The 71,674-nt window shown below is 43.4% G+C and overlaps 2 protein-coding genes, 1 long non-coding RNA gene and 3 other non-coding genes across 8 annotated transcripts; all 6 read right to left on the reverse strand.

Moving 5' to 3' along the window:
* Positions 1 to 1,413: 1,413 nt before the first annotated feature.
* On the reverse strand, positions 1,414 to 44,115 carry myo1g (myosin IG). The gene is made up of 22 exons (XM_071894916.2): positions 43,913 to 44,115; positions 40,824 to 41,032; positions 39,157 to 39,250; positions 38,697 to 38,862; positions 37,589 to 37,642; positions 37,388 to 37,483; positions 36,361 to 36,477; positions 35,870 to 36,076; positions 35,417 to 35,562; positions 35,202 to 35,316; positions 34,508 to 34,678; positions 33,468 to 33,538; positions 29,387 to 29,461; positions 29,034 to 29,166; positions 27,096 to 27,262; positions 26,384 to 26,591; positions 24,925 to 25,148; positions 24,132 to 24,276; positions 21,813 to 21,917; positions 20,981 to 21,094; positions 15,668 to 15,825; positions 1,414 to 2,500 (listed from the first exon to the last, which is right to left on the reverse strand). The coding sequence occupies exons 1-22, from the start codon at positions 44,005 to 44,007 to the stop codon at positions 2,338 to 2,340; spliced, it is 3,033 nt and encodes a 1,010-aa protein (XP_071751017.2). The 5' UTR covers positions 44,008 to 44,115; the 3' UTR covers positions 1,414 to 2,337.
* Positions 44,116 to 46,272: 2,157 nt separating this feature from the next.
* Positions 46,273 to 50,389, reverse strand: rbm43 (RNA binding motif protein 43). Its single transcript, XM_071895073.2, has 4 exons — positions 50,322 to 50,389; positions 49,592 to 49,797; positions 48,337 to 48,425; positions 46,273 to 48,192 (listed from the first exon to the last, which is right to left on the reverse strand). The coding sequence occupies exons 2-4, from the start codon at positions 49,773 to 49,775 to the stop codon at positions 47,002 to 47,004; spliced, it is 1,464 nt and encodes a 487-aa protein (XP_071751174.2). The 5' UTR covers positions 49,776 to 49,797; positions 50,322 to 50,389; the 3' UTR covers positions 46,273 to 47,001.
* Positions 50,390 to 51,283: 894 nt separating this feature from the next.
* LOC139908353 (uncharacterized) lies at positions 51,284 to 57,485 on the reverse strand. 3 transcript variants are annotated; one of them, XR_013507519.1, is made up of 7 exons: positions 57,379 to 57,485; positions 57,101 to 57,150; positions 56,801 to 56,912; positions 55,807 to 55,900; positions 55,077 to 55,162; positions 54,157 to 54,226; positions 51,284 to 53,322 (listed from the first exon to the last, which is right to left on the reverse strand). It is a non-coding gene; the product is annotated as an uncharacterized LOC139908353 (long non-coding RNA). The 3 variants fall into 3 exon arrangements; XR_011784465.2 differs by lacking the exon at positions 54,157 to 54,226 and having other exon boundaries at positions 57,379 to 57,482; XR_011784464.2 differs by lacking the exons at positions 54,157 to 54,226; positions 56,801 to 56,912 and having other exon boundaries at positions 57,379 to 57,474.
* LOC139908397 (small nucleolar RNA SNORA9) lies at positions 53,972 to 54,106 on the reverse strand. The gene has a single exon (XR_011784468.1). It is a non-coding gene; the product is annotated as a small nucleolar RNA SNORA9 (small nucleolar RNA).
* Positions 55,256 to 55,390, reverse strand: LOC139908396 (small nucleolar RNA SNORA9). The gene has a single exon (XR_011784467.1). It is a non-coding gene; the product is annotated as a small nucleolar RNA SNORA9 (small nucleolar RNA).
* Positions 56,784 to 56,918, reverse strand: LOC139908398 (small nucleolar RNA SNORA9). The gene has a single exon (XR_011784469.1). It is a non-coding gene; the product is annotated as a small nucleolar RNA SNORA9 (small nucleolar RNA).
* Positions 57,486 to 71,674: the final 14,189 nt, after the last annotated feature.

Here is a 71,674-nt window from a genome sequence, read left to right on the forward strand (position 1 = left end):
TTGTTTGTCCACTCATAGAGCTGATATGGCTCTGAGGCGGCTGTCAAAACTACATAAATGTGTTAAATTAACTGTGATGGGTATGGACTTATATATACACACTGGCATAGTGTTGCTTTTTACACTCAGAGTTAAATTAACACTGATGATTTTGCTGTAGATGGTGTAAATTATACATGGATGCAATACATTCGGTGTTTTTACATATGCAAACATAGATACACAAGCAAACACACACATCTGCATCCACACACACACACAGTATTTTGAAGCTGGATGGCAGCGAGCCTGGGGGAGTCACAGCAGGGAGCATGTCAGAGCGTGGTGAAAGCCCAGTCACAGTGAGGGCAGCCGTCACTAAGTCGCTCTATCAGGTCACTGTGGAGAGCGATGGGATGAACTGGCAGAGGAAGAGAGAATTAAGCTGTCTGACTAAACTGTCTGAGATATGAAGAGTTTCATTCCGAATTGAAACATCTACCGTTTGGAACAAATGTGACACCTACTCTAATAAAGTGGTTGCTGGTATGATAATAAAACTGTCTAATTGTAACTGTTTAATTTTACTGAGGTTATTAACGATATTAAAATCTTTGCTGATAAAATCGTTACATAGCGGAGAATGTGATCATCTGTACTTTGGATATACTGAGCAATACACAAGTTCACAATGCTCTATTTAAAATAAACCCGTTCAAATGAAATGCTCAAAACATTCTTTTACCGTTCTGTTCATCGACTGAAACTGCGCCGGGCATGTTTGCATGCTGGCGGCTCCAAATGGCAGCGAGAGGTAACCGTTTGAAAAAATTTAAACTTCAATACCCAGAAATCCTGCAACATGACGTCAGTGAACTGCACACAGCTCGCTCGTGTTTACCGACCCGGCCGGGCTGTGATGCTTTATACCAAAGCAAACCAAAGAGATGAGAGAGGAAAAAGTCTAACACTGGTGAGTCCTGCTGTTTAGGAGACTTTTAGGAGACCCTCTTCTCTGTTGCAGCCCCACTTTGTGATTTCCGCTGATAAAACAGTTGTATTTTTACATTAACACCTTGCCTAGTGCAGCTTTAACATCCCTTTCCTCAACTGAAATTCAATAACACGACATATAATATGATCCTGTAGGTTGTAGACGCCCTGTACACAGTAGTACATTTCTCAGGTACGGGCATAACTGAGCAGGAATAATTGTCTACACAGCAATGAAAGTATTCCAACACACTGAGAGGCTCCAACCTCTTTCATATTTTCTTATCTTTAATCTTCCCTCAGAGCAGCAACACAATACATTGGAGAATACTTCCATCGCTGTATGATGTAGGCTTTATTGGGGTCTACAGCTACATAACACACTGTATATTCATGTGGCAAAGCCTTAGAAAGAAATTACCAACCACACAGAGAATGTGCTGAAGTACATTTTGAATAATTTATTTTATTCTACTTTCTTGTTTTTCTTTCCCTTCTTTATTACTTCTGACAAGCAGTAATTCTTGCAGTCTGGCTTTTGTAGGCAGCAGTGTGAGACAATGCATAAAAATAGTTCTCATTTTGCAAAGACAGTGAAATAATTCTGCTAGATGTACAAAAATATATCTTAATTGCGTTGGCTTGGTTGTATTCATCTTCTGTGTTATATAATATTTCGTTATCAAAAAGTGCATTCATTCATTTGTTCGTTCATTCTTTTGGAAAAATGTGAAACAGTCTTCATATGTAACAACCAAAATCATATGTAAAAGCAAAGACAATGTCATGAATATTGCAACCGGTTGTTAAATAAAATTATTAAGCCGTAAGCCTCCTACACCAACATAATAACCTGGTAATTTCTCAAATTTGCCTCCAAAACTATTCAGCGCTTTAGTTATTGTCCAGCAAACATAATATTGCTGCAGCTCAGGATTAAGAAAGCAGACAATGCCAGCAATTCTGCTTTGGCATAATACTTTAAAACCCCCATTTTTTGTGAAACTTTCAAACAATCCTCTCACAGTAAATTGTTTGGCTCATAAAGCAAAGTGGGAGTAACAGCTGGTGTCCTGCCAACTGAGAGAGACACCGCCGTACAACCCTGCCCTGATTTATCTGCTGCGTACCTGAACCTCACTGAGATTTTGATTTATTTATACATCACTTTTGGAAGGGGGACTGTTTTCAGAAAAGCTTGACTAGGGGGTGCAGAAGTCACTGGACGAGGCCTTTTAACCGTTCGATGCCCCGGAGTAGCTCTTGGATGGTCCGGCGAGGGACCGGTCCCCCAACGCCTGAGGTGCAGTGGTTTCGTCCGAGGTTATGAGGTAAGGCTGTTGGTGGTCGGATGGATGGACTCTCTTAGTTAGTGGGAAGCAGCAGGATGAAACCGTCTCGGCTCTTCTTGAAGTCCGCGTTGGTCTGGCCGGCCTTGGTTTCCACTGTGACGCTCTTGGGTTTACCCCGCATGTGTAGCTGGACGGCTGAACAGCAAACCTTCACTGGAAAGGGGACTTTCTTGACTCTGGAGGACATACAGACACACACATTTTTGTATTACTATACTTGTGAGGACCTTCAGTGACTACATTCATTCCCAAACCCTTAACCCTAACCTCACCCCTCATACCTACCCATAACCTTTACCCTAATGTAAGCCTAATCCTAATTCTAACCCTAAGGCCCTGTTCACATGAGCATTAGGGTTAAGATGCGGATTAGGTTAGGGTAAAGGTTATGGTCAGGTATGTAGTGGTGAGGGTTTAGGTTAGGGTTAGGGCTTTAGGAATGAAGGTAATCAATGACCATAACCTTTACCCTAACCTAAACCTAAGCCCTGGCCACATGAGCAATAATAACACGTCAAAAAACGGACCATATCCCATGTATTTCAATTAGACTTATCCGTTGATGGATGGCATGGATTGACATTGAGTGCAGTGCGTGAAAAATAACACACCATGTCCGTGAAAAACAGGACAGAGCGCAGATACACGTCATCCGCTAACAGACTTCACTAGCCAATAAAATTTGCACAGACTGCTTCAAAAGGTTTCCAGACACGGCCACAGCAACACAACCTAGGTGGTTTCAACACATACTTCTATATGTGTTGAAACCACTTCTGTATTTCACGTCTGTGAAATTGACGGATGCCAAATGTACCATGTGAACACCACCTACGTTTTAACACAACCCAAGTTCTAACCCTAAAAGATAACCTAACCTAAACCTAATCTAATTCTAATCTTAAACTTAAACCCAAATTCTAACCCTAAAATAGATCCTTATAGAAGTGAGGACTGGCAAAATGTCCTCACTATGGAGGATTTTTCTCATATTTTTATCCTTGTGAGGATATGTTTCTCCCAAGTATCTATAGAGCAAGTTGAAGTTGTCGGTAAAAGCAAAATAAACAGAAATAACCAGTTTGTTGTTCATCAGCCTAACACTTCATCCTGTCCTCTGATGAGTTTGAGTGACTGCCATCAGTTACATCCAGAGTGTCACACACACACACACACACACACACACAATCCCTCTGCTGACAGCTGGGACAAGAAAGTGTGGCTCTGCCTGCCTGGCTGCTGCACAGTCAGCTGAAGATGATCCTGTGTGAAGGCCGTGTTCGCTCCCAGCCCTCGGGGATCCTGCAGCCTCAGCCCGGCCCCGGCGACCCCAACACAAGCTGGCCCGGGCACATGGCTCAGCCGCCGCAACACACACACACAAAGAGCTTTATATCTATCTACGTCACTGTCTCAGGCCCGGGGGACTGTGAGTTCATGGTTGATATTCTTGTTCCTGTACATATTTCTCTTATTTATGTATTTCTATTTGTGTGTGGCACTTTGTTTGAACCCGATGTTGGAAGGCTTTAAAAGGCAGATGCAGAACAATAATTGGAAACGCAGCCAAGCAGCTATTTATGAGTGCCTTTGAATGTTGGTGTATGCAACTCACTAGACACTAGGAAGGCCAATGGATTTGGGCGTTGTAAGAGAAGACTCAAGCTATCAATTAAAGGGGTTTAGACTCATAACTACCATTTCCTAAAAGCAACACACTGGTTTGTACAGAAAGTGGGTCTAGGAAAAGTCATGCGGGGACATTTTGAAAGCTGAGATATTTCAAGTCTGAAACTGACAGCAGTGACTTGATGCTGTCACTTTGGCGGCTTGGCTTTTCAAGCATTACACAATTTGAACTCAGGAAATCGAGTACAACTTCGGGACTTCACACTAGTCACCCCACACTCACAGAGCTGTGCGTGTTGTTCATCCTAAGCCGCTCTAACAGGTGTAGTCTTGGTCTCCATTTTCCAAAGTCACACTCGCCCCCTCGTCCACCTCCAACCCCCAACTTCCCTCAGCCAGCTGTCCTCCTCTGTTGGGCCAGGGACAAACCCGGCCCAGAAACCCACTGACCTTCCCAGGGTTTTGCTCCACATGCGATACTGATCTCCTCATACTGACTACCAAAAGTGAAACCCAACACCAGCGGAGCATGCTCAGACTAAGCCTCTGGCCATGCCCGAGGACGGTGGATGATAGGCAGTGATAGCCTGTGGTGCAGCAGTGTGCTGTGCTTTCTGCTGCTGCATGTGTAAAGCCAAAGACGATGGCGGCTGACGCTGTCCACGTGTCTCAATTGACCTCATTCACAGCAGCTAGTTTGAACTTACGTCAGCTACCTACAGTCTATGTATGTCCCACTGTTGTGTACCAAGATGCACATACTTGTAAACATTTAGCATTTCACAGATTCCCCACTGAAAAACATATTAGAAAAAAAATGGATGTCAAGAATCTGAAGGGATATAGGGTTACATTTGGCTCACTACCGGAATCTAGTTGGGTAGCTAGCTAGCTAACTAGCTAGTAAGCTAACTAATTTCCCTGCTAAATTCAAGCAGTCCTTGTAGTTCCTGCGACTGCTAGCTAATTTGATCACTGTTAGTCCCTTCACTTATGTTGAAGTAACGCAAGTTTTATATGGAAATCTTCCAGGTAGAGTTTCCCGCCCTGAGTGTGATGTAAGTTCAAAATGGCCACCATGGAAATCGGGTCAATGGCACACACACCTGTTGTTTATGACTTGATTTCTCTCTTTCCCTCTTTCTGAGGGCACACTTGTGACGGTGCATGGTGTGTGTAGTGTGTGTGTGTGTGTGTATAGAGGGATTCAGTACACAGACATGGCCCACGGTCTGCTGTCTGCCAACCAGCCCTCATGCTGCAGTCGAATAATTCATCGCCGTGGAGACGATGGCGCAGACAGAACTGGGGCGAAGCAACAGCAATTCCTGGAGGAGCCTATGGACTTCCTGTCTCCCTCCTCTCTCCACCGCTTCCCTCTCTATCTCACTTTCCAAACCTATAAAATACTCCTCCTCCTCCGTCTTTCTTGCCTTTCTCCCTGTCATCTCCTCGATGTTGCCGGATGGTGCTAATCCAATGTGAACATATGCCTCCGGTGTCTCCATTATGGAGAATTATGGGCCATTTTATGTGCAGCTGAGCTGGATGTGTGGTAAGGCATCGCCAGTGTGCCTGATGCCACACCGTGTTACCGATGCTGCTCGGCTCCAGAGGCTGGAGCTGTTGGTCCCATTGTGTGGAAATCAAATCAACACCCGGCCTGTGCAGAATCGCTCCCAGGGAATAATGTGCCATTGCAGATAAAAGATGTTTGCACTGACACCATGGCTTTGTTTGTGTTATGTTTTTTTTTTCTGCCGTAGGACTGTACCCGGAATTTTCCTTCGATAAACTGAGTGTGTGTGTGTGTGTGTGTGTGTGTGTGTTTGTACAGTGGCTACACACTCCTCTTTCTATTTTACGGACATTATCAACACAGTTCACAACACAGGCTTTCCCTCAACATTCACTGCGTTATCATGCCGCCTGGCTCATAGCCAAAAAAAAAAAAAACAATCTGGGATCAAGACGTCCGTTTCGCCAAGTTGTTACATAATGAGCCGATGCATCCTTAATGATAAGTTAACTCATTATCACTGTTACTGTCAAAGGCACCATCAAAAAAACAGTCCACAGGGATGACGATGCATTTTGAAAATACACCCCCCACCCCCACCCCGTCCCATTAATGCACGTAGCCAAATATTGTGTCCCAGTTTCAAATGAAGTAAGAAGCATCACTTGTTGATGACAAACAAACAAACTCCCCCTGAGCCAGAGTCCTTTTGTGATTATGGTTGCTGTCAGGTGAAAACCTTGTTATCTTCAAAGTGTCAAACAGCCTTGATCTTAGCTGCACCACCATGCATTTTTGAGTTTGTCCAAAAGGTTTCGAAGGAGTCTCACAAGCCCAAGAGGTCAGAAAGTTTTCTCAACCCATAGAAGAGCATCTAATCCTTTATCTGAAGTTAAAACATGAAAAACACCCAAACTGGAGAGGTTTTCACATGACAACAGTGTTATGACAGCATGAAGGAGAAAACAAGCATTTGTGGGTAACTATTAATTCTCAGCTGTAAACACTTTCTGTCAGACAGCTGTCAGATTCGTTAACAGGCCGGGTGTGTTGACTCCTGCTCCTAATGATCCCACAGACCCCAGACCAGCAAGACCAGACTGTCAAAACCCTCAGATCATCACACTGGGAAATACAAGATACACCCAAGCTGTATGTATACACATGCATGCACACACACACACACACACACACACATATCGCACCTATGCACTCTCTCTGTCTGTCTCTCCCACACACACACACCCTTCAGACAACACTTTCCGTCTCTGAAGACGTGGCTATGAATAGAGAGAAATGGCAAAGGAAGCGGCTCTGCACCTAACACAGTATTAGTCATACAGTAGCACCTTCGCAGCATCAGACACTGCATTAATGAGAGCAAAAACCGGTTTAAAAAAACTGTCAGGGGCGTTTCATAGCCCGGCTCGGAGTTTTGCACTGTGCAAAAGGTCAGAGAGGTGAAAGAGAAGCCATCAATTCAGTTCATCACTCTGCCCTCTTTTCCTCCTCCTTCATTGCTCATAACAATTCCTTAGCCAAACCATGGCACCGCCCACTTCAATCTCTCTCCTGCCTCTTTCTGTCATCCCCCCTCCTCCCTCTCTTCCTCTCCTCCATCCTCTCTCTCTCTCTCCATCAGCGTCTTCAGCTTCAGGTATAATTGGGTCTCAGGAGGGGATCAAACAGCAGAGGTGTCAAAAGACTGACGGAGCACAGCAAAATCAGAGCGAGGTCAGGATCTCTGCGCAGACATCAGTCCCAACAGGAGAAAAGAGTGACGGACAAGGAGAGGAGATGGAGGAGTAGAGTTGAGGATGAACATGATGGACAATTATTGTAGAGGAATGGAGGAGTCTCCGTTGGACAAGGGAAAGTCTCACGGCGGTCCACTGGATAAAAGGAGAACAAAACTTGACCCTTTTCAGGTGTCAATCACTTGTAAAACAGAGGAACAGGCACGCTCCCAGTTTAATTCCACCAGCTGATTCTAACAGTGAATTACTTAGATAATTACTTGTAGCTTTCTGTCCATCAGAGCCCTTCCCCTCCATCCCAAAATCTTCCTCTCCTCCACCCACATGCAACCCAACGCTCCCTCATCATCAACCCAAGCCTTCAATTCCGCCCGCAATCTTAATCAACACTTCCTCAGCTGCCTGGCAACCATCGCTGGGGCAACAGCAGCATCTGCGGCCCGACAGCGGGGGGGGGGGGGGGGGGAGCAACATGGGCCGAGGCTATCCGAGCCCTCGGGTGCCAGGCGGGGCAGCGGGGAGCGAAGGGAATCACGATCAGACCGTCCACCGCTTCCCGCAGTCACCACGCCAATCATCACCCACCTCATCCATTATAATTATCATCATCGTCATCAGAAACAGTGGGCCTATCTCAACCAGCTGCACGCTGTGTCTTGAGTCTCCGAGGGGGGCATTCTGGGAAAGAAAATGAGTCATACTGTAACAACAGCGGAGCAAAAACATGTAGAGCGATTATGGATTTCCATAAGTGGAAGTATGGGAGCTTTATCCACTGCAGCTCTTATCAAATGCCAAAACCATCGCTCTGTATTCTGAGGTCTTGTATAAGCGAACACGTCTTGAATCATAAATATGTGACATCGAGTTCAGTGTAACAACACCGGCTTCAATCATTTCCTTGGTGTTGATTAATTCTAATGACTATTCACACATTGCAAAAACTGACAGACTTGTTAAGTTATTTTATCTTGTATCAAAACTTATCAAGCTTATTTTAGGATTTCTTCTAGTGAAATCATCTTACTGCACCGGCACATAATCTTACCGGTTTCAACAAAATGTACTTTTTTTTTTCAGGATAATGGAACTTTTGCTTGGTAAAAGTGAAATTGTCTTGGAGAAAGTTTCTTGTTTCAAGACTTTCTTCATTTCTTGAAATAAGTCATATTGGCATGTATCAAGTGACATTTATTGATTATCTGCCAGTGCAGTGAGATAGTTTGACTAAAAAATATAAGCTTGATAGGTCTGGAAACAAGTTGAAATCACTGGACAACTTGTCATTTTTTGCAGTGCACATTTCTGTGATAAGAGTAAATCAGATAAATACACTAAAGTCAGTCAGAGAGGAAGCGCAGATTGTTACACCAAATTGATCGTCAATAGAAGAGATGGCCTACTAACACTATCAGGGGTTTTTAAGCAGCAGGAACAGGTTCCACCTCAGGACAGGTTGTTGGGAAGGCAGCTAAAAATAAAAGCCATGATTTAGTCTTGCACACGCACAAACACGCAAACATGTTCCTTGTAAAGATAAACACACACAATAGACAATATTTGACTATTGTACTACTCTCTAGTTGATGGCGATGAAGCTTGGCCTTGTGTAGTGCAACTTGAACTGACTACAGTGAGAGGAGATTGTTTGGAGGAATGAAAACACTGCTGAGGAATCCATTTGTTGCACTCTGAAGTCGATTCAGCGAATCAGTACATGTCATGTTAGAATCCACAAAGGCGTCTTTTGATGCCGGGACACTTGCGAGGTCAATAGCTTTGAGCCGCCGCCGCCGCCGCTCGAACAGAAAGTCCCCAAGAATTAAAAGGGCTGCATAGTCAGAATGTCTTTATTAAATCTGCTCCTCCACCGCCGAGAGCTTTGATGTGAACTTGTGGGAACGCTCTCATTGGAAAAAGATGACAGAGCGCTCACTCTCCTCCTCTCTCTTCTCTTCTCTTCTCTTCTCTTCTCTTCTCTCTTCACCTCTCTGGCAACTTTCTGAACACGCTTTCACATCACACTCCCTCTTTCACAGCCGTCCAATAATTTTCTGTAAAATCCCTCTTCTCTCCCTCTTGAAATTCTACCATCATATCAGCTCCTTTGCACCATTCTTGTTCATCTGGACTCTCTTGTGATAATATTGTCAAATCTATTCCACCAAGGACATTAATTCCACTTTATGAACATGAACATATTGAGTACAACTTATATACATACATAGAGTGTCCGAAATTAACTTTGTGGCTCACCTGCCGAGGGTTGGTTTAATTAAAAAACATTACCTGCTAAGAATTTTTCATGGAAATATGCCATCCTACATGTTTTCAGCACTATTTTGTGTATAGAATCAGGTGGTGTGTTAACTTGACTTGCTTAATGAATCACAGCATCAATAGAATTCAAATTAAAAGAGAACATTTTGAGGCGTTATGTTATCTGCCAGTGCAGGTGAGTGACTTTTACTTGACTTATTTATCCAACAAAGACTCATTTTATATGCATTTAGCACTTTACAGGTGTCAGTTTAGGATCCTTCACACATCTGTCTCATATTATAAATATAACTGTAATTTTGGTGATCTAGGAATTTAAGTTTATTCTGCTGTTGTACTCACTGCTCTTGCCTAAAATGTAAATGAAAATGTGGGCTATAACTTCCACAGACAGAATGTGCAGATCCACAAGGCCTCAAAATGGGAAAACAAAATACTTTTCTACTTTGCTTAATGGTTCACATGACACAGGAGAAAGTGTAGGAACGTCTCCACACAGTTTGGCCCTTGTCTAAATTTGTTATAACTGACTCTAATGTCCGAAAAGAAGGGCTGCATTCACAGTGAAGGACAGTTAACTACAACCTGAGTGGGGGAGGGAGGGAGGGAGAGAGAGAGAGAGAGAGAGAGAAAGCGAGAGCATGTTCTTGCATTATATTTTGTTCATGGTTTAGTATAGTTTGGGTACAGTAAAAGTCTACTGATAGAGCACCTTCATGTATCAGATACCAGCCTGCTCTCGAAGGCTGCTGGCAGGATTGTTGTCATCATGCAAGTGACGCACGAGCGACGCACAGTCAACAGTCAACAGTCAACAGTCAGTTACAACCGTCGTTTTTAAACACCCAGCTGGTGGAAACAAACGGAACGAAGGAGGAAAGTCAGAGAAAGTTGAGAAGAAGGCAACTCATAAATAAACCATTGAAAAATGATGACAAATCACTGAAACATGTAAAACAGATGAACAACAAACCCAAATCACATTAAATGCCAAAGAGAAAGAGCAGAACGATCTTAATTCTGGAGTGCGCAATGGAAAATATGGAAAAAACTGATTGGTCTTCTAGCGGTTTGACTTTTAGTTTGGCGTGCCAGTCAGGGCAAAGGCCTGACAAAGTGCAACTGAACTCCTGCATATTTTTAAACCAGGAATAATGAACACAAAACAGTATTCAATCAAGGATGTGAGCAAAAATAAGTCAGTTCAAGTAGAAAGGAGTAAAAGGAGTCAGAGGAGTAACAAATGGAGGAGACTAGGAGGAGGAAACGGGTCACTATTTACTTCCATTAGGTTAACCGCTTCGCCATAGCTTTTTTTTTTTTTTTTTTCTTTTCTTTTTTGGCATTTTAAAGTAGAGAGAGACAGGAAAGACTGGGAGAGAGAGAGAGGGGGACGACACGCGACGAATCCCAACCCAGGACACCGCAGCCACATGGCACGCGCCCCGGCCCACTGAGCCACCAGGACGCCCCTCCGTCGCCATAGTTACACATATGTGTTCTGAACAGGGTCACAAATTGCAACGGAAAATCAAAAGGGTTACTGATCCTGCACCAAACCACACCCAGGCCACGGCACAGGACTGAAACCACAAGAGAGGCACAAAACCCAGGGACCCAAAGTCAGCAAAAGGGGACAAGTTGACCGTGGAAAGTGTGGAGAGCAGAGGCAGGCTGCACCGCCTGTTGCTCCGGCAGGCCGGGCCGGGAGACGAGCACATTGAGGACAGCCACTGAGGGAGTGAGGGAGAGAGAGAGAGAGAGAGAAAAAGAAAAAAAAGAGGGGAGGAAGAGAAAGAGAGGAGGCTATTTCAGGCAAGGATGACGACTTTCACGACCTAAAAAGCGAGCTGAGTTTAGAAAAGAGAGGGCCGATTAGTCCGAGGCTGCAGTAACTGGCTGCACGCTGACTTGGGACGTCCAACCGGGTCAAATAAGAAAGTCAACAAGTCGTCCGACATCAGTGACAGGTCAGTGTGTGTGTGTGTCTGTTGGGGGAGGGAGAGGGGCGGTGTTAAAAAACTCTCAGATCACCAGACCACTCACATATGCTTTGAGGTTAATGAAATCACTTCTTTTTTTTTTACTTCACTAGGAAGGGAGGGGTGACCCAGAAGATTGCTATTAATGCAACACCGTCCCAGGTCTTTCCATATTCATAAATGAAACTGCTGATTTAGAGAAGAGCGCAGGAAAATGAAAGGGGGTAGGAGGGAGGTTTGGACGAGTAAATGAGAGTAAATGAAAGGCAGGGGAAGGGGAAGACGGCAGTAGAGAAAGGAGAATGGGGAAGGAGAGAGGAAAAAGAGCGGGAACGACGGAGGGAAGAGAAGAGATATTAAATTAAAGGCTTTAGAGCATAAGAAGCCTGTCTTATTGATCATGGGCCTCGACTCTAGAAATTTCATGCAGCGTTAGATGGAAACTGCTCCATTTAGTCTGATAGTAAAAGTAATAGAAATAGTTGAAGAGACGTGCTTTGGTTTCACAGTAGTTTTTTTTTTTCTTTGTTCCTTTCACATTAGCAGCGCGAGAAGCGGCTGCAAATTTTGGTTAAGCAACCCAACTGGCGTAAAAACTTTTATTATGTTCTGAAAAGAGTCTGTGGCGGCGATCAATGAGATAATAAAAAATCCCCAAATTGCCTTTTAAGTCCAGAATCCTCCTCAATCTTTTAAGGCCGGGGCAGATCATATCCTAAATCCTGCCTTTAGCCCAGTCATACTCTCCCAGCTGTCCCAGCAGATGGCCCACGAGTCTGAACCCCCCCCCCCACCTCTTCTCCCTCAGTAAACAGACACACACACACACACACACACATACAAACACACACACACATACTGACACACACGTACACACGCCTCATTCATGCTGACAGCTCAGACCCAGGTGACAGGAAGAGAAAGCCAGAGAGAGAGAGAGAGAGAGGGAGGGAGAGATGAGAGGATGGAGGGAAGGAGGTGTGTACAGGAAAGAGAGCGGAGGAATGCGTTCTGCGGAGGGAGAGAGAGAGAGAGACGGATGTGAGATGACAGCGAAGCAGACAGCTTGTCTTCGCCGTCCTCGCCCAACGACAGAGAGCAACTTTGAAGTCGGGTTTTTACCTTGTGCTGCGAACGCTGCCTCCGCTGACCCAGTTTTGTACGACTCTCTGCGTCGGCACCTTGTTCACTCGCTCTATAAATACTCAAAGGCTCAAAGATACCCTTTCTGGTGTTTGAACTGGGGGTGATGGAGAGAGTCAAAAAGATGGGGGGGGGGGGGGGGCAGGAGCCACAATCGCTCCATTGACAAAATCTTCCCCTGCACTGCAAAAAATCTCCATTTTAACAAGTCATTTAGTCAATTATTGAGTCCTAAATAAGTGAAAAAATCGGCCACTGGGGTTTGATCATTCCACTTGTTTCCAACGCAAATCAACTTGTTTCAAGAATTTTGTAGAATCAAGTGTCATTTTCTTGATAGTAGTGCAGTGATTTTGCCTTATTCTGACTTGTTTCAAGATACTGACACTCATTTCTAGAAGATTCCTGAAACAAGTGAAACTGCAGTGGAAACAAGTGGAGTTATCTCACCTCGCTGGCAGAATTTTTCTCTTGTTTTAAGAAAAATAAGCTTTGAAGGCTGAATATGAGACTAAATGACTTGTTAAGATGGCCGTTTTTTGCAGTGTAACCTTCCTGCGCAGAGCAAAATGACTTGTGCGTGACTCTCATAGTCTTGGAGCTCATTTCCTGACAGAAGGGGAAGAGGAGCGTGTGTGTGTGTATTGTCATCCTCCCTCCTCCTCCTCCTCCTCCTCCTCCTCCTCCTCCCCCTCGCACATGCTCACACACTTCCCACACCACACTTAAGGCAGCTCACCCCTGACTTTGTCTCTTGAGTCCCCCTTTTGATGAGCGGCCCTGTAGGGGTCACGACCCCCTTCATTCACCCCAGATGGCGCGGCACAAAGGCAGGCGGAGGCCGGCGCGGGCAGACGGAGCGGCGAGCTGATCGGGCGCTCTCAATGGCCGCCTCTCCTCTCCGACGCCCGCCGCTCCCCTCGCCAGAGCCAGGCAGCTGCTGCAGGGTCCCTCCCTCCCCCAACCCAAACCCAGACCAAAACACACACACACACACACACTCGTAAAAATCCACAAAAGCCTCACCGGGGATCCAGGATCAACTAACTAAAACCTCCCCCTTAAAATCGCACACAGATAGGCTCATAAAAGTGGGAACACACACCCGGTTGCGGCTGCCGTCTGCCCGGCCTCGGAGCTTCTCCCCAGGGAGTTCAGCACCCGCTACTAACATAAATGACTGAACATGAGAAATGACGCCACATTAACGTGGGCAAGACCATTTTGATGTTTTAGCCGTCCGTGATGTCAGAAATGAGTCTAAACTTCAGCAGAAGGGACGCACACCCAGCGAGGCGCAGACGTTTTGTAATAATTCCAATTACATTTGGTGGGATAAATAAAGCACAAAACTAAAAGAAAAGAGAAGAATGTGCGACTTGAATTTTCACGTGATTTCAGAAATGCAATATAACTATAGGATTGGCTATCAACTACAAAAGAAGCCGATTTGGCGCATGATGCCATGAGGAAAGCGTTGGGTTTTGGAAAAAGCGCCATGAATTCACACTGGAGACGAGCTTTACTGTGTGTGTTTGTTTTAAGTCAGCCAGTGTGGTCCTGCCTGGATTTTGGGGGATTAAGACTTAAGGAACCAATCAATTTAGACTGGGTGCTATTTCAGCGGGCAGTGCTTACAACACACACACACACACACACAGAGTCACACACACATGCACAACCAAAACAGTCTGCAGTGAACACTTGTAGGCTGTGCCATTCAAATCTGTCTGGCAGAGATGAATGTTAGTTGATGTGAATCAGATTTATAAACGGCCTTGACAAATCGGGTTCCTACGTGGCAGTGATAAATGTCACCGTGACTGATTAATTTCATGGCGGTTATTCACAGCAGGACACAAACACGGACAACTATGACAGTGATAAATGCCAAGAATCTGATTCGCTTGATTGTTATGCTGCATTAATAGACTGCGCTTTAGCCACGGTCTCCGTCCAGTCAGAATGGGTCCAGTGCTTTGGAGGCCAATCATCTGCCATTGAGACCCAAAACGCTGCAGGTTTTCTATTCCAACCAATCATCACACCAGCTAATTTCACTAATTAGATCCTCCTCTCTGTTGAAAGTGAGCTAATTAGTGAAATCAGCTGCTATAGTGTCTGGCTGGAAGGAAAACCTGCATAATCATGGGTCTCAATGGTACATGATTGGAAATCCATTGTTCTAAAGTGTGTATTGTCATGAAGACCCGGTCAGTGATGCTTCTTTCATAATGCTGCTCTCAGCAGTTTGATAATTATGAGTCCGGACCGGTGATAAAAGATCAGCATGAGCGAAAAGTCCCACACTGAGGCTTAGTTAACATTTTTTCCATTGAGACACCAAGATAGGCTCACATCCATGTTTCATCTTCAATATGAAAATTATGAAAATCTTTCTGTATTTCAATATGGCTTCTGAATTTGTCTGAGTCAGTCTTAAAGAGCAATGGGTATTAATAAAAGTCAAAAGTATTCCCAGTTTGTTGATATGTTTGTTTTGTTCCATTTACAGCTCTTTGTAAGTTTTATTATTAAGTAAGCAATATATGTAAGTAATATTAATATTAATAATACTATTAATATTTTATTATAGGCCTAGTAGTGGTAGTAGCAGCAGTAGTAGTAGTACTAGTAGTAGTGTCAGTAATGGTAGTAGTGGTAGTAGAAGTAATAGTAGTAGTAGCTATACTAATAGTAGAAGTAGAGGTATTAGGATTTAGTATTAATACAGTATAATAGTATTTAGTATTAGCATTAGTATTATCTCCAGACACATCACCACTAATGGTCAGCATGTGTGTGTGTGTGTGTGTGTGTGTCTGTCTACTCAGAGATTTATAAAGACAAATCCTGCTCAGTGGGTCTGAATCAGCCTCTCTCGCTGCGAGACGTTTGATGTGGTTCCTGAAACGATCGAGCGCTGCCGCTCGGTTTCACGTTGCGAATGGAGAAGGAAGCCGCAGGATAAAATTAGCAGCGTGTGCGAGGTCACAGAACGGGGTTTCACTGTGATCCTGCAGCAGCACCGACCGTGTGAAGTGGTCCACCAGCGTGCCCAGCAGCTCGCCCACCCGGTCCTGGTTGGGGCACAGCTCCCCCCGCTGCAGGCACAGCAGGACGTCGTCCTGGGAGGACGTGTGCAGCGCCACCATCTGGTCGACCCCGCTGGTCACGCTCAGTCCCGTCAGCTGCAGGGTCAAACAAGCACAAAGACACAAAGTCAGACACCAGCACGGACAAACTGTGGATGAACATGGTGAAGGAGGATATCTGAGAGGGCGTTCTTCACTTGTGCACGATGTAATGCAACTCTCGTGTTTTATTAGTTATCCCACACCAGAAAAAAAGTGTTTCGGAGGCTTCATCAGGCCTTGTTTCCTCTAGTTGATTTCCTTCACCAACACTGATTGAAGTATTTGTCTGGTATGTGCATTCTCTTCTTATTTATGCACCAACAATCTTCACTTGTACCCATAATCACAGTAAAGACATGCACTCCAGGGTATTCTTGTTCATTATGTTCATTATGTCTTTTATTATACAATGGTTTTATACGGCAGTTACAAATGCATGTGTACGGTCTGACATGTTTTCCTCCAAAGCAGTGTACACACACAAGATTAATAAAAACAGGAGAAATGAGAAAGATTGCCAACTAACTCCCTATTTACCCAAACAGTTGGCATAGCAACCAATAAAGCATGCAGTTGGAGCACATCTCTCTCCAATCAGACTATTTGGCTGAAACTACCTATTGTATAATAAGTGTTATAGCCTGCCACTGAAATAACAGCATAACAGGTACTCTGGCAAGTGTCTGGATAGGAATGAAGATAGCCTTTATACTTATATGCAGTGCTTAAAGTGATAAGTTGAATTGGACAAGATTCTACCCAGTTCTTCTTCTATTTATTTCAAACTAAACGCTGTTACTGCTGCCAGAAACATAAAACGCATCACTTAGTGCTGCAGGGTTTTTTTTTTCCCAGGAAAAGCCTACCTACCTATGTAAATGATCATGAACTGACTATAGGTTGAATCACTATTGTTTTATCAATCAGCGATAGAGAAAAGCAAACCAGAAATGTATTTACTGTATATGGGAATGCCACGGATTATTACTTTAATGCGTAGTACCTGTTAACCTGGTACAGTATGGCAAAGTATATCCTGGATAAAAAAGCAGGCTGTGAAAGACGTCAGCGGATTATTTCTGCCTGGAGTATGTAGGGTGAGAGTAATGCTGCCCGGGGCACACGTGCAGAGGTGCAGTGTGTGTGTGTGTGTGTGTGTGTGTGTGTGTGGAGGTGCAGTGAGGGGAGGGGAGGGGGGGGGGTCAGTCGAGAGTTGTGACCCAGTTGGAATAATGCACAGATTTATTGTGGCTGAGGGGAATGGGAGCGAGAGAAAGGGAGATAGAGTGTGAAGGAAAGAGTCAGAGAGAGAGAGAAAGAAGGCGAGGGATGGAAAGAGAGATAAACAGAAGGAGAGAGAGACGGAGAGAGAAAGTGAGGTACTATATCTCATAGAACGGGAGAGAGAGTGGACTAAGCCTCTTACGGCCCCCAGTGAACTCAGGTTAATCCAGCGGGGCCTGCAGTACGCTACGCGGTCCGTCCTTGTGCCGTCAAGGCCGGCTCCCGGTACAACCTGTCCTCTCCTTCCAGTGGAGGGAACAGTGCTGAGGCGGAGGTTACTCACCGCCTCGTCACCGCGCACGGGACAGCGCCGCAGTACGCCACGTTTCAAGTGAAGTGCATCAGGGGGGAAATGACACTAACAGCGCTCGGTGTCGCAAAACAGACAAACAGGGAACTAGGTGGTATTTTGCTGCAGCTCGTATGGACGGGCAGTACAGTAGAGGGTGATAAAAAAATAAAATAAAAAAAAGTGGGGCCCATGAGCTTTATTTATGGCTGCACAAAAATGTTTTCGCCCTCCACAGACGTCTAGAGAGTGATAAAATATTCAATCATTTCTGAGGTTGAACTGAGAAAAAACATCTTGCGTATTGCAGTTGCTCTCAATTAACATATTTCTCAAAACTAAGGTCCATGCTCTCAAAAGCAGTTAACACATCCATCTAAACCTTTGATAGTTTTGCAAAACGAACTGTACGTTTTCATTTTCACGCAAAATGCAAAACTACATATATAATCTTTTCAAACTCTCCAAACTAATTGAGGTCAGTCCTCTCAAAACAGTTCACGCAGCTGTCTAAACTCTTTATAATTTTGCAAGACTAACTGTACCTTTAACTAATAGTCTAATAATACCTTTCCAATGTTTTCACACAAATCACAAGACTATATACAGTATACCATAAATCCTCTGGCTTGACATAAATACTGTAAAAGGGTTGATAAGGAGTAAAGTCATAACAACATTGAAGTGATTTATCTTGTTCATCAATGCTTCTACCTCCTTACTGTATCACACATACACAAACATGTAAAACTGTCAGATAATACTTTTACATGTGCAACTGAAAGATTGCATATTGTAGTATTTCCAAAATTGTGAGGAATCAACATTTTGCTTACTTTTTACAGTTCCATAAAATCAGATTATGGACAAAGGGATTGTGTAACTTTCTGATAAACGATTTTTACTGTTAGTTTTCCTGTGTGGATAAAGCTGAACATATCATCTAATAATAGATAACATGCAATTTTGACACCAGTATTTGGTTTTCATAAAGATGTGATCTGAAAAGAAAGCAGCACTTCATTTGTTGGGCTGTTTTGAATGTGTTAACTGTTTTCAGAGCATGGACCTTGGAGAAATGAGTCAAATCAATTGAGGAAAAACCGTAATAAGCATCACGATTACACAAGACAGAAGAAGCTATCATTTATTCACATTCTTCAAGCAGTTTTGGGCCTCAGCCCGTGGCTCGGCCCTCTTGGCCCTCCTGGTCAGTTCTGGCACCGCTGTGGCTCCATGTATTGCAGAGTCTTGTGAGACAAAGTGAGGAAAGAGCTGCACTACTTCTTTCAATGCTCTCTTTCTCTCTTTCTGACCTGAATTCAACTCAAATCCCTCAGTTTGAGCAGCAGTGCTTAATGGTATCAGCTATCTTTAGCCTTTCCATTGCTGCATAATGACGGTTTTTAACCCTCTGGCGTGTTTGTGCTCTCTCTCCAAAACCACTCCTGGACGTCCAGCTGTGCTGCCTCGGTATGTCAGGTGGGTGTAATTGGTCTTTACTCAAATCTGCAGTGAATTGCACAGAAAGTGGCACTTCACCATCAGAAACTCTACCAGTCACACCCAGTGCTTCCCACACTGTTTCTTTGTATCTGTCTCAGGCTGTCTCTCTCTCTCTCTCTGACCCCCCACACACACACACACACACACACACACACCCCTCCTCTCTGTAGATACTTAAAGGCACAATCAAATCAAAAAATTCTCCTTCACCTTTTCAGCCAATTCTCCACCCATTTAACAATAAATGACAAAAAAAATCACAAATCATCACGTACCAGAAGGCATACATACAAATTCCAAACCATAATATTATCACATAATATTTGAACCTCCTCTCTGCCCCTCCCATCATATAAAACAGCCTTTCTCTCCCTATAACGGATACTGCTACCTCATTGGTTTACTTTTGAATGATCCCTGCCTATGTTATGCCCCGCCCCGACAGTTCCCCAAAGGACTGACATGGAAATAAGCTCCTGAGCTTTATTATGTCATCCTGACACTTTTCTTTGGATTCATGTATATCTGCTGTCTGACGAACTGTATATGTGTGACTGAATGGGAATTTGTCACATAAATTCAATCAATCAATCAACATCCTGTTTCCACCAGAACTACATGGACTTATGGAAGCAAGATGATCTCAAAATGCCATTTCAGTGTGACTAATATATAAGTTGTTAGATACAGTGCAAGTTGTGAGGCTGACTGCATACCGCATTACATGCATCTGTCTATGGGCAGAGGACACAATGTGCTGTTGAGTAGAGGAAAGGAAATTATATAATGCGTGCGACAATAATGAATGGATCATTAGTGGCATCGTAACCTCACTTAAAGATTGCATGAAACAGTCGTGTACTGTCTCTCACTATATCTATCCATCTCTCTCTCTATCTCTCTCTCTCTCTCTCTCTCTCTCTCTCTCTCTCTCTCTCTCTTCATGAGTCGACGCCCCTGTGAGATCCCTGATCCAATTTCTCAGATCAGTGCGTGAAATGAGGCAGGTTCGCCCCAGACGGCAGAACGTAATGCTAAGCCGGGCTGCCGATGTCGTAGTGCGGCCACAGGCGCACGTACCATGCACCAACACACACACACACACACAAACACACACACACACCACCAAGTAGCCTCATACCGCTCCACTCCCTCACAGCGACCAGGGAATGTAGGTCAGACACCTTGTACTTTATCCCAGCGGCGCAGTCCCCCCCACCCCCACCCCCCCCCCCCCCCACCCCCCCCTCTGTCCTGTCCCTTCACTTCTCCCTCAATACCTGTCCCCTCCTGTCTAAACCCCGCCCGCCTTTGTCTTCCTTGACCCGGGTCACTGTGATCCATCATTCACATGAATGCTTTAATCTGATTTCCTTGCAGTACTGGAGCTGCAGTTCTGTTGTACTGGAGGTGAGAGAACCTTTTGACTCAGGGGGCGTGACCCGTTTTACAGGACATTCAGTCAGTGACAGAGCAGTAGAAGAGCGAGTTGGGTCAGTTGGTAGGTCAGTTGATGTGTGTGTGTGTGTGTGTGTTAGCATGCCTATGTATCCATATGTGTGTCACCTGTGTGTGTGTGCATGTGTGTGTCTGACCCATTTTATGGGACATACAGTCAGTGACAGATCAGTAAAACAGCAATTTAGGTGAGTCGGTAGGTCAGTTGGTGTGTATGTGTGTGTGTGTGTGTGTGTGTGTGTGTGTTAGCATGCCTATGTATCCACATGTGTGTCATCTGTGCGTGTGTGCATGTGTGTGTGTCTGACCCATTTTATGGTACAGTCAGTGACAAACCAGTAAAGAGTTAGTTGTGTGAGTCAGTATGTCATTTAGTGCAGTGTGAGTGTGTATGTGTGTTTGTGCGGTGTGTGTGCGCGCGTGCATGTGCGTATGTACCCATGTGTGTATCCATATCTGTGTGTATCCATCTGTATTAGCATAGAGAGGTGTGTGTCTGCATGCCTGTGAGGAGGGAATCAGCAAGGCCTCAAGACAGTCTGTGTGTGTGCATGTGTGTCTGTGTTTTTGTGTGTGTGTGTGTGTGTGTGTGTTGTCAATTGCGTCTGTGCCTCTATGCATGAATGAGTGTGAGTGTGCATCCATGCTGTGCTCTCCCCAGTGAGTACTTACAGCGTCTAAGGGAAGCCGTTTCAGAACCTTGTACTGCTTCTTTGGCTCTAATTTGTAGATGTGCTTGTCTGTGACGAGCAAGCCGCGGTCTGTGCTTTTGTTGAATCTATTCACCTGAGAGCGGAGGGAAAGAGAGAAAGAGAAGATAAAGCCTCACATTTGTTCAACGGTAATTTCCTATTTTCAGGATCGTTTGGGTTTTCACCGCTCTCTATTCAAAAAGAGATTTTTCTTGCGAAGCGCCAAACAAGCAACACATACAAAAAAAAAAGAATGGTGAGACAAATGCTCTATTGGATCTGTGGAGGTTTTTTTTGTGCACAATATCATATCAAGTCCACATATCCTCGAATATACTTTGGCTAAAGCAGCACCCAGAATTTAGTGGAAACCTCCTCTCTAAAATCCCTGATAAGGAAAATATGGCCATTATTATCCTGTGCTGCAGTAAAGTGATAAGAGCAAGTTCAGCACAAGGTAAAATAAAGCACAGGGCTTGAGTTTACTCGATTTCAACTGATTCAAGCTAATTAAAAAAATTAAATTGAAAATCTTAGAGGTTAAGAAGACTTTCGGAATAAATTAAAATGATTCCTATTATGATTAATCTTCTGATTTTTTGACTTCAACCCGGTTCCATTCTTGTAGGGCCGTATTCATTGTTACAGCAAGTCATCTTGAAAAGATAAGCTGATACAAAAGCTTTAAGAGAAACTGTGAGGAGGTTGGGAAGAGGAAGAGAGGGAGCGAGAAAAACAACCCAGAGCTAAACGACAACACAAGAGACAGAAACTCCTTGTGGCTACAAACACACATTACAATTCAGACGTACCTTCCTGCAGAAGCCGGAGAAGAGGACCTGCCCGTACTGGTCTTTGTTCCTCAGCTCCTTGGAAACCCTGATGAAGCCGGAGCTGGTCTGAGGACAGTCCCTCACCTGTGCAAATCAAAGGCCCGGGTTACATAAAGCTGACTATCGCCACCAGCTACAGATGGGATGGGATTGTATCTCCTCATTAGTCATAAAAACTCCCCATAACCTCTCTCAGGCTCTTTCAAGCCTTTTTATCGCTCCGATTCCATAAGCAGCAGATCAAAGCCGGGCGCCCCGGGCGGCTGTTACCAGACACGGGCTTTGACGTGCCGTCGCACAGCGAGCAGGGGCGCTGATACTGGAGCCCAACTCCTTGATGAGAAATACAGTGGCGGCGAGAGAAGGAAATCTAAAACTGTGTAGAGCAAGACTCCGATAGAGGGGGACGATCATGAAAGTGAAGGGTCGATAAGGTCAGATGGTGTGTAGAATAGTTGATCCAGAGAGACGGAGAGTAGACTAAGTTACAGCTAATTCACTTGTGCTGAATTTATGGGGCAAAAAAGTAAATAATCTCCTGTGACAGGTGCCCAAATAGCAAAGTGAAAAGTGTGAAAAGTGAGAGGTCTGCGCTCTCTCTCTCATTTCTAGCTAAGGCTGCACACTTAATTGAAAAAAATTGAAAATCGCAACATGAACTACTTCAATTTCCAAATTGCACAAGGCTGGAATTATTTTATCAGATTGGTTGCTGCTCAAAATGGCTAAACATGGTATTCTGGTGCTGAGCCCGATTTCTGGCCTATTAATTCAATTATACAGTAAAAAAATTGTCTTGTTTGCTGAAAAATCTAAAATATTGAAAAATCTGTGTCTGCATGCTGCATTGCAATTTATATCGCAATTGCAATATCCTGTCCTTATGAGTCCACACCCCAGTAAGATCCCTGTTCTCATTTTTAAGATCAGTGTGATGTAAAAATAAGTAATAAGTAAAAAGTGATTTTATTTTAGGTTTCTGAGAAAGTGGGGCAGAAGAGGATTAATTGATTTGAGTTCCAAGATTCATCTCAGAATTCTGACTTTAAACTCAGAATTCTGACAAGAATCTTGGAACTCAAATACATTTTTCACACGTGGCCCTAATCCTCTTCCGTAGGTACATTAACTGGTCTCTCTCTCTTTCTCCCTCTCTCTGTCTCTCTTCCTTTCTCTGCCCCCCTCCTCCTCCTCTCTGTATTCACTCTGTGTATCAGCTGTTAGACGCTTACATCCAAAGCGACTTAGTCCAAGCACAAGTCACGACTCAGCCCGGCTACATACCACATTGCACACATACATATCTATAGGATCAATGGGTCTATAGGTAAGTGGACTAATAATCACGTGCAGCCGGAGCCGGAAGCAGCTAAACGAGGCCCATGAGTCACGGGCCGTCTAACGAAGTAAAGGAGGGAGGGAGTCAGGGTCTGCAGCAGTCATGCTCACGGTCCCTCAAGGCGTCTTTCACGCCCGGAGCCACCAAACAACCTCAGATTAGCTGCTAAATGATCCGAGTGTGGGATTCATTAAAGAAGGACTGTGTTCACGAGCTCCGGCCTGCAGACTTTAGTCACACGGCTGCTGTTTACCGCGAGGCTCGTCACATGGACTGTAGAGTCTCGGGGCGATGGGCCATTCCCAGTGATGTCATCCTGCACACTGCAAGTCATCCGAGTCTCACTGTTGAAGTCTTATTTTTATTAAAACAAGTGAATAAATCCACTTGTTTCCAATGCCATTTTCTAGAAACAAGTCTCTTGAATCAAGGCAAAATAAGGCCGATCGCAAGTGTCAAGAAAATGACGCTTGATTGAAGAAAAAATCTATAAAAATTAAGATTTTGAGAGTCATTACTAGATCAATTCACTTATTATGATGGATATTCAAAAATTATAGCAAAGAAAATATATATGAAAATATACAAAAATATAGGAAAGAAAATTAAAAGCAACAGCATTCTAATTTTGAATAATAATTAATTACAGTGAAAAATGGCGATATTCAATCTCGCTGAAAATATCGCAATATTTGGAGGATATCGATAATATTGAATATCGGCCCAAGCCTACTAGTTACCACAACAAAGTAATCTGATTACCATTAGCTTCATGTGATACTCATAATTAACCAGCACTAGTCTTGTGTGAAGCATATTGCTACTGTGAAGAGTCACCAAAGGATTCATGGACTAATTCAACATGCTGTGCGGTAGACAAACATGGAAATACACGATGATAGAACACAAGGGTACAACGGCTCCACTTTGTTTGTGTTGTGTTCGTGTGCGAGTCTTACGTTGGCCAGATAGTCCCTCTCCCAGGCGCGGCTGACGCCCCAGACCTTCCTCTCCCCGCTCAGCGCGCCCAGAGCCGCCACTTTGGCCCGGACCTCCAGCATGTCGGACGGAGGGATGTTCTTCACGATCTGCCTCGCCCACCACCTGACACAAAGAGGGAAAACATGAGAGGAAACCGAGTGGGCGAAAAAAATAAAAAAAAAATACATCAAAGGTGCAACAGAAAAGTACAGTAGGAGGTTCGGCTTCGAGCTAAACCCTGTGAGGCTAAAAATAGACTTTATCTGCAGTGGCAAAACATATCCTGGTCAACCTCCACCTCCCCCAAACACAAACACAAACACAAACACACACACACACACACACACACACACACACTCTACCCAAAGCTTCATTCAAGTTATTCTGCAGTTGTTGTGGGTTTACTGAAGCTGAATTTGCACAAAGACAAAACAAAAAATCTGCCAATGGGGTGAAATAATTTGACTTGTTTTCAATGGAAATCAATTTGTTTCAAGAATTTTCTTAAATCAAATGTCATCTTCTTGATACTAGTGAAGCGATCTGCCTTATTCTACCTTGATTCAAGATAATGACACTTATTTATGGAAAATTTCTAAAACTGCACAGGAAAAAACAGGAATTATCTCCCTTTGCTGGCAGAATTTTTCACTTGTTTGAGGTAAAATAAGCTTTAAAAGCCCGAATATGACACTAAACGGCTTGCTGAGATGGATATTTTTGCAGTGTACAGGCTGTATTTTCTCTGAGTGCTAAGTACTGTGTTCTGACCTGCGGTGCAGCATGAATGTGATCTGGTGAAACTGGGCCAGAGCGGCGGGGGGCGCGGGCCACTCCACGCTCTTGCCATAGTCGGCCATCGTGCGCACATTAGCGAACCTCCGCTCCACCTCCCAGAAGTGGGCCTTGACCTTGTAGCGCTTGTAGCAGCCCATGATGGTGTAGATGGCCCTCATGCGGCGGCACCGCATCCGAGCCAGAGCCCCGCGCCACACCTATAGGGGTCGAGGTCCAGAAAGAGACTTAGAAAGAGACGGACGCACCGTATAAAAGACGGCAAGCGAGAGGGGCAAAAGTGAAACGAGAACAGTGCAGGAGAGGAGAAAGGTGTCAGCGGAGTCTTGTGTGCAGAAACAAGACCGGGAGAGACTCCCGCTGAGTGGGAGACAAACTTGTGCTCCAGTTAAAGAACCAGACCTCACTGCAGAGTCACCGAAACTGGGTCACAGCAAAGAGAAAGAGAAAGAGCAGGGTATTTCATGGAGCTAGTGAAATAATTGATTTTAATGTAACTGTGCTCTGATCTCATTAATTATCCCAATTATTGTTACAGCAAATTGGGATTCAGGCTGGCAGATGAATTACAGTCTCCAACGTAACTAGCAGCCAGATATTCATGAGTCTGAGTGCAAGCTAGTCTCTTCACTTTGAAATCCAGAAGCCTACATGTGACACTGGTGAAGACGATGATGATGTGGGTGATTAGTGCTATTCCCAGGCTAATTAGCATCCAAGCTGTCCAAGACATTAAATTAGGTCTCCTTGTCAATGCATTGGGTTGACAGATCAATACATCCTCATTCACATACAAGCATGGTTTCATTGTCTAAAACAAATTCAACATTCAAAAATGACAATCTCTTAAACTGCAAGTTGAGCAGAGGGTGAAAAGTTCAAGTGATTATGACGATGATGATGATGGCCAATGATGAAAGCGATATTGCTAATAGCTCTCTTGACACCGGCTCTACTTCCAAACAAGTTTTTCTTGTACTTCATTGGCTGTTTAACTCTGTCTGACAAATTGTAATTGCCTGAAAAGTAAGATTGCGTTGTTTTAAGTGACAAAGGAGCCCTTTTTGACAGAAAGAAGTGTTGAAGAGTGAAGATGAAGTGTGATGATGTTATGTTTCTTTGTTTCCAAATATTTCACAGTCCAGACCAGAGTCTATTTTTTGCCAAATCACTCAGTCAAAGTCAAATGAGTCCTTGCAATAATAGAAACTTTGTCCTACATGTAATAATTTGTTTCTTAACATATTCAAACATATTCAAATCCTGAATATTGGGTGCAGAACTGATTAAAAACAATCAAACTATATTGCATTGTAGTTCATTTTTAACTCTCGACCTTGTTTTCACACTCAGTGGTGGCCTCCTCCCCCCCCAAGTTAAAAAGTCCTAGGTACACCACTGCTTCCAAAGCCGCCACACCTTCGGGACGGCTTACCTTCTGCAGGAAAAGCACCAGGATGGGGATGAGAGCGGCCCTTTCCTGCTCCAGGGTGAAGAGGGACCGGGGCGTTCGGACAAACAGCTTGTTGAGCCCGTAGGCCACGTCGTCCTGGAAACCGTGCTGGGTGACGATGGCCTCCACAGCCTCCCTGTCCGTGGCCATCAGGTGGTTCGGCCAGGTGTACTCACACGTCATTTTATACCTTAAGTAAGTACAGGAGGAGGGAGAAGGATCAGGGCTCATGATGACATCACTGTGTACTGTTCAGTATCATTTTTTCCTAATGATATGAAGTATGTGTGTGTGTGTGTAAGTGTTACATAAGGGTGGAAGTAACTAATTACAATTACTCGTTACTGTAATTAAGTCGCTTTTTCATGTAACTGTACTTAAAACAGTAATTTTACTTTTAAATTAGCTACTTTTTACTTTTACTTAAGTAGATTTTTACATCAGTAATTTCAACTCTACTCAAGTAAAACTTCAGCAAAGTAGCAATAATCCTACTTGAGTATAATACTTTGGTACTTTTTCCACCCCGGTGTTATGCTGAGCTGATAAAGCAGTAGACAGAGAAAAGACTCTTTTTCTCAACTTTTTCACAGAGGTGCGAACCAGTGAAAGAGCTGAAATCCTGCAAAAGCCTTGCCTCACTCAGTATATTTGACTGAGAACATCAGTAGGGCGAGAGCTTGTTCCTCCTTACCGCTGCAGAAAGCGTGCGTACGGCTGTCGGTAGGCAAAGCCGGCCCTGCGCACCCTGACGTTCTCCAGCAGGCCCAGGTAGGCCACCTGGTGCTGGCAGCGGGCGTCATCAAACAGCACCGGGGACTTCATCTCATTAGGCTTTACGCATCTCACATAGTACGGCTCCTGAAAGACAAGATGGAAGAGTTACAGGTAACACTTCAGTCGGTAATGGCTTTATCCCAGTGTTGTTGACACTTCAGCAAGACACTGAACCCCTGCCAGCTCCAGGATCCCTGTTTTATACACAGCAAATTCATATACACAATACACAATAATACTGCATTAGTACTTCATGAAAATCTCCCTCGTACATAAGGATGTAATGAAACAATGAAGTACTGACAGTATTATTGTGTACTTCCAATACTTTTCCATAGGTTTACACAGTATTGTGTGTTTGATGTGAGATGTTTTAATAAGCCTCTTGTTTTTTATCACCTGCACAAATTAGTCCTTTGCTCTCTTTTTGTGCGCTTTAATAATTTTTATCACTGTTTTTATCGCTGCTGTGTTCAGTCACTGTTCAAATAAACTAAGCTGAGCTTGTAAACAGTGACAGATAGAGCTCAGCCAAGCTGCAAAACTGCCAAATCGAGTTCATCGACCTTAATCAGACTTGCAAAATATTTCAGCACCAGCTACAGTGAGCAGCTGTGTTTCGCAATAGATCCAGCAAATCAATTTATTAACAGCACATTTAACTGCACATTAAAACTTCGAAGACGATAAAGCCTCCCTGCGCTGAGTTATGATTGGACGCCTGCAGCTTGACTGGATCTCTTAGGGACACATTTCCCTGTCAGAGAACAGAGACTGCTGTGCTTTCACTGTCTCTCACTCTCTGTCCCTGAAAGATGAACAAGGCAGAACAAAGTGAGCACTCTCTGAGCGCTCGCCGACACCGCCGTCCATCATGTCAGTGATGCATCGTGTGCATGAGCGCCCCCGGTTTTAACTCAGTTCAGCAGAGATTTAAGAAAAGAGGCAGGTGTGGAGGGGCCACTGAGGCGGTCAGACTGGGCTCAGGTGAGGAAAGCATCCGCTCCTTCAACGTGACCTGAAAAAAAAAAAAACGATCGCCTGGGGAGTTTCCTTTCACTTCACCTCAGCCGCACCGAGACACAACAACAGCAGGCCGTCCCAAAATAACAGCAGGAAATGTCAGACTTCAGTCAGTGAGCTGAGACCAGGAGAGGTGAGCAGCGCACTTTGTTGTGCGCCCGCCCCCTCCGCTCCAAACGCAGCCAGACAGGATGGGGATTAGCGACCTACAAAAACTGTTGCTCTCTGACACAAAAACAGCACATCGTTATGCATGCATGTTCCTGCTGGACGGCTACATGCTTTCACTCGGTCATAATCCGCAGCTGGTTTGTCAGCACAGCGGCCCTTCCTTCCAAAACACAGACACATCAGCCGGCTCAGAATAGCCTGTGACTCAGATCGGCGTTACAGGGACCAGAGCGGCTCTTTCTGGTGCGCAGCGTCTTCCGGATGATGACAGGAAAGTAAACCAAAGGGAAGATCTAGGTCAATGCTAAATACTAAGCCTGACACAGAAAAAATACAAACAAAGGAGGCAGCCTCAAGTGTCCTTGATTTGACACACGTTGCCTGGCAACAGGCTTTGGTGTGATTCTCCTTCCCAAACTTTTAGAGGTGGAAAACAAAAAAAAAAAACAGATCAGAGCTATTACGAACAAACTTTTTTTCAAAGACATCGCTGTAATTGACTTTGTACCGTATCCTATCAGAATTAGAGAATACACAATGAATGCAAATGATGGTAATTGCTATAATCAGTCTGAAAATTGCAAATGACATCCACAGATTCCCTCGGGGGGTTAAAGAGGGGAAGGGACCGAGATGTGAGCTGTGAGCAGAAACCACTGACCTTGCAGGCCAGTTTGTCCACCAGGGCCACGATGGAGTTCTTGAAGAGCGTGGCGGCGGTCAGGGGGCGCTTGGTGACTTCTGTGATGCTCAGCTGACCATCTGGCCACATCTCCTTCAGGACCGGGTTGGCACTACGAGAGAGAGAGAGAGAGAGGGAGAGAGGGAGAGAGAGAGGAGGCAGATGAAAAGCATGAAGGAGGGCAGAGAGCGAAGAGAGGACATCGTTAACTAGGGTAGCAGAGGAGTGAGGGGGGGGAAACAAGGTGATTGCAAACTCATTTTTACACTTAACCCAGTTGCAGAACTGTCATCGTGACGGAAAAAACTGTCGGTGAAGACTGCGTTTGGCACCTGTTGTACATGAGACGCTTGAAATCTTGGAAAAGCAGGTCCTTGTTTTTGTCCAAAAAGCCCTCGACAGAATATCTGTAACAGAGAGACGGAGAGAGAGAAAGTGAGCGGGGAGGGAGAGCGAGAGAGTGACCAAAAGTAGTTCGAAGTAAGGGCGGGGGGGAAGCACTCAGGTGAAGGCAAGAAAAGAGTCTAAATGCTAAAAATAAAGAAGTTACACAGTCAGACAGTAAGTAACACAGCTTGTAAGTGTGTGTCACCTCATCTTTACCCCTTAACCAACAACTGTCTACACTTCAGCTCCATCAGTCCCTTTTCCACACACAGCTCTTCCAATCCAAATGTGTCACAAAGTCCTGAGGCGGAGGATTAGAATAACGGTCACGCTGCTTAGTTGATTTACAAATTAGGCACACGGACAAATTCCCCGCGGCTCACGTTTGGAAAAAAAAACCAAAAAAACGAAACTGTCTCCTGACTACATTGTCAGCGTTCCTTCAGACTAACAGCTGTTGGTTTTGGTGAGGCGTCGGTAGAAGGGCATGTTTTTATAAACCATTCAACCCTTTTGGGCTACAGGAGGACACATGAGGTGAGAAGTAAATCATCCCTCGCTCTTCTTCTACCTTTTTTTCTCACTTGCACATCATCAACGCATATTTAATGCAAGCTTTACAGTGTACACTTTGCAAAATGTGCATAATCTACGCACACAACGTACATGCATGCATCCTTTTTTATAGGATGCACAAAATTATCCGCAGAAATGATGCATACTTTAGCACTCTCTTTCACACACACATTCCACGCACTCATTTACATACTCTCTTTCTCTCTCTCTTTCACACACACACACACACACACACAAACAAAACAGACACACAAACAAACACGCAGCGTGTCACATGCATTCTGCATGGCGCTGTGACTGTGTCCTCGGCTGTCACATCTGGAGGCAAAGGAGAGAGGGTGCTGGGCATGACAGATGTGTCCCCTTGGCTCATGGGTGCCGAAAAACCACCTGACCAGATTCTGGGAAGCTCGCCGAAGAGAAACGGAGAGAGTGAGAGCAAGAGAGTGAGAGACAGAAAGAGAGAGAGAGAGAGAAAGAGAGAGAGAGAGCACAGAACACACAAGCACACACTGTCACAGCACAGCACACATTTACAAGGACAGCACAGTGCCGGACAGGACAGACAGGAGAGGACACACTGAGATAAAGGCAGCGGCTCTCCAGAGATTGGAGGATGATTTAGAGGAAGGTATATTTAAGTATGAGGGTCAAGGCTGGTGCAAGGGTAGGGTTTGCGTTATGCAAGGTGAAAGGTAGCAGCGTGCGGCGTTAGTATCGAGAGAGGCAGGTGGCAGGGAATGGGCAATTTCTCGCAATATAAAGTTGTATGGTAAGGGAATTCGATATATATCCTATGGCAGAGTTTACAAAGCATACGGCTGTTCAAAGTGCTGCATGTGCAGGTTGAAATACTGCGGGGAATTAAAGTGTGGCTGGCAAAGAGAGCCAGGTGAGGATTGCAGTGCAGAAGGGGGAGAGAAAACGGAACGAGGAAAGGGAAGGAAGGGAGGGAGGGAGGAGGAGGGAGCGAAGTAGGTCAAAGCCTGCGATAGTGGTGGTTTGGTTGAGGGGAGGGGAGGGGAGGGGGCAGAGGGTGGCTGGGACAGGGGTATATTTAGATAGACCGGGATAGGATAGGATGGGACGGGACGGGGTAAGACGGAGGGCAGTGTCACCGGGGAGGTGTGGGGACCTGACAGGGGGTGACAGCTCGGTCTGACGCGGCCCGGGGAGAAGCCGAGGCTGGGCGAGGCCGGGGCGAGGCGGGGTGACGGGGACGCAAAGTGACAGCGACGGCCATCTGTCACTGTCACACCGCTGCACGCTCTTATCCAGCCCGTCACGTTGGACGTTACGCTGACATGAAAGAGGCGCTCGGGGGAGGGAGGGAACACAGCGCAGTAATTGTGTGCAGGAGCGGTCCTCGGAGTCAGCGGCGGATGATTGCAGAGCTAGAGATTGCTCGGTGTTTCTGCGTGTGTTCGACACGGTGTTAGCCCGGATTTCCCCGAGTCAAACACCCTCAGTAAACCTCAGACTCCGGTTCTCCTTGATTACTGCTGCTGCTACATCTTGCCGAGCCAAAATAGTCTCATCAGCTGCCTCATTCCCTCCCTCCCTCCCCGTCCTGCTCCTTTTCTTGTTCCCTTGACATATTAACGTCCTTCCCCCCCCCCCTAGATTGAGGACAGTACACGTGAGCGGTGTGAATCTCGTGACACCCAAGCTGTGATGGGCGTCCAGCGGCCGGTGGGCCTCATCTGGACACCGTGCCGCTCGACTCCAGCCCCTTCATTAACTTCTCCCTGACAGACCAAGTGGATCAGTGGAGGAGTCGGAAATCGAAAACTGTGACCTCCAGTCAGTGATCATCATAAAGCAAACGACCACCGACATAAACAAAAAGCAATTATGCTTTCAGAGAGTATAAAAGCTAAAACGATCCTATTCTCATATGACATATATCAGTTTGATAGCACTAACTATGATGGATGCTATGAATTTATCTCATGAGGCGTGTCCTAGTGGCTTAGTTGGCTAATGTTACCATAGAAACGCAGCATCCTGGGTTCAAATCCCATCAGGTCAACTCCTCTCTGTCCCCCCTAGTCTCTCCTGTCTCTCTCTATTATGACTATCTAATGAAGGCAAACATGCCCAAAAAAGAATTAGCTTTTATCTCAATTCAGTTCAATTCAATTCAATTTGGCTTTACTGACATTACAAGAAAAAGTTATGTGTTGCCAAAGCATTCAGTGTGGGTCAATATTACTATAACTACATGCAATACAATCATCATTGTAGTATTTTAGTATATAAAGAACATATATACATACATACAGTATATACACAACAATCAACACAGCAAAATAAACCACAGTATAGCATGCTCCAGTGTCTTTGTCAGTTCAAACCATTTCTCTGATCATCTGACATACAAATTCAGCATAAACTTGTATGTTTTCTTGTATGTAATATTTTATATAAAGCTGTATACACAGGAATAGAATGAATAGAGCAGACACTTTCTGATGGGTCAAGGTAATTTCTTTTGGCACACTTCTATATGGCTACCATAGAATTTAGATGTCGTAGTCATGGCAAAGTTGAATTATGTCATCGCCGTAGTAACACATGACGTTCGCTGAGTCTAATGCACCAAATCGACGCTGATATCCATGAGAACATTATCAAACATTCTGTAACAGAACGTCTTAAGGTGAACCAATCAAATGACCGTTGAAGATTTGATTAGGTGTGGCTATTCTATTCATTCCAGTTCTATGGGTGTATATTGGCCTAAGAAGCTGAGTTAACTCTATTCTGCAAATGAAAACACACAATTTTAACCACAGACCTTTGCAAATGCCAAAAACACTTGTGTCTGGTATTGTTGGAAAGATTAACTTCTTATCTTTCATTTGAACTCAGATTTACATCTTTGATGAGAGCGAAGTGGTCACGGAAATTATCTTCCCTGTAGTAACCTGACAATTTTTTCCCATATTTTCCTAAACCATCACGCTCTTTCTGTGTCCTGTGACCTCTGGGAATATCATGGACAACGAATTTCAGCTGTGGGATACTTCTAGCATCATAATGCTTATAAATTGTCTTTCTGGGCTCATACCGTCATTATGCATTATGCATATATCATTAGAAAGACAATTTCACTGTTTTCAACTGTCACAAATAATATATTATCAGGCTGAATATTAACCAAAGTCTTTTGAGGGCAGTAAGGATAATTGTCAAAACGAATTTATGAATTTAGAACATTTTCTAGTCAATAAAGCCTTCATTTTTAGCACAAACGCTAACTATGCCACTGGAATGCCTCTATGAATAAACCCACTGCCAATGTCATAAATTGACCGCTCTTAATAGGATTATATGGCTTATGCTTCTTAACTCTACACAACAGCCTGTCACTTTTTCAGCCGCAGACGGTGACCCGGGCGGAGGCAGACGACTGTGATGAAGAGTGTAAATATGTGAGCGACTCACGTGACGTCTCCGGCGTAGTGGCGAATACGGAAGTGTCTCTGGAAGTCCATGGTCTTGTCAGTGGGGCTGAGCTGGAAAAGGGGAGAAAACACTGTTAGTGCAGAGTCAAAAGAGAAGAAGAAAAATTTCATGATTAAATGTTAATGACACACATCTTTGAGAGAAGGGAGCGATGAATGCCTTTTATCATTTCATATCATGGCTCAACAGGAAAGCATCTTATGATGGCTGAAACAACACTCAAGGGGAAACTCTGCTCTCTACTGACAGAAAGGTGGAACTGCACTGGAGCTATAAGGTTTAAAGTCACAATGAAATGAAAAATGACTTTTTCATCTCGTTAGATAATTCTCCATATCACAATATACACCTGTTAAACAAAAAATGCTCCAAAAACAAAACTATTTATTTTATGCAGTTTGTGCTTTTTGGAGTATTCACCCCCGAAAACCCATGGACACCATGGTGGCTGGAATTTATTCATTTTGAAGAATCAGGAATTTGTAACACCTCAAATTTATACACAAAGCATTTCACAGTGGATTGGGGTTTGTTATAGTGCAACCCTGCGTTACGTCCCAGCATTGTTTAAATCATAAATATGTTGAATTACAGAAGCAAGACGCCATCGAAATGCCGTTTCCTTGAGACTTTAAGAAATTCAACCCTTCACCCTACAAAGGAAAAAGCCAGTAACTTAAATTTTGGCTGAAAATGTCACTGATTTTGTCATTTTTGTTACTCATGGTTAAGTCACCACCTCCTACTAAGTCAACAAATCAGCACATTTGCAGAAATCTCTTTACAAAACTTAAATTTTTCCATGTTTATTAGTTTCACACTGAGCAATTACTGCACTCACATGCTTTTGTAGGGCAGCTTAAGTGTCTGAAGAAAGGAAGTGTTTAAAAAAGACCTCCAGAATGTTATCGACTATTGGTAAATTAAATAACAGTTGTTCATAGGATTTACAGGTTTTGGAAATGGCTGCGATGCTGAGAGAAAGGGTGAATCTGGACTGAGGCGGCGGCTGCTCTGACCTTGCGGGAGGTGTAGTGCGGGTGCTGGGCCAGCTTGGTGTTCATGCTCTCCAGGCAGACGGTGTCGGTGACTTTACCGACGCTGAGGCAAGCCTCGTCCAGAATGGAGATGATGCCTTTGTGGGGCTGATCCACCAGATCCACGATGATCTGGTTGTTGAAGTAGTCGATCTGAAAGTGAACAGTGTCATCGTTAGGCAACAAGGGAAGTGGATTGAAAAATGTTGTGTGTGCGTGTGTGTGTGTGTGTAAAAGAGAGAGCTCATATTCTGCCTCACCCATACTTGTGTGTGTGTGTGTGTGCATGTCAAGTCTCTGTGTGTCATGTCTGCATGTGTGTACGCATGTATGTGTGTGGGCGTGTTTAAGTGCACGTGTGTAGTGGGCTCACATGGTGCTTCACATGTATACTTTTGTGAGTAAATGTCATGTTTATGTGCGTGGGTGTGTGTCGGTGTGTGTGTGTATGCGTGCGTGTGTGTTTGCGGTTGAGCAAGAGAGAGAGTGTTCACATGGCACATTATGCATACATGTGTCATTGTGTGTGTGTGTGTGTGTGAGAGAGAGAGAGAGAGAGAGAGAGAGAGAGAGAGAGAGAGAGAGAGCACGAGTGAAAGAGAGTGTTCACAGGCTATTTCATGCATTATTGTTTGCGTGTGTGTGTGTGTGTGTGTGTGTGTGTGTGCGCTCTCACATGCTGCCAGGTGATGCCCTCTCTCTGGTATTCGTCTTGCTCCTGTCGAAGGATCAGCTCGATGAAGAGCTGCTGCAGCTTCTCGTTGCAGTAGTTAATGCAGAACTGTTCGAAACTGTCCGACAGCAGAGGAACAAACACTTGTCATCATCATCATCATCACTGACTGACCTTCATCCATTTAACTGAACAGATACTAGAGGCCAGATGCCAACCTGTTGTTGTCAAAGATCTCAAAGCCGTAGATATCCAGCACGCCAATGACTGTATTCTTCCCATGAAGCACTGGGTTGTAGTCTTTAACTTCAATGACGGTGTTGATGCGGCCTACAATCCAGCCGAAAAGTCTCTCATAGAGAGCCTGCAGCGCAAAAACAAGAGAGCGTGTAATAGAGCCAGAGATTAAGATAATGTGACAACTGTGAAAATTAGATACAAGAAAAGCAAGCGAGAGTGGCGATGTTAACATCGTTTACCTCATGGCAAGGCAATCTGCAGAGTGATTCATGTATTGATCGAGCACTTGGCTCGGCATACCGTGTAAATCACCCCAATTAGCTATTTCATCAAACACAAATTGGGTCGTATGCTGCAGTGATAAACACTGTGAGCAAACAGAGAGAGAGAGAGAGAGAGAGAGAGAGAGAGGGGGAGAGAGAGACCCGCACCTTGACGAAAGCGTCCCGCCCAAAGCAGGCGTCCTGCTCCGTGTGTCCCTTCTCGATGACCTCGCCGCCCCCGGTGGCCACGGTGCGGTACAGCAGGCTCTTACTGACGTTTTCGGGCTCTGTGGTCGTCAGCTCGGCGATGTGGTTCACCGTCTCCAGGCCCACGATCTGGACGTCCTCACCGTCACTCTCAAACTGGATGTTACCCTGGAGACAGGTCGGTCCAGCAGAGCGGGGAAAGTGTGAATCGTCATTGAACCTTGCACTCCTTACTATTGGTTGCTTTAATAATGTTGGTGATCTCAAGAACTGAAGCTTATTCTACTGCTGATGCAAAAAAAAATAAAAATAAAAAATATGAGATCAAAGAAGATACAGGCAAAAGGAACTATTCATTATCTATATCCATTTGACAGTTTCATATCATTTTAATCCCAAAAGCATATGCATTCACTTTTAACTCATTTTGAACCAATACGACTGGAACCTACCAGAAGAAGAATGGTGGCCAGGATCCTGTAAACTGAGTCAATCTCCTCTCTTGAGAAGCCGATCACTTCCAGCGCGCTCATCACCATTTTGTGGCTTGAGCGATCATTGTTGGACGTCTAAAGAAAGAGGGAGTTTGCACAAATAGTTTTAGCTTTAGGGATGAATCACAGTGTCCTATTTTATATATCCAGTTTGAGAGAAAATCACTACAACAAGTTGATCATTCAGTGTCTCTAAACTATAGAAGAAGTATCTGTAATCATTTTGTTAAAGGATAAGGCCGGTGTTTTTTAATGCATTGCTTACCGTCAACAGATCCTATGAAAATCACAAAATCAGCAATGATTTTGTTTTGCCAGCAAATCTCGTCCATGTAGCCGGTGCCCAATAAAGCCATGTCCCAGCAGCCATAGAACTCCATTGTATTAAAAAAACGATTAAAAACACGTCAAAGAGCCATGCTGTTGCTCTGGGCAACATATTGCATCATCGCGATGCACCGGGCCGGCCAAGTTTTTCTTCAAACAACTTAATAAGCCGGCTGTAAACACTTTTATGATCTCAGGAAAGCAGTTCCGTGGCACCGAAAATAGTCCCCGGCGTAATGAAGAATTTGTTCCCATTTGAATTTGGTAATAACTACAACAGCCTGACTTTTCGTGGTAACAGTTAGCGATTTTTAAAATGTAAACTATGTCTTTGTGAGCTGTATTTCAAGGTTTTTAGCTTACAATTGGAGCCAATGACTTCCGGGTTGAGGCTAAGAACAGTAAGTGGGAAGTCAGAAAGTAACGGGAGTAGAGCAAACGCATTGTTGATTTTGTGATTTTCATAGGATTTGTTGACGGTAAGCAATGCATTAAAAAACACCAGCCTTATCCTTTAAGTTAAAAAGTACAATAATTAATGTTAAATTCATGCAATCAATCATTTTGTAAGAGTAGATGTCATTTAATAGGAGTAGTACTTTTTCAAATAGCTCATTTTGGAATTAAACTCTAAAAAAATGAAAGGTGGTGAACTCACAGTTGACCCAGCTCCCTCCTTGGTGTACACATAAACAGCAGGGTCGTTCTGCAGGTGAAATGACTCCAGCATTTCAGCAGAGCCGCCACGCAATAACTGTGAAAACCCCACAGAGCATATAGGGGTTAGTTTTGTGCAAGAGAACCATAACGTCCAATTTAATCAAATCGATAAAGCTTTCAACTTTGCGTCAGTGTTTACCTGGTAGAAAGAGTGGAAGTTCCTCTCACCGTCTTGCTGCTGCACCACTCTAGACTTGAATGGGAAAACAGATTATGGTATTAAAGGATAAATCCATCCTTGGATAATGTTACACAGTTATATATCATCAATTTGTGACATTCAACGCTTTAGAGGAGTTATTTTGTGATAATTTGTTGTAATTTACTTTTCTGGTGTACCAACTTTCCCTCAACCTGCCTCGTCTTCTTCTACTTCAGTTAGCGATGTCCTACATTTCCCAGAATGCCTTTCAACAACCTCAAGAGAACGGGCCTGAACTTCAACTGTAGGATATAAGTGTATAGGCGGAGAGAGTAATAGCAACAGCGGCAGCAATAGCATTGTAAGAGCAAGACACCAAGTTTTTCCAGATGAGAAAAAGCAAGATCTAACACCAAAACCTGACATTTAATGTTGATGTTTTAGAGCACTGAACATTTTTCTGCTATCAAACTCCATTGTAGCTGTGCTGGAAATATCTTGAGTTAACGTCACGTCATCTACGCCTCGACAGTTATCCACAGAAATAAGAAAAATGGCCAGAAATGCAAGATGCATCGCCAACAGCTGTTTTTAAGTGTTAAAGTGTTTTAGGTTGTGTTTTTCCTTTAAAGCCCGCACTGAAAACAAACCCACTAAAGCAGCACCATTCTGGCCGCTGACAGAGGAAAAGGGATGAGGACGGGTCGGAGTCAGACTGCGGTTATTTCTGCTCTCTGAGAATGGATCATGGCACCATCGTTCACACCGGCTCCGAGTGCCAGACGGTTCTTTAACACTGAGGATAAATACAGCCGCATCATGTAGCCCCAGGTGAGCTATTCATTAACACCACTTCACGGGAACATCTATTCACGGACGCTCCCTCACACATCTTCTTCATCGCCTTCGTTAAACATTCATGCTCAGACGAAATGATGTCATCTAAAAACTACAAAATGAGCAGAACTTTTCAGGCCTCGCTATCTCCCAAAAGAGATCTTTGTTTGTGATGTTTTTTCTTTCTTTCTGGGACCCCTTGAAGTAGTCCGGCCTGCTGTCTGAACCCCCCCTCCCCCCTCTCTCGTCCTGCCTCTCTTCCTCTCACCTTCTCCAGCAGGTAGTTGTTGATGTGTCCCCCGGTGGGATCGCCGTTGAAGTTGAAGTTGATGTCCATGTACTTGCCGAAGCGGCTGGAGTTGTCGTTGCGATTTGTCTTGGCGTTCCCAAAGGCCTCCAGCACACAATTGGACTTTAGCAGCACATTCTTCACGCTGATTTATCACATGGCGGTAACCGTTGATGGAAACGTGTGGGGGAATATATGGCCATGGGGGGGGGGGGGGGGGTGAGAATAGAGAGAGAGGGGGGAAAAAAGATGTGAGATGATGTATGGTAACTCCCACAATCCAGCTATTGATTTGCGTTGGATTTGAGAGTCTGTATGTACATTTAATTTTGCAATATTGGGTCACTGAATCCTTATTACTCAGTCATACAGTTGAGCCTCATGTCTTCACTTAACCTACAGATCACAGTCTCTTCTCTTCATCACCTCATCAACTCACCTCTCCACCTCGGCCCTCTGGCTCGGGTTTGTGATGGCTGCAATGTACTGCATGATGTACTTGCTGGCCTCTGTCTTTCCTGCCCCACTTTCACCTGGAGAGCAAAACCACATATAGAAATCGCAAAGCTGATAAACGGAGGCTGATCAATTCCATGATAATCTCACATTCATTTCATGTGCAGAGAAAGTGAAGGTGGTATCTAAACTATGAATCTTCTTTACACAGTTTAAGCTCATTTTAATATCTAACTGGCACATGATGGATGTGGAAACAAGTCAGGAATAATATATAAAAACAAAATCTACTGGACTTAAAATGAAGATTTGAAGACATTTCACCACTCATCTGAGAGGCTTCATCAGTGTTTATATCTTTTATGGGCATCTTACTACCTGGATCACTACACTGATAAGTCAGAAATATATTTATAGTGCAGACAAAACATTCTCTGTGACAGTAGACTAAACATAAACACACTACTAAGTGTACAATCAAAGCCAAAGAACTGTACCAGTGTAATACTCTAGTATTGTCAGCATAGAAGTAGCAGCACTGACATTGGCATCATCACAGATGTGCAAAGTATGATTCGACCAATATGGGTTTTGAAGGCAGATACTTTTAGAGTGAGTCGCTAAGAGCCAATATTTTGTGTTGATATTCAATATTTTTATATTTGACCATTTTCATGCCAAAAAATTCCAAGTATTCAGTGTTTCCACCAGAGTGTTATTCTTGGAGTGGAAAAGCCTCTGAAGCAGCATTTAGATCATCATGGGACACTAAAACTGTGACTAATGAAATTCTTTTAGGGTTTGTCGCTCTTTAAGGCAGGGTGACCCACCCAAACATATTCAATGGCAGGGAAACTCTGGGATACATTAGGCCTTTCAATGACAAATTAATTTACAAAAAACATGACTGAATAATTAGATGAATAAATCATGTGCAAAGAAATTTACAGACTTTTTATGTAGCTGTGTTCAGGGACGAACCTCCATCTTATCAGCAGTGGACAACATGACTGACCGATAACTAATATTTAATGAGAGGCCAATATCGACCCAATATTTTGGTCTAATCCTAGTGCACAGTACACCTAGGCTGATATATCACAGAAGATGTATAAATGACAGATGTGCAAAATGGCTAAACTTTAAGACAGCAACCTAAACACTCCAAGAGATACTTGGAGGGTCAGAGAAATGTGAGATCCTGTCACATTTATCATCCTAATGCATCCATCACAAATTAAACTGACCCACACTGAGTATCAAAACCTGATACCCTATCTGAATCATATCAATTTGTCATACTAGTATTGAATTTAAGGCATCCGCAGTATTGAAGGGTAACAAAAAGCTGTTGGATGTTGGATTCTTGCAATTACAACTCAAGTTATCCTCTTGTTGCATTTATTCATACTCAGGAAATTAACTGAGTGTGGTTTCATTCTATTTAGCAAAATCAATATCATAATGAAATGTGCTTTCATTCAACAAAGAAAGGTATTGAAACTGACAGTGATTTTTAAAGTATCAGAACCGGTACCAGTATTGACATTTTTTTCAAATAGCATCAGGCTACACACACAAGAAATGTCACACTTGTTTATCAGGATTGCAGAACAGGAGATGCAGGTTCAGAGAGAGGAAGAGATGGACCTGATATGACGATGCAGGTGTCTTTGGCCCGTCTCTTCATGGCTTTATAGGCGGCATCAGAAACTGCGTAGAGGTGCGGCGGGTTTTCGTACAGCTCCCGCCCGCGGTACGCTTCAATGGCATCCTTCCCATACATGTCCATCTGTCTGTATGGGTTGACTGAGACCACGACCTCTCCGATGAAGGTGTAGATACGGCCCTTCTCAAACCTGCCCAGACACAAGACAGACACACAGACTGATGGACGATACCTGCTGTGATTCATGTAAAGTATGCGTGCATGTATGTATCAGGGTTGCCATTTTCCAACTTTTCCATAACTTCATGCCAAAGTTTCATGACTGTACTACTGCAGTGCGATTTAAAGCAACTTTTACAAATGCTGTGACGCTGACATTTTGTTTTGTTTGAGACGTAATTTGGAAAAATGTGACCAAAATTAGGCTAAAATGCAACTGGTCTGCACAATTTAAAATTTCATACGTTTTCCAAAGGTTTAATGATATTTTACACTTTTCCAAAACATGTCCAATTTTGGAAAACAAATTTTCAAATTCCATATCCTTTTCCAGGATTTTCATGACTGTGGGAACTTTGATGTATGTATGTATGTACATATGTATGTAGGTGTGTGTGTGTGTGCGTGTGTGTGTGTGTGTGTGTGTGTGTAAGGATGTATATAGACTATATGTATCAACGATTTAGTTCTCCACTCAGTGTCATTCTTGTTATCAGTGGTGGCTAACAGAAAAACTCACACCCACCAGTGTTAAAGAAATTTCCCCCTGAAACTGTCTCGACACCACCTGTGAAAACTCCCACCAGAGTAAAAAGTACCATTTCTCACAAAGAACACACACCTTTAAGCCAAAGACGACAGGAAGTGACACAAGTGTGTGTATCAAAAGCAGGAAGTGCAACCTTGTGGTTGGAGGGGAGTTGCTTGTTGCTTCCTCAGCCTTGTGTAACCTTGTTGGTTGACAAGAGGTTGGACAACACTGAAGTCTCCCTGAAGCTGATGGAGTTGCTGAATGCTCAGTGAAGTACCACTTACAATCAATTAAGTAGGCAACCATCTAATTGAGCACTAAGCATTGCAGGTTTTTCAGTTTTCAATTTTTTGTTTGACTTTATAGAGCAGTGGTTCTCAACGTGGGGCCCGGGGACCACCAGGGGTCCTTGAGGGGGTTCCAGGGGGTCGCCAGCAAATTGATAAATTGTTAAACTTCACCATTATTTAATTTACAAGATGTTAAGTCAATTAGAGAATGTAGAAGAATGACTATTTTGATCATAGTTTCACTGTTATATCTCTACTACAATACAGATAGTCATGGAATTCATATCTAACAATACAAATATTCTCCGATTTTGGTTCGAGAGACAAAATCTCATCAAATGGGGGTCTGTGGCTCTAATGTGGACTAAATTGATATGAAAAAGGTTGAGAATCACTGTTATAGAAAACCTGTGCAGAATATAAACTCTAAACTCTGTCAACCAACCACTTGCTAAGTGCCACTTAGCAGAGTCCAGGTGACACTAAAGCTGATGTAAACTGGAAGGAGAGAGAGAGCAAACCTCTGCCAACGCTGAACAATTTTCCAACTTACTGTTCCACCCAAAGGCATTGTTCCTATCACTTATATTTTAAGGTCCGTTTCATTTCTTGAGCCTGCAAACATCCCCTTCGGATTTGAAATCAAGTCTCTATCTCAGTTAGTTTCATTATTATGGCTAAAACTGACAATTGTCTAATAGCGGAAATCCCAGATCCGGATCACCACCAAAATCAAATCAATTGTTCGTTGGCCCAAAGCCTTTCTGTCCACTGACTTTCATGGAAATCCATTGATAAGTTTTGCGGATATCCTGCTGACAGACAGACAGACAGACAAACCAATAGGGGCGAAAACATAACCTTCTTGGTGGTAGCGACTACCTGCCAACATTAACAAGAAATGGAAAGAATGCAAATGCAAAAAAGAGAAATGCAAACACAGAAATTTGCCTGAGGTCACAGGTAGATAAGGAAAAACTATAGCCGATGACGAAGGTATAGTATCCAAACGGCAGCACGAAGCTTTGTTTTTAGTGAACACACTTGCTTGCCCAAAGTTTTCCAACAGGCAAGTCTGATCAAGCTCTGGGATCAAACTCTAGTTACCTACTGCATGCTTTGCCAACCCATGCAATAACAAAACACAGCAGCTATGCGAGGAGTGATGCAAAAAAGTTCATTTGGAGCCATCTGCTGCGCTACGTCAGCTGAGAGAGTGCGAATCGTTTTCACATCCTCTAAATCTAGAACATGTGTAACTTTGCTTGGTATTTTCAGTGTCCGTCTGCCTCCACTGATCCCTCATCATCAAGACTGCCGTGGAAAAACCTGACATTTGGCTGTGTGATTTATCACAGTCTGAAGCGAGGACATGACGGCCCTCTGAAAGACACGGAGGAAGTGAGACTGTCCAAAATAGAATAGAGAGACGGTTGATTCATTCAAACACCGTCTCGAAAAGAAAAAACAAACACCACGAAAGGGCAAAGTAACGGATAACAAGTTTGTCAGTTTAAGGGAGACTAACTGGATTACTGGTATGGTGGCATATCCTTGATTTGCTCCATCCACAAAAGTGACAGCCAGTGTCTATGGTGATGATCGAATCGACCACAAGTTAATATCCGAACCCCGAGGGCGGGCGGGAAAGTGTGGGCAAGAAATGACTCATCTTTTGCTTACTTCTCTCTCATTTCTCCCCATTGCTTCATTTTAACTTCCTCACTTGGGTTCTTGGCAGAGGAGATGAACTAGTCAAGAGTGGCATAATGTCAAATCTGCTATGAACTGTAAGAGTTTCATCATTTTCACAACTTTCTCAGTCTCAGAGCAAACCATAGAAACAGTAATTATACATTATACACCTTTATTTCCCTTCATTTCACAGTAAGTTGCCACCTAAGCGGAGAAATAGCACAAAGACCTACAAGAGTTTGCCCTTGTTTTTCAGGTGTGCGTGCAGCGTTTCCCTCTGACACCCGGCTGCTTCCCTTCCCTTCCTCCTCTCTACCGGCGTCTCGGGCCTTACCTCAATTTCAAATTTTCCATAAACTGCTCCATCGTCACTTCATCCAGGAGCACAAAGTCCGACTTCCCAAACTCCAGGCCCTCCAGCTCCGCCATCCTTACACACAGATCTGTACTCTCTCACACACACACACACACAAAAACAGGCAGCCAAGACGCAGAGGAATGAAAGCAACTCAAGAGAAGAAGAAAGAGAAGTATGGTTGACTTCTGGGGCCCCGGTAGTAGCAGGCAGGCAGTGTGTGTGTGTGTGTGTGTGTGTGTGTGTGTAAGTGCTGTGGGTGTGGCGTAACTGTGTTCTTCTGTGGATTTCTAGGGTGTGCTTAGTCAAGTCACAGAAGAGCTGCGGTCGGCATGCCACGGCACGTCATCCTGTCAGTCAGCTTGTGTGTGTGTGTGTGTGTGTGTGTGTGCGCGTGCGCGCTCGTGCACGTCTGTATAAATAGCAAGGAGCTATCATTAAAAGCGCACACACCACATCTGCATCCTCCTCTTTCCTGCCACAGGGCCTCGCGTCTCTGAATGAGAACAAGACTGAGAGAGGTTCATCATCACACCATCATTTTACTTTCCCTCCTTCAGCCTCCCCTCTTTCTGTGCATGTTCTCTATCTTTTCTCCTTAAGAATAACAGGAATTTCACATTATGGCTGCTAAAGGCGGGGCTGACACGCTGTTAACCTTGTAAATTTGGGGAAGAAAATGCCTCCTTATCTCCTGGGAAACATCATGGCATTTCCTTTCTTAGCTTGGCATCGGGCATACATCATTTCCCTGAGGGGTTTTTTGCCCTTAACTAGAGGGTTTGAACCAAGCTGCAGCCGGAGATTATCGGATGCTGGAGTGAGAGGGTTTGCTGTGTAAAATAAAAGATAAGAAGTGTTGGTGTGTGTGTGTGATCAAGCTCGGACGTGCGGTGGTCGTACGGGAACGAGAATGGAGAATGCTGACTAATACGCAGACAGTGGAAATAAAGCTGACTGTTGGTGATTTCCAACTCTAACTTGACCGTTCAGTCCCGTGGATGAACTCTGTCTTGTGGTTGGAGAGTTTCCGATTCCAGCATTTTCTGCGCCGGGTTCCCTCTACGTCCGTAACACCTCTCAGCGTTCCCCCCCAAGTCTGAATGAAGAGGGGAAAACGGCAGCTTGACCTCTTTGTCTCCATCATCGTCGTGGGCCGTCCTCCAACACGTTTCAGCAGCATGTGTGGGCTTATCTTTCCCAGCACAGCTCGAAACATGACTCAGATGGGTTTTTCCATGACAAAATCCAGGCCTGCGCCGTTTCTGTTTTATATATATAGACAATTGTGATGAGGACAGGCTGCTGCTTTGTATGAAAACCTTGAAAAAGTTTTAAGTTCCATTCAAAAACTAGGAGACATTCAGAGAGGGCAAACCTCCGCCAACGCTAAACAGTTCTCTCTCGACATACTGTTACTTTCAAAGACATTGTTCCTATCACTTAGATTTCAAGTTTAATTGATTTCTTGACCCTGCAGACATGCCCCTAACATTTGGAATCAAGTCTTTTGAGTATTATGGTTATGGATAAAAAAAGATTTTAATCTAATGGCAGAAATCTTAGATCCAGATCAGAACCAAAATCGAATCAATTGTTCCATCTGTCCACCAAATTTCATGAAAATCCATTTATAGTTTTTCGAGATATCCTGCTGACAGAGTTATTACTATAGTCATAACTACAGTCATTTGAGCACCTATTTGCGTGGTTTTCTTACAACTTACATTTGGTTACGAATTGATTAGGAATTGGTTTGAGTCAAGGGATTTCACCACCGGGCCGCAGAAGTTTTTATTGTTCAAAAATGCAGTGCAGCAGCAGTTGTCTCTGCGTTTGACAAAAACCTCCCTAGAGCATCAGGCAGGTTATTTTCACGGGTGGTAATCTAAAATGTCTAAAGCGCTTTCCTGTGCGATGTACTGATACCACAAACTTGCTCCACCTATGCTCTCGTTTCCATGACGACCGTATCCACTCAAATATACACTGAATAGCGTTGGCTATTGTCTTAGAAGTCTTACTGTAACTACACTGCGCTGGTTCTTCACTGATCCTAATCGGCCATCATCACTTCCTCTCTCAGCATGAGTTCACCAGACAGCGACATCACTTCCTTTGAAGGGGGGGGGGGGGGGGGGGGGGCAGCTCGCACTTCCTCTCCCATCTGTTTCTGTCTCCATCTAGATGCTGCATTCAGGTGTTACAGAAACAGTATTAAAACAGAATTTTCCTGGCATTAAAGTAGACTTAAAATGCCTTCTGATGCAAAGTAACAGGAAGAACATGAGATATATGTGGAGATATTAAAAAAAAAAAAAAAGAGCCAGAATCCTCATTATCCCATTTAATTAACACCCAAAAATCCTCACCGGACACTATTGAAATCACCCAGTGATTTGTTTATGTTTTATTGTTAATGTAGTGCTTGTTTAAAGGCCATGTACAACAAATCCATTTTTCCACTTGCATATGTTACAAATACATTTTAGGCATTTAGCTGATGCTCAAATCCAGAGTGACTTACAATGAGTGCAACAGTAGTATATTGTGCTTAAATTTCCAGTTTCTGACATTACAGGCAGTAAGGAGTGCAAGGGTGAGTCATAGGAGAGAGAAGAGAGGTAGAAAGGATTGTTTTGTTTTTTTATTTCAGTCAAGGATGTAAAACTTTAGAGAAAAAGAGAAAAGGGATATATGGAAGGAGGGGATGTGATATAATCTTTTGTTTGATTAGTCATGTCTTGTAAAGGTTATTGCTGAGTATAATCACTAAAACATCAGTGGAGTACAACGGCAGAATCAAAGTGAGAATATTGCACCACATTTACATTCATCCATCTGACTCAACGATCAAAATTGTATACTCAAACAATCGGCATCTGTTTAAAAGCTCTGAATTTTAAATAAATATTCAACCTTAGGGCAGTGAAGAACGGCATGTCATTACATATTCAACCGTAACTTTATTTGACACACTAGATGATCAAGAAATATATAAATGTAATAAATGTAAACAAGGCATGTTCCAGTGCTGTTTACCTTCATGGACAATTAAGACTCACTCTTCACTTTTTTGGACTTTTCTTTAGCTTCTGCTTTATTTCTTTTGGGCTTATGCTTTGCAGGAATTTCTTCAGTGATCTAGGAGCCTGTTTGTTTTCCTTCACAAGCCTCTGGTCTTCAGCCTTTTCTACCGAGACTTTTCCACGGGACTCAGAGAAGCTTCGTCTCCCAAGAGCTTTGCCTTGTTTCGGACGAGCTCCAGCTCCCTGCTCAGCTTCAGCACCTTCCCCTTTATCATCCCGGTACCTGGACGGAGAGTAACCTCTGGCACCAGCAGGAGGAGCTCTTTCTGCGCCGTCCTTTGTTTTGATTTTGGACATGGAGCTACTCCTCCACTTGGGGCCTCTGCCCATTGTCCTTCCCGTCCGTTCGAATGCCGGCTGGTCGACCGTCTTCCCCAAAAGCCTCTGCTTTAACTCGTAGCTGTCAGCGGATGGCCCTATGAGGCGAACTGTCCCATTCACCTGACTGATGAGCACTAAACCATAAATATCTTTGTATTTCTGAATTCTTTTAGCGAGATCCACCTGCCTGTTATGATCGATGTCCGCCAGAGTGATTTCCTGTGTGCGTAGTGTTTTATCGAGATCATTCAGAATGCTCTGCAGTTTCCCCATGGCATTATTTGCGCTCTTCCCCAATAAGGTGACATTGGTTAAACCGGGGGCCAAGTCTAACACCTCCAGTTCAACTTTATGGCTGTCTAGGATGACATCGATGTCCTTTTTCCTGAAGCACTGGGCATAATTCAGCACATCTGCGTCAGCGGTGAAGGACTCGCCTCTGGACCTGGCAGAGGGGAGGAGGTTTCGTCTCGGAGACTGAGGAGCTCCATACTCCGGAGAGCCTGACGCCCTCGACGAGGAGCTGGTGGGGGAAGATGGAGACGCAAATGAAAGCTCGTCTTGAGATACAAAGCGGCGTCTGCTACCGTCCGGCCTCGAGCTGCCGTTGGTGTAGTTTTTGGGTACGGCTCCAGAGGAGAGAATCCGAGTCTGGGTCTGTGAGTTGAGCAGCGCCTCCAGACGGGCCTTCACAGCTCTGAGCTTCGTGAACGAACCCTTGACACGCACCTGATCTTTGTGCTGCTCGGTCACCACAAAGCCATGAGAGCCGAGGAGTCGATGCACCTCTGCCTTATCGAGGAATTTGCTCAAATGTAGAGTTGCCTCCACTGGTAAATCCACCTGAGACTAAAACAAACAAACACAAACCAGCAGAGAGAGACACAAAGACAGCAAGCACACACACACACACACACACAATTCTTATGAGTAACTGATTAATCAGACCAAAGATCATTTTGGATAAGTATAATTGCACCAATGTACAATTACCTTTGGACTGTCAGCTGCTTTAACTGTTAAAGGAAATTGTCGGTTATCCACCTCCAACACATGAGATCTCTGTAAGATGCGAGCAGCGACTGTGGGAGGAAACACACTGATGTTAGGATCTGTGTACAAGTTAACACCAATCACTTTGATCCATTTATCCTCTGTTCAGATGGCCAAGCTTGTAAGACAGAATCTCTATTGGATAAAGCTCAACCAGGGATGTAGTGGAGGGTAAACCCATCTATACTCAACTTACACAACTTTTAAATTGTTGAATGTCATGTCAATTCACAGAATATATCATAGTAAGTAGTATTAAACTGATAGGGTCTGGCAGGGCCTTTAAAAGGGGCAATAAGTAACTAGGGCTGCAACTAACAATTATTTTTATTATTGATTCATCTATTTATTATTTTTTTTGATTCATCGATTAATCATTTAGTCTATAAAATGTCAAAGATAATGACAAATGCCCATCTCAAGTTACCAGAGCTCAAAGTGATTCTTAAAATTTCTTCCTCAGTCTGACCAGCAGCCAAAAAAACCCCAAAGTTTTCATTTTCTAATGATATGAAACAGAAATGCAGCACATTTGTGAAGCTGTACCCAGACAATGTTTGGTATTTTCACTTGATAAATGACTAAAACGATTAAGTGATTATCAAAATTATAATCAATTTAATTTTCGACTAATCGTTTCAGCACTAATTTGTACTGCCCCATAACACAAAATGAGCGTAATATATCTGCAGGGGGTTGATAGGGAACAGTGACTCAGACTGTTTTGGGACAAGGATCGACTGAACAAGAGGAACTGGAACTACTAGCTGATTACAGTGGAGTTATGTTTCGTTTTTGGGGGACGTGGGAGAGCTGAGTTTTCCTCCAGCGCCACTAAAGTTGTCAGTCGCGTGGGAAGCATGAACACCAAGGTGCATGAAGCATGAAGCGTGAAGCAGCCTTTACTCAGCTCTATTGTGGAAATGTGATTTTACTGTTTGTGTCAACTAGTCACTCAGAGACTTGTGTAGGAGATCTGTTGTTGCAATTCATGCTGGTCACCAATAGAGGTCGATAAAGGCCACAGATTACTTAAAGCCCCTTTAGAGGTGTGTGGAAAAAAATAAAAACATGAATCAATGCTTTCCTGAAAATATAATTACTTTTTGTATATTTGTATATTTTGATGGTCGTTTATCAGCTGTTTGTTCACCACTACATCTGTACAAAGTGAGTTATTTGCTCCATGACTCACCCTCCGGCTCCTCAAATATGACGAAGGCCTGTCCGGGCCGGCGGGACGGGTACAGCACCCGGAGCACCTCTCCTCCTCCGTGCCGGGGCCGCAGGAAATGAATGAGCAGTTTATCGACCGTCCTGTCAGCCGGGAAAACATCTGGGACTCCAGAAACCTCGATCCTGCATCCCTGATTCTCCATAGTCACGTTGGTGTCGGGAGCACTGACAGCGAGAGTAAACACACAGTAAAGTTTTGTGTTTTATGGCATTTCTTCATCAGATATATATATATATTCCTGTAGGATATTACATATTGTAGATTTGCTGCACATCTGGAGTATCCTAAAACGTATTATTATTATTATTATATGGGATCCTAGTAGTCTACTTTTTGCACGAATCTGAAGCTCACAGTCGAAAGTTATCGAAAGTGAAAGTATCCCGTTTTAGATTTTATAAACAAGTTGCTGCTCGTACCCAAACGCACCATTTGTATTCAATTTAAAAGCAATTTAAAATTATAGCCTCAGTAATGAAAGCAGTGATATCAGTTCGAAACGGTTTAGAGATATGAAATACTACTATTGAGTAAAGCAAAAGTTTTGTTCTAATATGAATTATCCCACGCACAAAACAGTTTAGAGTTAAAGCAGAATCCGTAGGTTTCCATTACACCTTCATACAGATATAAGTTTATAATAGAAGCAAAATCATAGCCAAAGTCTCAGTTAGGATATGTAACTTACTTAATAGCCTACTTGCTTGATTTTTTCTTTCCTGGTTTGACTCCCATAGTCTTATCGGTGTAAAGGATAAAACCGAAAGTGAATGTTAAGCGCTGCAGGACTGCTCTGTTCAGCCTGACGGGAAACTTCATGACTTTTCATGATCATAACGTGATCAAAGTTTTCACCTTAACCTAAAAAATTAAATTTCTTCTTGACATGTTTGTGCTTTTTTTTCCCCAACAGAGTTTTTAGTCTGTGGTGGCTTTCTGTCCGCAACAAAAAATCTGAAGTGCAAAAAGGGTCAGGAGGCGCTGATAGTGATTTGTCATTCTCTCCATTTATCAATCACCATCCATCTACTGTATCAATTTAAGTATGGATATACAAATGGAGCAATAGTGATGAATGACCTAGATGGACTGATCGATCAATGAATTGGTTGACTGATCGAGTGACTGCTCGATATGGATAGACAGAATACTTTTTTCAAATGCAAATCTGTTATCAGTATGACAGGATTCTATTTTATTTTTTTAAATACAAAATGTACCTGTCCGACGTGTAGTCTTGAAAAGTTGATACTGTTGACTTGCCTTGATAACTTGACAGAAGTTTAAGGTTTCTTGATGTTCTCATAGAAAATGCACAGAGGGTAAAACACCGTATGTAAAGTAGGGGAGTGGTGGGCTACAAAGAATATTAAAAAAAAAAAAAAAAAGAAAAAAAAAGGTACAAGAGCATTCAGAATAATAAAGAGCGACGAATTAAATGTGGGGAATGTCACAATCACGTCATATGACTAAATCTAATACTAAATCACAGACATTTAATTGCAAAGATATTAGATTGACTGAGAATTAAACTAATTACAACTCTGCTTCACTGCAGCCAGCTGTGTAAAGCCCGCGCTGTGCCACTAATGAAATGATTCCCTGGGATTTATAACCATTTAAAACAAAAATGACATCACATATAGAAGGTTACTCAACCTAACATGTAAATGACCATTTAATAATTTATTGCAGTTCACAGCATCAATAAAACACCCGGGCAGTGGAGGTGAAGGAGATCGTGGGGCTCTAGCGCCCTCCCGTGGCTCTTTGGCAGTATTACATCTTTCATGTGCCTGAGGTAAAACACCATCAAATAGACCCAGTGCAATAAAATGTGCCTGTACATGTTAGTATGAAGGGTTTCATTTCATACTACAAAATGTGTGTGTGGGGAAAAAGCATATATAAATCTGTATATACACACACAATTCCATGATATGGTAGTATGGTTGTGCAGTGTAAGTTTCTCTAGTGCCAGTCAGATCATCACTGCAGTAAATGCATTTAGGATTAGGTTTATTTTAACATTTCACATGGATCTCAACAATACAAGCTTTTTCAGCTTAAGTGTTATTTTTTCATAATTGACCATGTTTTACACAAGCTTCTGTAAATACTTTAAAATGAAAGCACGTTACAATAGCCTATACACAACAAAACACAAGGAGCATCAACGATGTTCAAGAAAATTGAAAATTGTCTCTACATCTTGGGATTCCTCAAAATAGACGCCTTTTGCCTCAATAACAGCCTCACAAACCTGAGGCAAGTAATCACCAAACATGATGTAGGACATTTTTGCAGTCTTCTGTCCAGTTCGTCCCATACAAGTTCTACTGGATTGAGGTTTGATTTAGGTCATTATTTTGACTTGTCCTTCACTTCCCTTCCTCGCCACGTAGATCTCGCACAACTCTGACTGTGTTTTGGGTCTTTATCTTTGCTGAAAAATGAAGGACTGCCCAACTAGCCGTAATCCTGATGGTATGACACGACTCTCGTTGAGACAATCATGGATTCAACAGTGGGAACCCCACATGCAGGACTCACACGGTCACCCTGTGTTTCACAAATACTCAGCGGTTGGACCCAAACATTTCTAATTCTGACTCATTGGTCAACAAGACTGACTTCCACTGTTGAAATGTCCAGTTTCTGAGTCTCTTGGCCCTCCTCGTTCTGCACTGTTATCGTTTTCTTCGCGGCGGCTCTTCCAGCGAGGCCGGCTTCACGCAGCCTCCTCTGAACAGTCGACGTTGACACACTGGTGCTTCTGCTGGCGTTCAGCTGAGCTTGTATTTCTGGGGCAGTCAGCCGCCGGTTTCGCAGACTCGTGACTCGAATGAACTTGTTATCAGATTTTGAAGTCGCCTTCGGCCTGCCTGACCGCGGCCGGTCCTCTATAGTGCCGTTCTCTTCAACCCGTTTGATGGTCTTGGTCACGGCCGATACAGACACTTGCAAAGTTTTTGCAATCTGTCGTAAAGATTGACCTTCCTTTCTTAAAGTAACTATAGAACGTCTTTTTTCTTTGCTTAACTGATGGTATTTTGCCATTTTCTGCTCCCTTACAATCAGGAATTAACAGTTGTACCTATGCTACTTGTATTTATACCACACCTGTTACCAATAATTGGTGAGGCTAGGTAACTCAGACAGCATTTAACAAAAACACTAAAACAAATATATTTAGGCCTAACTCTGCATTATACACATTTCAGACGCTTCAGAATGAAATCCCCTTGATTTGGGGGAATATTTCATTGGAATTTACAAGATTTTCATTTAAAAATTAACTTTTTGAATGCAATTCACTTACAATTATCTGCTTATATATTAGTACACATATCACATAATGGAATATTAAGTGTTTATAGACAAGTGTATATGGTTTAAAGGATAGGACAGATCAAGCAGGTGTACTCGAACTTTTGACTGGTAGTGTACTTTTCCTCTTGGCAACATTCGATGACTATAATACAAAGAGGATTTTCAGCAGATGTACAAGTCTAGGTCATCTAGTTCCCTGATAACAACCTGGATCTTGCCTTGGTGCCCAAAAGCCAGCTTTTCAAAACGTATTGTAAATCAAACTGGGAATCATCCAGGAGGGTTTGGCCAGTCCACACATGGGTCGTAATTTTCCTCAGAACCGATGAACTGGTCCTCCGACTCTCAGATGAAACCTACAGAGAACAAAGAAAAGACAACATAAGAAATGGATCCCAGTCAATAAAATACTCCCATTACAACACATGACCATCTCAAGCAGATTGCCTAGAGGGAATTATCAAACTAAATACAGCAGAACTCAACATCTCATTCAGTGAAAAAATAACACCCCTTCCCATTCCTCTGCTTACTGCTTTCTCTCAAGGAACATTTTAGAAGAAAAAGGTTCAAAAGAGCATTCAGGGCACAGAGACTGATTTCCCCATGAATCCTCACCAGTCGCAACACAATTCAGTGAAAACTAGGGCCTATCATTTTGCTAAATCAACCTCAAATCCAGCCCTCCAGATGGCTGGGATCAAGATTATTCTGATTTTTGGCATCAAAACTATCCTGATTTCTCCTTGTATTCCGAAAAACGCAAAAGCAGAATTTAAGCTTGACAAATCTTGAAGATCAGACTTTCTTTTAGCAGCTTTGAAATACCCAATTTTCAGATTTAATCCAATCTGATCACTGTTCATCTTTAAAATAAGTTTTGAAAAACTGATCCCAGGTGATTTCACTGACGAGTTCCTGCTCTCCAGTTGATTGAAAGCCTGCAGACTCTGGGCCCTCCCTGCCACATGGCTGCCCCTCCCTGCTTTACTTCATGACCAACACATGTGTCTGAGGTTTACCTATAACCCTGCCATGAAGAGCCACAGCAGGGCCTCAAACAGCCCCAAGTCTCTCTAGCAGACACAGCAGGAAAGGACAGAGCCACCTCAGGCTGAGCCTCGCTGGAAAGGCCTGCAACGTGTTACAATGTAACAGAAATATACAATGTAACACACACATACACACACCTCTCATAGTTTATACATGAGTAATTTTACTCAGAACTGATGAACTGGTCCTCCGACTCTCAGATGAAACCTACAGAGAACAAAGAAAAGACAAGATAAGAAATGGATCCCAGTCAATAAAATACTCCCATTACAACACATGACCATCTCGAGCAGATTGCCTTGAGGGAATTATCTTCACACTCGTCTAACACTTGTGATTTTGGTGACAAGTTTTTACAACTGCCCTTCCATTTGCAAGCTTGAAGCAAGCGGTGCCAGTTGGTTTCAATGAGGAACACTAATAAGCCATTTCTGCAGATGGAGGACAACTGTATAAACGTCACAGTATGTGAACATATTCCTTTAACCCCTGCCATGATTCGTCTGATGTTACCCAAAACCCCATGAAAGTCACTCACAACGCATTGATTTGAAGTTGGAAAGCCAACTGCATCGATTTGACAAGTTGGGATAGATTAATATCAATTAATATCGCATTAAGGTGTCTTGTGAGCTCTCTGTTCTGCAGAGCTAAATGGAAGGTGGAAAGGGTGAAGAAATTGTTGAAAATAAACTATAGGACACACGGAGCTGTTGTCGTTTGAAGCTTTAAGTTTTGCCTTGAAAATAAATGTAATGCTTTGAACTTATACCTTATTTCTGACTGAATCAGTTAAGTTACCTTTTACAAGTTACATTTGTAGAGTTATACCTTTTGAAATTAAAATATCAAATCATGGGCACGATTTGAGATTTTATGATGCGTTGAATCTTTGCTGAAAGAATCAAAATCGAAGCTGGATTGAATTGTTAAACACCTATTAACGATTCAGAAAAGGTTTTGAGTGATAAGATGTCGATTAAAAAACGTCAGAGTAACAAGAGTAGATGAGCTTCCTGCATGGAGAGACAGTCTACTGGTGATGATCCAAACCAACCTCATGGCTTCAGACCGCTGACGGGACGGACTTCTGTATTCGACAGCAGTCAAACGACTCAGAGGCTGTCAGGAGTTTCTCTGCTGCTGTAGAGGAAAGAAGTTTCAGTCGGTGATCTACTGAACGACACTAGAGCAGTAGACGGAAAACAATCTTGTTTGGCACGAAACCTAAGAGTACATTGTCTGAGGTTTACCTATAACCCTGCCGTGAAGAGCCACAGCAGGGCCTCAAACAGCCTCAGCTCTCTCTAGCAGACACAACAGGAAAGGACAGAGCCACCGCAGGCTGAGCCTCGCTGGAAAGGCCTGCACACATCTCACCATGTTGTAATTAAAACAGCAAATATTCAATTCATCACGTGACTGTAGAAAACTTCTGTTGGATATGCCACAGGAACGCATCACTGAATAAAGCAGTTTACTGACTCTATAAGCAGCTATTACCAACATTGCAGTTTTCTATTCAGTGCAACTTTCATCATCTAATTACGCCAGAACACAAACTGGGAAGGTTTGAACAGTCCTAGATAGGATTTCGGTCAACAGGTTGTCTGAATTTGTAGTCTGGACCCAATCTAGCAACAATGTGCAGACGTAGTGATGAGAAGTAGAGGTATTGCAAAAGAGTTGTAAATAAATACAGACACATGCAGCCATTTAGAGGCCAAACGTGGACATGAAATATGATCTCGTAAAAAATCCTAGTAGCCTATTTGGCAAAAACTCACCTAACTTCACACCTGGTGGTCAAACTCCCACTTCAGCATCAGATGTCAGTCAGGAGGTCTGAGCCGGGCCAGACTTGGCGTCATCTCTTGGGTCCTGTGGAAGAATATTTCACTCTGTTGAGCGATAAAAGGCCGAAAAAAGAACCAAAGACCAATTTTGCCTACGGTTTACTTCAGGGAGGGGCAATAATGTGCTGTGGAGGTCTGAGAGTCTGCAGCAAGACTACAGCAGGGCCCGGGTTTAAAAACTTTTCATCTGGATCAAAATTGTCCGGATAATCAAATCCCCCTTTTTTGCAATCCAGAACCAGAATGATCTCACCGGTTTGAGCCAGTTTTCAAAACACGATCAGATAGTTCTGATCAGTTGGACAAATAATGCTACAGCATATTTGGCCAAAAAAAAAAGACATGAACAAACTACATGTGTGAGTTATGTTCGTTCTCCATCTGCACAACTACAAAAAATACAGCAGAACTCAACATCTCATTCAGTGAAAAAATAACACCCATTCCTCTGCTTACTGCTTTCTCTCAAGGAACATTTTAGAAGAAAAAGGTTCAAAAGAGCACTTAGGGCACAGAGACTGATTTCCCCATCATGAATCCTCACCAGTCGCAACACAATTCAGTGAAAACTAGGGCCTATCATTTTGCTAAATCAACCTCAAATCCAGCCCTCCAGATGGGTGGGATCAAAACTATCCTGATTTCTCCTTGTATTTCGAAAAACGCGAAAGCAGAAATTAAGCTTGACAAATCTTGAAGATCAGACTTTTTAGCAGCTTTGAAATACCCAATTTTCAGATTTAATCCAATCTGATCACTGTTCATCTTTAAAATAGGTTTTGAAAAACTGATCCCAGGTGATTTCACTGACGAGTTCCTGCTCCCCAGTTGATTGAAAGCCTGCAGACTCTGGGCCCTCCCTGCCTGCCACATGGCTGCCCCTCCCTGCTTTACTTCATGACCAACACATGTGTCTGAGGTTTACCTATAACCCTGCCATGAAGAGCCACAGCAGGGCCTCAAACAGCCCCAACTCTCTCTAGCAGACACAGCAGGAAAGGACAGAGCCACCGCAGGCTGAGCCTCGCTGGAAAGGCCTGCAACGCGTTACAATGTAACAGAAATATACAATGTAACACACACATATCTCACAGTTTACAAGCTTGTTACAATGTAATCACCTAAAGGAATTACTGCAGTATTCTTTCACAATGCAGAACCTCACATGGACTGGGAAAAAAATCAACAATAAAGCCCCAAACACTGAGAGAAACAACAATCTTACCTTTCCATCCTGATCCTGCAGCCACACAACTGACTGCCTTCACCTTCAGTCTGTAATAAATAAACGAACAGACAGTTAAAAATCTCACACAGGCATGTGATCCTGATCCAGGTGCAGCGTCCACGTTTCGCTAACTTTAACCCCTCTAAACAACATTTTTTTTTTTACAATATTGCAACTTTCTCACAGATCAACACCTGTGCAACTATTTCTCCACGTTAGATGCTTCTTGAGTTTAAGCATTTAGCTTAGATGGAAACAGATATTCACTGACTTACCTCTTCGCTCCAAAGCGGTGAATGAATGCGCCGTCTGCTGAACTGAACGGTGCGTGACCGGATATGACGTCAAGTGTGTTTGCGGACAGTGTGAACCACTAGGGGGCCAAAAAAAAAAAAAAAAAAAAACCCACCAGGGGGCAGTAGAGTCCAGCTGATGCTCCACGGCCTCTGAACTGAACTCAGATGTGTTTAGGATCATCTGTCTGCCATCACACTGGACACTTTGTTTATTCCCTAAGAGCATTTTCCTAAACAAAACGTATAATGTAACATGTATCTTATTTTTTAATTAATCTCTTCTCATATATTCATTATCTACTGTGTATGTATTAAATGGAATTGGAGTACTGTCATATGGACATGATGATGATGATGATGATGATATGATAATTAGCAGCAGTAGTAGTAGTAGTAGTATATAGACCTTATTTATACATTAATTATCTAAAAACAGAGTTTACAAAGTGCTTTAAGGCATAAAAATAAGTGAAATTAAAAAGGGAAAAATAACAATGAGAAACACATTCAAGAGAAAATAGGTTAAAAGAATAAACAAATAAATACAAGAATAAAAATTAAAAAAAGCTACTTTTTTTTTTAATTGCTTAACAGCAAACCTATTAAAAATGTATTTTGAGAAGTGATTTAAAAGATGATACAGAATTACTTAACCTAACTTCTTAGGGGCCTTGAGGTCAAAAGCACAATAACCTTTAACATGCAGCTTTACTTTACAGTTTGTATATTTATATCCAGTTAGTTGAAAAGTGTTTTGCAGCCACCGTCCATCATTCCTCAGTGTTTGATATGGCCAGTCGTTGCTGGTGGGTGTCGGCGGCTCTGCGGAGGAGGAACACTCGTGGTCGGTGACTCAGACTTCATCGCTCCACAACAATACAGGCCATAGAGGAGCGAACCTCTGCTTGGCTGCCGGTCGCTGGTGACCGGCAGCATCACCAGACACCCAGCATCAATTTCAGCTTTGTTTCTCCCCAGCTGACATGGTTTGGCGTAGAGACGGACACACCGAGTTTAAACGTCCACATCTGCGTTGGCAAGGAAACACTGGATGTTTTATGCCCAGGCAAATACAATACTGAGAAAGAAATATAGTCCCACACACTGTCTACACTTGCATGATACTTTAATGCGACATTTCGGTCAATAAGACCTTCATCAGGCAAACTAGGTCTTATTGACCGAAACGTCGCAGATATATTTCTTTCTCAGTATCTATTTTTGGTTTTTGTCCGATGCACCTGTCACTCAAAAACATTTAGCTGTGCAAAAAGTCTTTTTTCTTTATTCAAGACTTAAAATGAAGAGTTGAAGCCTCTCGGATGAGTAGAGAAACATCTTCAACTCTTCATTTTAAGTCCAGCGGATTTTGTTTCTATTTTCTTGGACATCTTACTACCTGGATGACTTCAGTGAATCTGTACAGACACAGGTCGTTCTAGCTGCTCCTCTGCTGACTGGGGAAATTTACTGTAAGGAACTTTGTGAGTTTTGTAAACACAACAGTGGAGCCTGGAGAGAGATTTCATCATGGCACACACTGTACCTCAGACTGCTCTGTTGCAGCTAAAAATATGACCCAGCTGTGTCTCGTATACAGATTATCTTTAAACCCAGCGTCTCAGAAGTATCATATCCATCTCTGCCGCACAACGACCTGCAGACTTATCGTGATTTCATCTCTGTGAATAATCCAATTTTGAAGCCATGTCCGTGGATTCATCTTGACAAAGTCTGTTTTGCTGCATGAGCATGCAACAGAAAAAAAACTGTTTGAAATGATTTTCCATCTATCATTATATTTCAGCTTCTGGGTAAAGCTCTTGAAACAGTTCAGTGACTTAAAAGCTTTTCCAAAATGAGTTTTATTTCATAACAGCCCTCAATGAAGTAACAGCTAGTGTTTGTGCCAGAGGGCTTAACAGCGGCCTTGAGACTCCTAATCAAGCTGATGTCAGAGAGGTCGGACCGATCAATTAAACTTGTATCAGACAGAGGATTGGCCCGATCACAGAAAACGCTCTACGATAGATTAAGCGCTGTAATCCGCCCTAAAGGAGTTTTGGGTAGCGGTGCAGTGAAGGCAGCTCCGAATGGCGTCACTGCGCTCTTGATTTGTTTCGACGGTGATGCTCTTAGGATCACCGGCTGAGAATTACGCATCAGGTTTCCACCCTAAGCCTTGTTTTGTTGGGAACACCCTGAGGTCATATCATTTACCTCCAGTCCAGCTTTTGACTACGTTTATACTCTCCCTTTGTTTGGCTCAAGGTGATACACACCGAGGGGGCTGCCGGGTTTGTTTCTGTCTGAAATGAAAGACTTCGCTTTTTATGAGAGTTATGTAAGCAGCGGTAGGCCAGAGAGGGCCGGTGTGTGAATTACGCCTTTGTGTGTGTGTGTGTGTGTGTGTGTGTGTGCTGCACCCTCCTGTCAGCTGACCACCATGGGAGAGCTGCAGCATGAGGATGGATGGAGTCTGATTATAGTTTATCAACAAATAACTACAAATGAATGCCATATCTTTAGCAAATAAACTGCAATTTCTGCTAACATTTTGATTTGAATTTGGACCGACTGTGACCCTGATGTTTCATGCATGTGTATTTCAGTCCCATGCGTGCCAGCGGTTTTATCCGGCTTGCACAGCAGTGACAGAGATACAAACAGAGAGGAGGGGGGCAACTGAGGCTCCGACTGGTTCATACAGTGGCTCCCAGCAACTCTTATGAAACCACGGCGCGATTTGAGAGGCTTTATATAATTGAGTAATCTGAGTATAATTGAGGTTTGATGCAGACCGTGGGTTTAGCAAGCGCGTAATCCATTTCGCCTGACCCCTGCCCGCTGAAATGAGGTGAAAGTCTTCATTTTTCAAGGTGGAGAAAAGGGGCTGTGCGGGGGCCAAAGTGTCGTCATGATCCTCCCTTCCCTTCGCATCAATCTCTCCTCTAATATCCCAGCTTTCCCCGCCGTTTGTAATGACACCAATCCAGGGTTTTTAGCTAAACCTTCAGATTGAATGCGTCAGCGCAGTGCAGAGCTTGCCTGACTATTAAAAATACAAACATACGGAGCATTGCGCGGCCAGTGTGTGTGCATGCGTGTGTAGTGCGTAATCCCCAAGATGTATCGGCTGTATCATCCCCTAAGAAGTGTTCTGGTACATTTTCCCACAGCGCAAGGTGACTCAGCCTCTTAGCGGTGCAGCAGCACAGAGCTCGAAGCGGGATGTTCTCTCTGTGTGACTCTCAGTCGTCCGAGCCTCTCTCAGTCGCTCTCCCCCCCCCCTCCCGCCGTGTGTCACCGTGTCTCCACCCTTCAGCCCCGTCTGCAGCCAGCTTCCCCCTGTCTTTCTCTCGATGGCACGACGGGTGAGGCTAAGTCCAGGTTATTTCCAGAGCCAAGATCCCTCTCTAATAGCCTTATCGTTCAGCACAATGTCCCTGCGCCATGACTCTGCAGGTACGCTCAGCCATGCTCGCCGCTCAACGTCATTCCCCACCTGAATAGTGCTAGGAAATCCAAATGATGAGCGAATAACATGCAATGAGTGTCCTGTGCAGAGGTCGGGATGCCTGAATAGATCTTATCGTGTGTCCTACATGTGAGCCAATGCTTCCTTTCTCTCTCTCTCTCTCTCTCTCTCTCTCTCTCTGTGTCTGCCATCAGTGGCATTACTCAGCAGAACATTTCCCAATATGGCTTCAATAATGCTCAGGATGTTCTAGCTTTTGTGCACCATGGCTGCTTTGCACTGCCAAGACTTGATTTGACGTCATATTTTAAAAAAATGCATGACTGTTTACAATACAGCTGGATCAGAATGTTTTCTTCTTGAGCTAAGGACACAGCTTACTGCACACTTACTGCAGACTATTTCAAAAAGGGATAGCAATAGCATTCGTGATAAGAGTGTTTTTATGATCGGCAATAATTACAGTACATTTCCACACTTAAGTATTACTCATAGTATCTTACGCAATGATGCAACAGACTTCTTCCCCTACAAAGCAATAAAAAACGGTGGCATTTGTTTTTATGTCACACTGTTTATTGAACAGCCGTTACAAGCAGTGATTCCGGTGTTTGTCCACTGAACACGTGGCGTGAATTGCAGGCCATAAAATAACCAGGAACACAATCTACAGTGAGGGATGAACTTTCGTCACAAGCTGTATTTTCCGTTTCACGAGCCAAGCGTAGATTTGTGGATGGAGGTGCATTTCAGCCAGCACAACAAACAAGATTTATGGGTTTTTGTTCTGCCACATGGTAGAATATTGGATCCTCGCAGCCGTACTGACAGTGCAGTGACTGATACGTCTGGGCATCTGGAAATATCCCCAGGTCAGAGCCGGGCTTTTATCCATACGCAGTTGACACACTTAATCTGATCCATCTTGTGTTCTCACACACAGGCTTGGGCCGCTTGGCTGATGGAAAAACAATGAGATACAATCGGAGAGACCGCTCTGCTACAATGTCCCTCACTTAGTAAGCCGCCTCTCTGTGGGTTTCCCTTTCTCTCGCTGGATCCACAAGAAATATGAAAGTTTATTCAGGGTTTTTTTAGATACAGATTAGATGTTGACGATTATCACTGTTGTGCTTTGGTGACTATAGATCAGGATGTGTCCGTCCATCCGTTGAACATGATATCTGAGACACCACTGGCCTGATTTTTACAAAATTTGGAGGGGTGATGCATTTTGCCACTATGTTGTGCCATTTAAAAAAATACACTGATTGGGTGGACGGGGGAGCTGTAATTAAAGGTCACAATTTCTAAATTTGAAAGGCCATAACTGCAACATCACTGGTCCGATTTTGACGAAACTTTGGAGGGATGATGCATCTTCACACTGTGTTTTGCCGTTTATAGAACAAAATTTCTAACTTTGAAAGGGACAAACGCATACACTGTTGAGTCCAACTGACACTATAAACTTGCTACACAAATCCAGCTACCCTCACAAATTACACTGATTGGTTTAACAGGCGCACGATAATTAAAGGTCAAAATTGTAAACTAAAAAATTATATCTAAGATAGCACTGGTGCGATTTTGACAAACCTTGCAGGGATGATGCATTTTATGCACTATTCTAGTATTTAAAAAGTTAAACTGATTGGCCTGATGGATTAGTTACACACATCCAGCCACCCTTACAAATTACACTGAGTGGCCTAATTGGGGTGCTGCAATTAAAAGTCAAAATTTCAGACTTTGAAAGGCCACTACTGCTACACCACTGGTCCGATTTTGATGACATTTGGAGGGATGATGCATCTTGTTCCTGATTATCCCAAGGAAAGCCTGCATCATTCATGATCGACCTGTTTCATGTTATTTTTTAATTCCAGATTCCGCACCAGCCAATGTGAGATTAATTTGTTTCATCAGAAGTGTGTTGGGCCCTGTAAGTCGAGCCGGTACAGTGGTTTTATACACTGTTAGACTGGACGACGGGGCAGCAGACAGTAGAGGAGGCCGCTGGTGGCAACTGAAGGCCTGGAAGCAGCAGCAGAGCTTCTCCCTGTCTGGGTCTCCCTCCCAGTTTGGCTCACATGCCTCATCAGAGCAGCAGCAGAGCAGAGAGAGAGAGACAGAGTACAATACAGGATCTCAAGCCTGATTTGATTGCTGCGGTGATTATCACTTCATCAGACAGGCTCTAATTGTGAAATAGATGTGAGGAGGCAGGCTGAGGCTGACGGCGGGCCAGGTTGGAGGGAGGTGGTCCAGCACAGAACATGCCGATCTGCTCCGGCGGCTGCTAATTGGACGTCTGCTTCTCGGCCTACCTGTGGGTGTTCAGACCCAAGCCGCAATGTCACTCCGTCTCCCGCGAGGAGTCAAGCTGTCCGGGCTTAGCGGCCCGCCAGTGCCGGAACACACATTTTTTGATCTACACAGGGGCTCAACCAGGAAATCAATTAAGAGTGGCTAATGGCAACAGGGATTTTTTTTTTTTCCACTGGTGGATTTAATCCTTTTACACGCATTTTAAGGAGAATTGCTGGAGGGAAAGGCTTTTGGGTCGATGTTTTCATCAGCTACCACACACCACACTGTCTGAATAGCACCAATGACTTTATCAGACTGTCCCAGTTACTGTACGGACAGTTTTGTCTGGTGTGCATCATGTTTTTACTGCTGGCTTTGTGTGATTTAAGAAGTGATGATTATGTTTTCCAGTAGAGCAGGAGCCATTTTTTATCTATACTACTGCTTCACTTCTTTAAGATGAATTCATCACATTGAGTTGATTTTTCCTGTGCTCCAGTGGCCAAAGTAGCTGCACAATTACCCAAATTGTATATATTTTATTTTCAGGTTTTTGCAATATAATACAAACTGGTACAATACAAAACCCATACCCGTCTTCCACCCCTTCCTCTTACATACACTCTCCATCCCTCTCTTCACAGTAAAGTAGGAAGAGGGGGAGAAAAGTATGCATATATATATAAAAATGAAAATAAAAGAACAAAAGAACAATGACAAGCACCTTTATGCTTTGAAAGCTTTTCTTATTGGCTTGTGCGAGTCAACTTGAGTCACTTCACTGCCAAGTAACAATCCTCTGATTTTCACGGCGAGCGACACCTGTAACCGACTGAGCACCGGCGCCGACGCCTCTGTCTTTGTCAATGAGTTTTAATCCCTTTGACCCGTCCGCCCCGCAGCCCATTAGCGGGAACGCAGGTTATTCTTGACTCCTAACCTGCCAAAGAGCAGAGCCTTTTCAGGTCAAGTGCGGATCTGGCTGCTTAGCGCTCTGGGCTCAGCCAATCAGCTGCAGCCACGGCAAGGTGAGCGGGCGGTAACCTGGGAATGTAATGTCAAAGAATTTCCGTGCCAAACCACCTGTGTGCATTATGCAGCAAGAAGCCACCTACACACACACACACACACACACACACACACACACACACACACACACAATTAAAGGTCGCTTTAGGCAGCCAGGTTAACGTTATGAAAGAAATCTCTGACATAACTGATTTTATTTATGCTTAAAGTATTTTTTAAAGTAATTAAATGTACCACATCTAATGTAATGTGATCAAAACCAAATTAGGTTGGAGGTTAGATATGAACAGAGTACAAATCCGGGTGAGCTCTAATTGGGAACATTATGTTTTGGCTCATAGTGGGAAAATAGAGTCATCAGTCATCATGAGGTAATTTAATATCAGCTGTTTTTTAAAAGTAGTTCATCATGATGTTATGTAGATGACTCGGGCCAATGCTGGGTTTGAAAATGGGAATGGTTATCTATGTATGTAGCCACATCACTGCACTGCTGTCTTATCAAGCACTGAAAACAGAGGTGGAAATTTCCAACACAAACTAAACAGCTGCCTGGCGGATCAATGGATCAATGCTGCGATCAAAGCCCGCCGCTCTGTGAGGCTGTGATCCTCTGGCAAGTTCCCACATCAGTGATTAGAGCGCTCATTGAGAAAAGAGGGGCTCCGGGCCGCAGGGCTACATGGATCTGCCTTTAAGTCTATTATCTCTATCCCAAATCCGACGGGATCCTCTGCTAGTGTGAACTGTATCCCCCGCCATCACTCAACCCCCCCCCCTCCCGCCCTGGTTGGCACGGTTACCAGCTTTCACTCAGGTAGTGGTAACAAATTGCTGCTGTTGTGTGAAAACCTCATTGTTCCAGTTTTGGTGTTTTTCATGTTTTTTTTTGCTTGGAAGCCTTCCACCGCTCCCATTAGCTCTTAGTTTTTAATTCTTCACGTTTTATTTGTTCTGTCTTTGTTCTTCTATTGTTTGCATATATTAGTTGGTATATTGTTTGATTTATTGTGTATTAATCTATCAGTATTATCATTGTTGATAACCTTAATATGTTTATTTTGTGTTGGCCACTACAGCTGAGTTCCCTTCTGGAAAAATAAAAGCTATTCTATTCTATTCTATTCTATTCTATTCTATTCTATTCTATATACTTTTGATCTAGGAGTTGATGCTTATTCTGCCGTTCCACTCATTGTAATTTCCCTTGAATAAGAGCATCAGCTCAATGCTATAAATGTAAATATAAAATATACCCAGTTCTTTATGTGCTGTGTGATTTTCCTGATACCAGAACTAATTATACCCATTTAAATCCCATTTCCACTTCCAAATGTACACAGTTGTTCCCCTGAAAATTAAAAAATTAAAACCTTTTCTCTGAAATGAGAGTAAATTGTGTGACCTTGTACCATGTTATCAAGGGAAAACAGCGGAGAGTGCAGATTTAATAACAAAAACAAGGTAGTGTCTCTTAGTGAACTTCCCTCAGCAGGAGCCTGTCAGAAATAAGACAGTAACAAATGCACATAACACCAGATGTTTGAAGCCACCTCGGTCGGCGAGCTGCTATAATTAGCCAGACACACTTGAGTCAGAGCGAAGGAAATAGCATATCAGTAGGAGGTAAAGTCCAAGCCGATCACACGCCGCGCTGCTGGGAACTCGGCTCACTTTTGATGTTCCTGCGGGGAACACTCATGACATAAAAATACCGCCAGGCCTCGAGGGATTGTCTCCCATCGTAAAAAACACACACGGGCCCTGGGGTGACACCTCTGCTTAAGACCTGCCCCGTCTTAAAAGCAGAGCTAACCTAGATGGCTCTCGTTCTACCGCATTAAACCTTTCAGTGCTGCGAAGAGATCGGCTTAAAACTCGCCGCTATCAGCGCAAAAGACTGTTAGTACCCTCAGTACAGTTAGTACAAATCAGTGCTTTAATCTCTTCAAGTCTGAGTTTGGTGTGTCTGGGTCTGTTTTTATATTTATTTATTTGGGGTTTTTTTTTTGGTCTGGGAGAGATTTCAGACTGTTTGTGTCCCAGCTCCTCCAGTTGTTGCAGCACTTTGGGACAGTTTGTCTGTATATCATTTGTGCATTGAAGAGAAATTGGAAAGAAATCAGAAAAGAAAACTGAACAAGCAATGTGTGTGTGTGTGTGTGTGTGTCAGACAGCGAGAGAGATAAAGAGTGACTGACTGAGTGAGTGAGTATGTATGTCAGTGTTACACGGTGGTTATTTCCAAGCAGGTTGATGCATGAGAGAAGTCCCCCAGAGCTATTATTAGTGATTTAGATCATTAGCAAGATGAAACTTATTACTCCATAGACAAGAAACTGATTACAGATGAGAGCTGGAAATGAGTTGTACACTGACGCTGCAATTAGTGCGAGTGAGTTAAAACTCCACTTTAAAGGTCCCAAATTATTCAGTTTTCAAATACACAATAGCCCAGGATAGGAATAATGTTTTTGATGATGATTGATGATTTTGCAAATAAATGTAGTTTGGTTAAAAGGGTATTCATTGAGTGAATTTGAAGACTTAAGTCCCAACAGGCAGAAGAGTCACAACACTGGCCTCTGATTGGCCGACAACACCGGCTCATCTAATTCAAATGAGGTAAACCTGCTGAGTGGACGCTCTCCAGGATGTGCATCAGGTAACATGATGAAAACTTGCCTGATTGGAAGAAGTTCAGTAATTGTTCTGTAAGGAAGGATGGATTTTTGAAAATGCAATAACCACTCAAACAAAATACAATTCTAACTCTTCATGAAACATCTTTGATCATGTATGTATATAAATCGAGGAAAGTTTGAATTCCTAAAAAAGGGCCCCTTTACAAAATGCCAGAAGCAACACAGTCTCAAAATTTTGTGAAATGCGCACAAACTCGGTGTGCTTTACATATTGTGGACATGAATTATGTGAAGATTACATTCCTCTACCATAAAAGGATTATGTGATAATAACATAAAATGGACACATCATTTCACTAGTTTGTTACATGAAAATGTTAGCTAACGTTTAAGGTTAAGCAGCTAAAATAATTTGATTACAGTTAGGGAAAGGAAAGGCTGGTTAAATATAAACTTTCGCTAAAAATAAAAACGAAACTTTGTTGTCATGAGTTGGCAATTGAAGCCAGGTCATGGGAGTTGAAGGCAAATGTACAGTATCTGTCCATCCGCCCCCCCACCACCACCTCCACACTCTCACTTTCAACCACGTTATTTCAGTGTCAGACTACTTCCTTCATGTAAACTTTGAAGGGTATCAGGTAGAATCAGGCTGATATTTATTTGTTTATGATGTTAGTTGTTTGATGGATGTTGATGTTGCACATAGTGAGCGCTCCATTTTTGCTGAATAATGGTTCAGGTCATGCAAAGCGTCCGGAAGAAGCGGCTAATCTGATCAACTTTTTTCCATTTCCCTGTACCTGTCAGGAACATTGCCTGTTGTTATAATGACGATGTCCTACACACACACAACACACACACAAACATACACACATGCCCTGGGAATAAACCTGCTGGCTCATCTTCTCCATCCATCCCTTCATCTATCCCTCCACTCACTCATTCATAAACTCAGATTAAGCGCACAAACCGCCTCTTAAATCCCTCTCTCTACTCTCTACTCACGCCAACCCCCCTCTCATGAAGCTGCACTACATTTGCTGTAAAAGCCTCGCGGTCAAGAGGATTGTGTTTTTCTGAATGATGGCTTTTGTCTTGAGATTATTCCGCAGGACCATGCATGGAGGCTCGGCTAATCCCATTTACACAGAAGACATTTAATCCAACCAACGCCCACTCCCAGCTGTTGAGAGAGAAGTATGACCGCATCAATACAGTAGAAAAACATAGATAGATAGATAGATAGATAGATAGATAGATAGATAGATAGATAGATAATAGGAGAAAATACAGAGTACAACATATAGATTAAAACAATTAAATAAACCAGTAATTAACATGCCAATGAAGAGTAGAACAAGACAAACAAAGAGTTAAACTTAACAGGACAGACCAATGTGTAAAAGGTGTGTTTTGGTGTCTTTTTTGAAGGAGGGGAGTGAATTAAAGTTTATGATGAAGGAAGAGAATCACGGAGACGAAGGATAGTGTCCGTCACCCCAGGTTTAAGATGCACATTCTCAGTCTGTGTATCACGCATAACATTGAGCCCATTTAGACCAGGAATGAAGGCACATGTCTAGTATTTACAGTAATAGGATTGCCAACATATCGGGCCAGCATTAGCCTTTTACTAAATATTGGATATTGGCCAGTCACATCATTCACTTTTGACATGATGGAGGCTCCTCCCTGACCACAGCTACATAAGTCTGCAATGAAATGTTTATTTCTTGGCACATTTTTTTATTAATTCAATTGTTTAATTCTGCGGTTTCCTGTAAATTCATTCTTCATTTAAACACCTAATCTATGTCAGAGTTTCCCCTACCATTCATTAGGTGCCTGTAAGAGCTGCTAACCCCAAAAAATTCATTAGTCTGGGTTTCAATGGAAAGTTTTAGTGTCACTTGAGGGTCTAAATGGTGTTTCAGAGGCTTATCCATCTCACAAAAATATAATTTTGGGGAAATTTTGGTCAGATTTTAGGACTGATGTTGAATACTGGCACAAAATATCGGCTATGGATGACTTCACAAAAGTTTAAAAGGCTTTAAAAAGGCATTTAGCATAATATTTGTAATATTTATGTCATCATTATGTCTGAAGCTTTGTGTGTGGCCCCTTGAAAGCACTTAGAGAGGCAGGCGGGGATGAACTTTGCTTGCGTCAAGCTCAAGAAAACTCCTGGTTCCCTTACAGTAACTGCTACATAGTGATCCTTTCCATCATCTTAGTGCGTCCCGTGGGCCTGGAGGAGAGTAAATAAAGCAAATAAATGTTACGTGCCGGGCGTCTGCAGCAGAAATGACGCATTATATAACTCTCTCATCGGATGTTAGCCTAATTCCACTCATGTGGTTCTATACAGCTAAGAATATCAGGAATGTACTCACTGAATAGTTCTCATGGGCAGGAAACACTGGTGGAAAGGGGTGTGTGTGTGTGTGTGTGTGTGTGTGTGTGTATAGGTGCAGGGGGAGGGAGGGGTGATAGATAGATAGATAGATAGATAGATAAATGTGGGAAAGAGAGATCAGGAATGCCAGTGTTTATAAGAGCTCATAACTCTCGTGCCTCGGCTCCTGTCATATGATGTGAGTCTGTAACATTAGGAGTGTCGGCAGTCTGCAGCTCTGATCAGCCTCTGGTTCCCATGATCCGGCTCAGCGCCTCCCGCTCTCATGACCGACCCGCTGGAACGCCTCGCTGAGGCACGAGGAGCTCAGTGATAACTCACTGGCTTTTAGGAATCCGTCAGACGGTTCCTTCACAACGTTTCAGTAAAGCTTTTCTACTTAAAGCGAGAAGGCGAGATCCTTACGTAACAATACACCAGTGTTATCAGCCCAAATCGCAAAGAGGGGCTGCAACAGAGAAGAGCGTCCCATCGCCGTGGATTCGCCCAAATAAAATGTTGGTGTTGGGTATGGACACTATGGACACAGACTTACTTACAGAAACTTGCTGACGTCACTTTACAGGATTTCTGGTCAAATTTTTCACAGTCACTTCATTTTGGAGGCGCCAACATGTGAAGTTGCCCAGTTCAGCTTTAAAGGATAATATTGGAATTGTTTTAAGTTTGAGACGATCATCTAGATCGCCCCTCTCCTTCACGTTATTCCTGCTGGTGTCTGCACACAGTCAGCACAGTTGGAGATATCAGCGCTCGTTTTCCTCCCTTCAGCAGAAGCCATGTGCTGCCATTCTCTCTTGTGCAGTATGAACAACAACTTCCACAGAGCGAGAGAATCCATCGCAGTTACTGTAACGTGAAGCCTTCGTTTGGTTTTGTCACGTTGCTGTTTTAGTTGAGTGTTTTCATATCAGTGCATGCATTTCGTTCCGCTCTGCTTCCATGTCAGTCACCCAACACCCAAAGGAAAGAAATGTAAGTCTCCTCCAAGAAATAATCCCTCAAAAACATGTCAGCTTACAAACTTTATTATCACCTCCATGTCTTTATTAGCCAGGACAACAGTTCATTTCAAGCTAGGTTTGACACTGTAAAGTCTAATTATAGTCTGATTACATACAGCATGCATTGCAACATGATTGGGGGAAATGCCAACTAGATGTAGACAGTTATAACTCAGTTATATTATCCTTTAAAAAGTATTTGAGACTTTTTAGGCTGGCTGGATATGGTAACTGGTAAGACTATTGCCCTGAATACATGATGTACAGCAACTGCTCTGATTATATCAGCTATTGGAGTGTCCCAGTAATTAAATCACATGTACTCACAGACTCAGCAATAATTCAATATGTTTACACTCTGAAGTCCAGCCTGTGCTGCAGGCGCTTGTCTCGTACCCCGGCTGTGACATTTCACACTATCGACATCGCTGGATAATTTGTTGGCTCTGAAAGTTGGAGCTATGTTTGGAGTCTCCTTGGACTTAGGACAGTTACATCAGCCAATCAACCCGTCTTCCCCTTTCACACATACCCTTCATCCTCTGTTAAAGTGTCAGGTTGATGCCAGGGAGGCGAGCGCTGGCACTGCTTCGGACAGTTAAATCAAACAGATACAGGGGCATCGGTTTGGGGGAAGAAATATTCAAAGAACCTGGCGAAGATGGCAGATGCTCTTTTATCCCAAACTTCAAAGGGTCTGCAGCATCAGCCAGCAAAAGCAGAGGCCTGCGCCGCATCCTTTGATCTCTGATCTGCTTAAATGAACCGGCTGCTCTCTGCGGAGCCACAAGAAACAGCCACTTACACCTCCACTTCCTTCCCTGGTTGAATTAGGCACGCCGCTATTATCAGGGTTACAGGGAAGGAAGGAAGGAGGGAAGGGGTTCGTGTTTATCCGCTCCTCGCTTTGAATATATCGAAATATATCAAAGTCGCAGAAGGGGGGACTGAGTGTGTCAGCGGTTTCCAGCGGAGTTTATTGAGTTTGGCTGTCTTGTCGCTGTGTAGTGTGATTTTAATTCAGTCACATTTCCCCCCTCCGAGGGAGAGATGGAGATGCAGGTCAGCCGTCATCAGAACAAACTGTCCTGTTCGTGTGCTAACATTTTCGCACGACATTTGATACCGCCACCGTTCTCTCTGAGCGTGCGAGGGTGCCGACATGAGTGCCGTGTTCCAGCTGGAGACAGATTAGTGGGCAGTGTGGAGTCATTCATTCAGCTCCACAGGTCAGGGCTGCAGATAAACTTAGATTGGCTAAGCGCATGTTTAAGAGGATTAGGCCTGTGCCGTGTTTTTGGTGTCCTTTAGTTTCAGTCGTAAAACAGCTATAAAAGCGCTGCACAGAAAGGAAATACATAATTTACACCTTGCAAACAGTACA

This window comes from Centroberyx gerrardi, chromosome 19 (genome assembly GCF_048128805.1).
Source record: "Centroberyx gerrardi isolate f3 chromosome 19, fCenGer3.hap1.cur.20231027, whole genome shotgun sequence".
Classification (NCBI taxonomy): domain Eukaryota; kingdom Metazoa; phylum Chordata; class Actinopteri; order Beryciformes; family Berycidae; genus Centroberyx; species Centroberyx gerrardi.

Coding starts and splice junctions, on each gene's coding strand:
- rbm43 (XM_071895073.2), bottom strand. CDS start 49,775: ATGGAGAATCAGGGATGCAGGATCGAGGTTTCTGGAGTCCCAGATGTT. Junction 48,426..49,591: donor CATATTTGAGGAGCCGGAGG/GTGAGTCATGGA, acceptor TTCCTCCCACAG/TCGCTGCTCGCATCTTACAG. Junction 48,193..48,336: donor AAGCAGCTGACAGTCCAAAG/GTAATTGTACAT, acceptor TGTTTGTTTTAG/TCTCAGGTGGATTTACCAGT.
- myo1g (XM_071894916.2), bottom strand. CDS start 44,007: ATGGCGGAGCTGGAGGGCCTGGAGTTTGGGAAGTCGGACTTTGTGCTC. Junction 21,095..21,812: donor TCTCCGGCTTCTGCAGGAAG/GTACGTCTGAAT, acceptor CTCCGCTCTCAG/GTGAATAGATTCAACAAAAG. Junction 2,501..15,667: donor CTGGTGGACCACTTCACACG/GTCGGTGCTGCT, acceptor TATGTCCTCCAG/AGTCAAGAAAGTCCCCTTTC.